Consider the following 72,089-nt stretch of genomic DNA (forward strand, 5'->3'; position numbering starts at 1 on the left):
ACATCATTCCACCATCTTCTCATTTGAAGGGTATTGTGTATGACATATTTCATTCATTCCTTCATTGTGCAGTTATTAGTTTATATATGTATAGTATCTGAATATTTTACGTTTCTACATGAGGCTATACTTGAAGGTATAGACTATAAAGAACAGTGAATTAGCTTTAAATGCTAATTACATGTACACAATATGCTGATGGACTGAAGAGAATTTAGACATGTACACTGTGCATGTATAATGTTGCAAAGATGTGGCGTAGCAAATTAGGCATTTCTGTTGATCATTGTGTGATGTCATTAATTGATATAAATGAATATATTCTATTACCCAAACAAATTGAAGTCAGGATGCCCAAGTGCTGGAAAGGGATAAAATGCAAGCTACACCTGTTGTAACTACACTTTGAATATCTGTGAAAGTTGCCTTACTATGAATAAATCTGCATCTGTAATGTTGTATTCATGCAAATTCAAGTGTTTTATTATGTTGTTTTTGCTTTTATTTCTTCTTTTCATTCTAAACCAAAGTGTCATTTGGCCTGTAAGTACAGTGCTCTCATGTTATAATGAACTCGGTTACAACGAAATTTTAGTTACAACGAAGTCAAAATTCGGGCTGCAACATTATCCACTCTATGTATTTTTATTGTTTATTTGTTTCGTTATAATGAAATTTCGATACAATAACAAAAGAAAACTGCCAGTCCTAAGGACTTTTTTATAATGGGAGTCCACTGTACTTCATGTCTGTGGCATCTCATGTGCATGATCTATAAAGGAAATGTTCATAGCGATAGAATATCCCCCAGCAGAGTGGCCAGAATAAGCTATGTCATGATTAAGTATTTTTCGCTGTAAACACAGTTACGTATAACAAAATACACTTCAAAAGATCATCATCTATATACAGTGTACAGTATAATCGCAACACATTTATGTACTTTATTGGTCAGCTATAATGAAATTTTGATTTAACGAAATAAAACCGCTGGTCCCGAGGACTTTGTTATATCGGGAGTGCACTGTATAGATAGATACGGTATCTGATAGAATATTGAGTTCATGGTGTGAGAACATCATGCATGTAAGAGTAAAAATGTCTGTGGATGAAAGCAAAATATTTTCAAAATTTCGGAGCCACAATCATGTGTATGTTCACAATAAGAATACACGATGGCCCCATTTTGGGTCTGAGCAGAATGCAGTGTGGGAAAACAGCACTACAATTGTATTTGGGGAAAAAAGAACTCACTGTATGCATGTACATAGTCTTGAAAATATATTGAAGGCAAAACTGCCACAATTCTTATTTTTACTTTGTTGTAATAGGAATTTCGTTATGACCCTGTTCATTATAACGGGAGTGCACTGTACCAGGTACTACAGTCTTTGTTGAATGAGATTTTTTTTTCTTCTGCTATTTGAATAATGCAAAATTTGTTTCTACATACCACAGAATGATAGAAGTTAATCACAATATGAACTGCAAATATTTAAACTGTATTTATGCACGTTATACATAAACACACAAATTGTTTATTTATTTCTGTGTGCCCTTACGAGTAAAATGAGAGACTCAAAAGATAAATTTATGGCGTAATATGCAGTTTTTCCATCGAACAAACTTTCAATAAAGTTGAAGTCTATTATGACAACACTTGCCAACAACTTGTAAAGAATGTTAATCTCACAGAAAAAAAAAGATGTATAGGTATGTGAAATGTCATGTTTTCCCTAAATAGCTGCCAACCTAATAGTGTAAAAGAGGAAATTTTCAATAGTCGCACTCTGCCTGGCAAGATGAATTGAATGTTAGTTGAGCGGAATCTAAATCTAAAAAGTATTACATACAAATTATAATAGCACAAAATGTGTATGCAGTCATTTCTGTGCTAGTATCGTACATGTATTGCTTAATTAATGCATGCAATTTAATGCACAATTTAAACCACTGCAACAATGAAGGGATTATCAGATTAAGCTGAAATTCGGCAATCGTTATTAACACGTTATGTAAATGATTAACGTTAACTTTCACAGCAGTAGCATCATCCTATCCAAAGTTATTAGAGTTGAAAGTGAAGAGTATGGACACAGTTTTTAAGAAATGAAAAGGAGACTCTATATTAAAGACACACCTACACTATCCGGTATTCCTCCAAGAAGTGTTGGAAAAATACTGCTAAAAACTCAATTTCCTGTTTGTTTTATGACCCCAAACTTTGGTATAATGTAGAAGACTTGCTCTTTCAGAAAATATTTAAAACTCAAGATCGGCTGGGTTGACCCATTTCACCTAAATGTATTTTCAAGTTTTCACACAAAATCAGTGTGTGCAACTTTTTTTCTTTTTGTTTTTGTTTTGTGTTGTGATGCATGGTCACATAAAAAATGAAAAGAAAAAATACAAGATTTGAATTTGTGGTTTAAATCAAATTTTGAAGCATGAATTGTCAGCTTTCATGCATCTCACATGGGGGTGGCTTGGAGGGGGAGGAAGGAAATCAATGTACATTACAAAAGTGTCTCAAGAATTCTACTTATACAATGCACTTGATTTTATGCTTCGAGTTTCACATAAATATGGAAGGATTACTGTGAGAATGTCAAAATGTCAAATGTCAAAATCAATCTTGCTATAAAGCCAACATATTTTCGATGCAATTGTAAGATCAGGCTGAAAAGACTTTCTGTACTATGTGTAGCAGAGTCAGTCACACACACACTCAGCACACATATACTGCATGTATACACACATATACTGGTATAAACAAATCTCAAAACACTGTCACAGTGTACATTGCAATTGATAAGCTAGAAAACATTATTCAGAATACTAAACTACAGCATGTAATTTGCCAAACTCATCTAAAGAATTCATTTTTGAAATACGTATGGGAATTACATAATACAAGTCAAATACAATGTAATATGTTACTTTTTAAAAAACAAATATGGTTATTATAATATTAAGCATTCCAGGCATCATAATACCACACACTGTAATATGTCAGAGTGCAGTTTGCGTACCAAAGTTGAAGTGTCAGAAATATGTCTCCTCATCTTTGTGATATATGACATATTATGGTACACATTAACATATGGCCCACCCACAATATCGAGCATTGATCATCTTCCATGAAATGATGGATTGACATACAATTGAATCAGATTTAGAAGGGGTATTAAACACAAAAATATCCACTGTACAATGGATAAAGACACACAACACATTATGTTGAGTATAATCTTGCAACTGAATAATACCCTGTATTGTAAAACTGGTGTATAGGGTGGTTACAATTGTACATAGGTAAAGTATATACAGGGGAAACTCGGTATAACGAACACTGCTATAACGAGATATCGGTTATAACAAGGAAATTTTCTCGGTCCCAAGTTTCCTTCCACACAAGTCTATGTAAAATGCTACTCTTATAGCGAGATCGGCTATAACGAAATAACTGCTATAACGAGATAAATTTTGTGACTTCCAAACAAAGAAAAACATAGTAAATCAAACCTGCTATAGCGAGGTAAAGCAAAATGCCTTCGGTAAAGCTGTGCTTCGCCTGTGCTATCATCTTCCTTGATTGTAAAGCTTGATGCGCCAAAAACTGTCTTGTACACACATAATCATTTTCTTCAATGCACTCCAGCTAGCACTGCATGTTGTACGTGTGAAGTGTGTGTGCGTGCACGCACACTGATACATGCAGAAAATGTGGTGGGACGGCCATATGTATACATGACATCATCATGACGTTTAGCAGGTGTGAGGCAATCTGATGCTGTGATTGGCCTTCTACTTAGGGAATTCCCCGTCTTCACACACACGCAGTCATAATGTACATCCAGAATGTGTCACATACACACACAGCATTGTGCAGACCATATTCCAGCTTTCCACACAACACACACCCATACGATAACCACATACCAATCCACAGGCGATCTTGATACAATCGCAAGCTATATAAATTTACAAATTCACCCTTACGAAAAAGTCCTGTGGTACTCCTGTGGTAATTACCACAGGACGGTACCACAGGACAGTACCACAGGAAAGTACCACAGGACAGTACCACAGGACAGTACCACAGGAATTGTCCTGTGGTATTTTGGGACATACCACAGGACAGTACCACAGGAATTCCTGTGGTATTTTGGGACGTACCACAGGGCAGTACCACAGGAAAGTACCAGAGGACCTGTACCACAGAACAGTACCACAGGACAGTACCACAGGAATTCCTGTGGTATTTTGGGACGTACCACAGGGCAGTACCACAGGAATTCCTGTGGTATTTTGGGACGTACCACAGGGCAGTACCACAGGACTAGTACCACAGAACAGTACCACAGGAACTGTCCTGTGGTATTTTGGGACAGTACCACAGGACAGTACCACAAGTCGATCATTACCACACAGCATTACCACAGGGCAGTACCACACAGCATTTCCATGGTACCACAGGAGAGTACCACACAGGATAGATCAAAAAAAAAATCTGGGAGAATTTTAGCCACATTTCAAGGAATATTCCTGATAGGTGAGTGATGGATTTTAGGACAAACATGGCCCTACTTAATAACCTGTCCTACTCCTAACATATAACCTCAAACGAGAGTCTAATGGCCAAGTGCCAATCTAGTCCTATATTAGATCTATATAGTCATATTCTATTCCTAGGTAGCCATCGACCCTATCAGTACATATATATATGGCCGTCTATCCGTAAAGCATTAAGGCATGGTTACTAACTCGATTATACTTTATTATCAAGATATGAAATTACACTTTCATAACAATATCTATGATATTGGGAATAACATAACATAATTAGACAATCTTTCATAAAGTTCAAAGTAAGTTCCATCATTAATACTTTGACTTTTTAAGTCATATATGTATTTTCTAAAATCTAGAGTGCTTTTTATGAATATTCATGAGCTATGTAAAAATTTGTACCACAGGAGTACCACAGGAGTACCACAGGAGTACCACAGAAGTCCTTATGAAATTTCTCATGCTTTACATCAGCACTTTCACTAAATAGGTAATACTGTAGGAGTATAGGATAGGATAAGTAATGGCAAATCAATTGTTATAATTCACAGCATAACTCATCTATCAATTAATTGAGGAATATTAATATGTGCTTTTTTGTTTGTATTTTTGTTACAAATTTCAGTTGATTCTGCCTTACAATTTTCCTGTGTGGTACTCCTGTGTGGTACTGCTGTTTGATATTCTCCTGATGTGATAGTCCTCTGGTATAAAATGTTAAGAAAAAAAAATATCCTGTAGCATTTTTCTGTGGTACTTACGAATTTAATTTGCTGTGTGGTACTTCTGGTAGGAATAGCACCATATTATGATTTTCATGTGGGATTTTGGACAGTTCCTGTGGTACTCACCTGTGGTATACATCGAAAATTACCACAGGAATTCCTGTCGTACTGTCCTGTGGTACGTCCCAAAATTCCACATTACAATTCGTGTGGTACTGTCCTGTGGTACGTCCCAAAATACCACAGGACAAGTCATGTGGTACTGTCCTGTGGTAATATCCTGTGGTACTTTCCTGTGGTTTTGTCCTGTGGTACTGCCCTGTGGTACTGCCCTGTGGTACTGTCCTGTGGTACGTCCCAAAATACCACAGGACAAGTCATGTGGTACTGCCCTGTGGTACTGCCCTGTGGTACTGTCCTGTGGTACGTCCCAAAATACCACAGGACAAGTCGTGTGGTACTGTCCTGTGGTACTACCCTGTGGTACTGTCCTGTGGTACTGCCCTGTGGTACGTCCCAAAATACCACAGGACAAGTCGTGTGGTACTGTCCTGTCGTACTATCCTGTGGTACTTTCCTGTGGTACTGTCCTGTGGTACTGCCCTGTGGTATGTCCCAAAATACCACAGGACAAGTCGTGTGGTACTGTCCTGTGGTACTTTCCTGTGGTACTGCCTGTGGTACTTTCCTGTGGTACTTTCCTGTGGTACTGCCCTGTGGTACTGTCCTGTGGTACGTCCCAAAATACCACAGGACGAGTCGTGTGGTACTGTCCTGTGGTACTGCCCTGTGGTACGTCCCAAAATACCACAGGACAAGTCGCGTGGTACTGTCCTGTGGTACTATCCTGTGGTACTTTCCTGTGGTACTGTCCTGTGGTACTGTCCTGTGGTACTGCCCTGTGGTACTGCCCTGTGGTACGTCCCAAAATACCACAGGAGAAGTCGTGAGGTACTGTCCTGTGGTACTATCCTGTGGTACTGTCCTGTGGTACGTCCCAAAATACCACAGGACAATTCCTGTGGTACTGTCCTGTGGTACTATCCTGTGGTACTTTCCTGTGGTACTGTCCTGTGGAACTGCCCTGTGGTACTGTCCTGTGGTACGTCCTAAAATACCACTGAACAAGTCGTGTGGTACTGTCCTGTGGTACTATCCTGTGGTACTTTCCTGTTGTACTCTCCTGTGGTACGTCCCAAAATACCACAGGACAATTCATGTGGTACTGTCCTGTGGTACTGTTGTGTGGTATACGTCCCAAAATACCACAGGACAATTTGTGTGTATACTGTCTTGTGGTAATGTCCTGTGGTACTGCCCTGTGGTACATCCCAGAGTACCACACGAGCCTGTGACACAGTACCACACAGTTCCTGTGTCAACATATATTTGTGTGGTACATTGTGTGGTACCAACCAGTACCACAGGGAGTACCACATGAGCCTGTAAAACAGTACCACACAGTTCCTGTGGTAACATTTATTTATGTGGTACATTGTGTGGTACTGACAAGTACTACAGGGAGTACCCTACAAGCCTGTGGTACAGTACCACACAGTTCCTGTGGTAATATTACAAGTGTGTGGTACATTGTGTGGTACCGACAAGTACCACAGGGAGTACCACAGGACTTTTTTGTTAGGGCAAACATCTACAATTGATAAGAAACACATTCTTGATATTGGATTTCCTTGGCAAAAACATCTTCTTACCCATAAAGGTGAGTAATTCCCTCACACACAATATCAAGTTTTCAGTATTGATTGAAATATGATGGGTAGTCCCACATGTGCAAATTAATGTCATTATCTTATGCCTTCTTTTATGCCTACTGATATAACGAGATATCGGCTATAACGAGGAAAATGACTCGGTCCCGACCATCTCGTTATATCGAGTTTCCACTGTACAAATTTTTGTAGGCCTAATGACAAATACATTTGAGCTCATCAAGTTGAAAATTTAGCAAGTTTCTCATATGCATTCAAATGCATTTACGACACCAGGGCCCCGTTTTATCAATCTAGAGTTACCATTGATTGAAATCAATAAAAATGCTTTAAAAACAATACAGTACATAAAAAACAAAGCACAACACAAAGCGCTCGCACAGGCACAATGCATGCACAATGCAGCGCAGAGTGTACACTGCCTGTGTTTGTATGTGTGTGGTGTGGTATCAATTTTATCTTTATCACCTACAGTACTGGAACAAAACACACATACTAGTATATGTTTGGACTAAGGCAAGGCTTGTGCATATGCACATGAAAAAGACTACTAATGAAACTTGTAAAACTTACTGGGAATTTTCTCCACTCCTCAGTATAATATTTGATGTGTACTACAACAGAATTAGAACAAACAATCTCCATAGAGTGCTGACTAAACAGTCAGGATGGCACATTTACAAATTAAACCACAAGGTACTTGTACTTAGGTATAAGTTGCCAATAGCACATTCACTTGTGGATGGTGGTGGTCAGATGAGAATCAACCTTTCATCAGCTTGAATGCAACCACTGTATCTTTAAAAGTATAAATCTGAAGTCTAGAATCTCAAAGAAATATCCTCTTAGCAGAGAGGAATAACCACATACTGCAATCAATATTATACCAATCCCTAGCAATATAAATATAATACATTAAAGTTTCATGAAAAAAGAATGACATACATTGCATAAATATGAAACAGATTTGAAAACTGAAGTACTGGTCAATCTTTGCATGCACATAGGTACTGATTTTTGTGACACATTTAGAACAAAATGGCATTTTAAATGCTGCTTTCTACCCTTTTCTCTGATTTTTTTTTCCAGCACATAAGGTTTCGATCACTGACACGTTATGTTTTTATTCACTGGTGCACTTAAGCTCTATGCAACATGTTGAGTTCATTGCTTTCAGATGATTTCAATCTCCATCAAAGAAATTAAATGAATGACTAGAAAATAAGATATATACAGGGCTTTTAGATCAACTCGCATATTGCTTCAATGTACATGTAAGTGACTTCAAAGTTTGCAGGCACATACACATAAATGCTGCAATCTTAAAAGTGAAAATTAATCTAGAAATCTACTCACTCCATTGTAAGGCTCTTTGGATAGATTGGGAAAACTCACAAAAGTCCTAGGTCATTTTTCTTCCTGTCAACATACTGTGTGATGGCCTGATCTAGTCTTCTGTGGTTCTTGCACAGCGCTGCCTGGTTTGTCCTGAGGCAAGGCATCAGAGTATGACTGTCAAGAAGAGGGCTACTTCTTGGTGGGGTACAGCCTAGAAAATTAACATGTCACATACAGAAGAGATTTTTGTTTTGTTTTTCCTTTTGTTCCCTTCCTCTCTATACATTTTTTGACCAAAGATGCCATTAAAGTGCCATGTATGTAATTAACGCGATAGACAGCTACATCAAGTCTTCAAATACTGATAAAACAAATTGATGAAACTAGAGCAATCACACAGGAGACCCGTTCGAGCACATGTATCCCCCGAACCCGTCTCCCATACCCCATCTGGATTACTTTTTAGGCCAGAATGTTGTATAATATGGCAACTGTCGCAGGATACAATAAAATCCGACAAGAAATGAGGCTGGTATCATAGCACATACAAGGAATATGACTTGTCATCCTATAAAAGTTTGAACAATGAGAGCGCTGGCAATGAAAACTTTTGTTACCTAGAATAACTCTCCATAAACCCCCATAGCAAGTTCGAATAAAATCCGACAAGAAATGTGGCTGATAGAGCATGCACAAGAAATGTGACTGGAATCCAAGGTGGAGCACTGAGGGCACCACCACCACAAACTGTTGTGTCCTACATGTACATGTAGAATGACCATCTGTTCACCGATCCTTAGCAAGTCTGAATAAAATCCCATGAGAAATGAGGTTACATGTAGTATAGCACATACAAGAAATATGACATGGCATCCTTAAAAGTCGGAACAATGAGGGTGCTGTCAATGGAAACTTATGTTACCTAGAATAACTCCCCACAAACCTCCATAGCAAGTTTGAATAAAATCCGACAAGAAATGTGGCTTATAGAGCAATTATACAAGAAATGTGACATGGCCTCCAAGTCGGAACAATGAGGGCGCCATCAGCTGTTGTGTCCTTCATGTAGAATGACCACCCATACACCTCCTTAGCAAGTCTGAGTAAAATCCAGTGAGTAACAATCAAGCATTTTTGCAAATTTTGACATGATCAGGGTGACCTTTGATCTTGTACAAGGTGGAACAGTGAGGGCAGCATTATCAATAGGTATAGGTGTATAGATTTGACTATGATACATTTATTAGTGGAAAATTGAGCAAAGAAAATGGGATTCCATAAATCCCATTTTCTTTGCTCAATTTTCCACCAAATATTCATTTCTGGTCAGTTTTTCTGATTACGTTTGTTATGATACATTTACATACCGAGTTTGAAAAAAATCGGTCAAGAAACAAGGCCAGCATTGCACACACAAGCAGACCTTGTTAAATTTACCTTTTCATGTATAAAGACGGAACAAGCCAAGGCGCCACCACACAAAAAACAAGGAAAAGTAGAAATTACGCGGTGCGTAACATATGTCCCCGCCGGAAGTAGCATTTTGTAACAAAATGTGCAATATAGGTAAAAAATCAAGGTCAAAGGTCAAAGAAGACAAAGGTCAAAATTCTGTGTAGAAGTTTTGAAGCCCTCACCTAGTGCTATCACATAAAGTAAACGGAATCGAAATCGGGTTAGAAATGGCGAAGGAGTAGCATTCTGTAGCAAAATGCACAATATAGGTCAAAAATCAAGGTCAAAGGTCAAAGAAGTCAAAGGTCAAAATTCTGTGTAGAAGTTTTGAAGCCCTCAACTAGTGCCATCATATAAAGCAAACGGAATCGAAATCGGGTTAAAAATGGCGAAGGAGTAGCATTTCGTAGCAAAATGTACAATATAGGTCAAAAATCAAGGTCAAAGGTCAAAGAAGTCAAAGGTCAAAATTCTGTGTAGAAGTTTTGAAGCCCTCACCTAGTGCCATCACATAAAGCAAACAGAATCGAAATCGGGTTAGAAATGGCGAAGGAGTAGCATTTTGTAGCAAAATGTACAATATAGGTCAAAAAATCAAGGTCAAAGGTCAAAGAAGTCAAAGGTCAAAATTCTGTGTAGAAGTTTTGAAGCCCTCACCTAGTGCCATCACATAAAGCAAATGGAATCGAAATCGGGTTAGAAATGGCGAAGGAGTAGCATTTTGTAGCAAAATGTACAATACAGGTCAAAAATCAAGGTCAAAGGTCAAAGAAGTCAAAGGTCAAAATTCTGTGTAGAAGTTTTGAAGCCCTCACCTAGTGCCATCACATAAAGCAAACGGAATCGAAATCGGGTTAGAAATGGCGAAGGAGTAGCATTTTGTAGCAAAATGTACAATATAGGTCAAAGGTCAAGGTCAAAGGTCACGACTGAAATTCTGTGTAGAAGTTTCAAAGCTCCCATGTAGTGCTATCATATAAAGCAAACAGAATCAAAATTGGCTCATAAATGACAGAGAAGTAGCAAATTGAAGATTTTGATCACACACGGACGCACACACGGACACACGGACGGACGGACACACGGACGGACGGACGGACACACGGACACACACACGTACGGAGCCCGTTTCATAGTCCCCTGCTCGAACTCGTTCGGCGGGGACAAAAATAGCCATTTTCTTTCACTATAATGCATCTTTTTGCCAAATTTAAAGAAAATCTGATTAGAAATGTGGCTGATAGAGCGCAAACAAGAAATGTGACATGGCATCCAAGTCGGAACACTGAGGGCACCGTCACCACAAACTGCTGTGTTCTTCATGTAGAATGACCACCCATACACAGAACAAGCGAGGGCGACATCCCCCAAAACAATAGGCATCTTTGTTTTACCATTTACACCTTCATGCCAAATTTGAAGATGATCTAAGAAGAACTGCAGCCAGTAGAGCACTCACAAGAAAATCTCTGCGGCGGACACAGACGAGGCGGTGCAACGAGGCCAAATCCATAGTATCCTCCGAACTCTGTTCGGGGGATACAATAAAGTGTTGAATGATCATCAGCAACTCTCATGATGTTTGTTTATGGGATATTGCATAAGTATTCCTCAATTACTTATCTACATATACATGTAGCCTCAAAAACTGATACACACTCTGAGGGAGATATACTGGCTTATCCTAGTAGTATGTCTTCATACACATGGTGATAATACCAGAGAGCAAGTTATACAACGCAATGTAATTATCACTCATGCGATGTTATCTACTCAAGATGTGAAAACATCACAGGTGAAGGGTGAGTATTTCTTATCATACTTCTTGTCATGATCAGTAGTAATGACAATAATGGTATTAAAGAGCATAATAATGAAAATAATAACAATACTGATAGTGATAATAATAATGAGAATCATAATGACATGTAAAATGATTCTAAAGACAGTACAGGTACACTGCCAAGAATACTAAACAGTACAGGATGAGCTGTTACCATGACATCATAATTTCTGCTATTTCTAAAAGCCCCATCTTGTATGACTCATATTACGCCACTTCTTTCAAATTTCTTCTGAACTCCTTTCAAACTGGAGAAGAATCTGCAATCTGTTAAGGTTCTCTTCTTGATGTCGGGACCACAGTTCATTGATGCCATGGAAAAACACTTATTGCTACTCTTGCAAATTTGTCCTGTACGACTTTGCATCAAGTTCAACAAGTGCCCTAAGATTTGAGGTTGAATCTGGTAGGCATTTTCCTGATTTTTTTTTCGACCATAATGCACTGTTACCACAGCAATGCACTTCTGCTACTCTTAATAAATTGTCCTGCACAAATTTTCGTCATGGCCATCATTTGTGCAACATTTCTTCTTAATCATATAAAATGCCATGCAACGTCACGTCTGCATAAAATAGCAATTTGTGAGTAGGATGGACCTAAATATATATATATATATATATATATATATATATATATAGTGTTTATCATTGTAAGTTCATGAACCTTTGACCTTCTTGGACCTCACATGTATTCAAACCTGACCAGCAATGTCAGGTTATGTACCTGCGGTATGAGTTTGATGGTCATAGCTCAAAGTTGTGGAAACTTTTACAAATATGGAAAAGCGATGCCTATGTCTTGTTGCCGCTACACAAGCAAGAAAAAACAAGAAATGTCGCTATGGCGACTGATGCCTCCACCATAATGCATAATTCTCCCAATAGGAGTATAGTACAATGTCTTCACAATGTGTGATGACAGTTTCACATAACTGGCAAAATGTTGAAATGACAGGTTTGTCAGAAATATCTTGAATGTTCACTTTCCTTGAACTGGGTTTGCTATAATTGTCCAAGAGTGCAGGAACACATATTTGGGGAATTGAGGATTTTTACTTGACTTCTGACCGACCCTTTTATAAGTTTGTGCATTGAGTAATTCTCAAGGTATGAAGAAAGAGTGTAACAGTACAAAATAGATTTTTTTTTTGTTGCATTTAAACCGGGCCTTTGACCCTTAACCTTTGATCTTTGACCTTCTGGCTGGAAATTTCCCAGAGAATCTCCATTAGGAAATACATGTATACATCAAGTTTTGAAACTAATAATGCAAGAATTGCATATACTAGTATATGAGGGAAATAGTACAATTTTGAGGAGTTGACCTTGACCTTTGACCCCCTGACTATTGACCAATGACCCCTAAGTTCCCTAGATAATCCCTGCCAGTCAGTACATGCGTATGTACCAAGTTCCATGAAAATACATTGAACCATTTGTGAGAAAAGTGAAATTGTAACATTTTCACCTCACCTTTGACCTTTTGACTTTTGACCTTATGACATGAAACTCTCTCTGGAGAATCTTTACGCAGTAGTACATGTCTACACTAAGTTTCAAGAAAATACCTTTGGGCATTGCATAGATATGGGGGAAATAGCAACATTTTTAGCATTTGACCTTGACCTTTTGACCTTTGACCTCTTGCCAATTTCACTAAAATCTACTCAACTAATGGCCCAATCATACATCATCCTTGGACCAAGTTTGGTGAAAGCTGCTTCATCCAGTTTTGAGTTATCATGTAAACAGATAAATTTTAGGATTTGACCTTGATCTTTGACCTGTGACCTCTATCCGATTTCACTCAAAAACTAATCAAGTAATTGTCCCATCATACATCATACTCGGACAAAGTTTGGTGAAATTTGCTTAATCCAGTCTTTAGTTATCGCGTAAACAAATACAATTTCATGATCTGAGCTTGACCTTTGACCTTTGGCCTGAGCCGATTTCACCCAAAATCTCATCAAGTAATTGCCCTATCATATTCTATACTTGGACCAAGTTTGGTAAAATTCCAGTCAAAATTACTCAAGTTATCGCATAAACGGATGCGGATGGACGTACGGACAACCCAAAAACATAATGCCTCCGGCACCTCTTCGTGGCGGAGGCATAAAAAATGGGAGAATTTCAATCTGGAAGGCCTTTCCTTGATTTGAGGAGCGATAATGCACTGTTACAAAGGTAACACACTTTCTGGCACTCTTAGAAAAAAAATGGCAAATGCCATTTGTACCACATTTATTTTGAACCACAAATAAAATGGAGAAGTTCCATCCATAAGGTTTAGTATTCCTGGGTACGTAAGAGGTTTCTCATTATCTCACTTAGGAATGTTCAAAACATGAATCCCCACCTCAACCAGTACTGTAGAGTCCCTTTAAGAGTACACAAAAATGGAAAAGTGATGCCTATGCTTTGTTGCCGCTACGCAAGCAAGAAAAAAAACAAGGCAAGTGCCAAATTGTGTCTCGCCCATTCGCGTACAAGAAATTAATATTTTTCTAACTCCCAGAAGTTCATTGACCCGCCTATGACCTTTGACCTTGTGGTGACCTTCAACTCCCCAAGGGACATTTACCATCCAAGTTTGGTCACAAACGGACAAAGGGATCAAAAGTTATGAGCCACAATCGAAACGCACCCTAAAAATTTAACATTGGGCCCTAAAAGTTTGTTGACCCCTTTCTGTGACCTTTGACCTTGTGATGACCTTCACCTTCCCAAGGGACATCTACCATCCAAGTTTGGTCACAAACGGACAAAGGAATCAAAAGTTATGAGCCACAATCAAAACGCGCCCTAAAAACTTAACATTGGGCCCTAAAAGTTTGTTGACCCCTGTCTGTGACCTTTGACCTTATGATGACCTTCACCTCCCCAAGGGACATCTACCATCCAAGTTTGGTCACAAACGGACTTGGGGATCAAAAGTTACGAGCCACAATCGAAACGCGCCCTAAAAATGCATTGGGCCCTAAAGGTTCATTGACCCCTGTCTGTGACCTTTGACCTTGTGATGACCTTCACATCCCCAAGGGACATCTACCATCCAAGTTTGGTCACAAATGGACAAAGGGATCAAAAGTTATGAGCCATAAACGCGCCATAAAAACTTAACATTGGGCCCTAAAAGTTTGTTGGCCCCTGTCTGTGACCTTTGACCTTGTGGTAACCTTCAACTTCCCAAGGGACATCTACCGTCTAAGTTTGGTCACAAACAGACAGACACATCAAAAGTTACGAGCCATAAACGAAACGCGCCCTAAAAACTTAACATTGGGCCCTAAAGTTCATTGACCTCTGCCTGTGACCTTTGACCTTAAGGTGCCCTTGATGTTTGGTAAAATGTGTAACTTTGTATAACCACTCTTCCCTCCAAGTTTGATTGAAATTGAAATCATCAGTAGAGAGTTTATATTCAAGTTTTTGTAGCGTTACGGACAGACGACGGACGGACGGACAGACGACGGACGGACGACGGACGGACAGACCCCGCAGGCGATCCCTCAGTCTCCCCACACCTCCCGTGGGCTCGACAAATATGGGAGAATTTCAATCTGAAAGGCCTTTCCTTGATTTGAGGAGCGATAATGCACTGTTTCCATGGTAACACACTCTCTGTCATTTTAAGAAAAAAAAGGCAAATGCCATTTGTACCACATTTATTTTGAACCACAAATAAAATGGAGAAGTTCCATCCACAAGGCCAAGGCTTACTATTCCTGAGTACGGGGCCATGATGCACTGTTACCATGGCAATGTCATTTCTGCCACTCTTGCAAATTTGTACTGCACAAATTTGCCTCAAATTCAACACGTGTACCAAATTTGATATAATGCTGCTCAAAAACTGGAGAAATTACATCTGCAAGATTGATTTTTCCTCAATTTAGGAGGCCATAATGCACTGTTTCCATGGCAATGCACTTTTGCTACTAAATATTTGAGCTGCATAACTTGATATCACAATCATCATAGGTGCCACATTTCTTGTTACATAAAAACTGAAGAGGAATTTCAATTTACAAGATTTTTGCCTGATGTGGGACACAAAATGTATTGTTATCATGGCAATGCACTTTCTGGTACTCTAAAAAAAAAAAAAAATGTGTCTTGCATGATTGTACAACAAGCTTGTGTGTCAACTTCCTTGTGAATCGTTTAAGAACTGGAGAAGTAGTTCAATCCGTGTGCCTTTTACCCAATTCTGTGAAACATTCGTCCGCTACTCTGGAAAATGTATCTTGCACATTTTACATTGAGCTAGACATCATACATGTTGAAAAGGATTTTTTTATAAATTCATTCCCCCTCTTATCTGACTTTGACACCATAAATGGTGTTACCATGGCAGTGCGCTTTCCTCCACTCTGGAAAAGAGTGTCTTCCATAAATTAGCTTTAAACTCATCAGATGCGCCAGATTTTGTTTGACTCACTTGAAAAAATTGGATTAGTTTGATCCACAAAATTTTGTATGACCCACAGAATTTTATATGGTTTGTACAGAATGCTGTTATCATGACATTGCATTTCTTGACACTCACAAAAAATGGTGTTTTGCACAATTACACATTACACTGATAACATGTTGAATTTCATTCAGTTGTTTTAAGAACAAGAGAAAAGTTTAATCCATAGCATTGGGTATGATTTTTATGAAAATTTTAGGTTCCATGGCAATGATTACTTGATACTGAAGACAAAGGTGTTTTTGACATCTACCTATAAGAGTGGTCACATTTGCAAAGGTTTAGCTTACTTATTGCTCAAGAACTGAGGCAGTACTTAATCTGAATGATTCTCGACATTTTGCAATGAACAGACCAACAAATTAACCCACTGTTTGGTGAACCTGAGCTCAGAGTAATTCCTAGATTCCAAGGTACTCCTTTAAACACTACATGTAGGCGAGTTATGAAAATGATTGGTTTTTTTAACTTACAATAGAAAGAACAAAAAAGATACTTACCCGGACAAAGAAAGGACGATTGAAATTGAAGCCATGTCCTCAACTCTGGAATAAGAGAGAAGACTGTGGTATTAGTATATACAGACATTTAGCGAAATGTATCTGATTTGGGATTCTCCAGAGAAAAGCAGGCATATGGATTAGAATCACCATGCACATGCTATAAAAATGTTATTACTATTCGTATCTTATGCCCTTAAATCCATATCCAATTGAATAGGATACAAATGGGAAAAAATTTTCATGTGGGTTTTGAAATATCTGCAGTCTCTCTATGCCATGCCACTGTGATTCCATGGTTGCAAGAATAGAGATAGGAAAATAGTCCCTTTGGTGCTTTGCTCCTAAAGTCTTCATATTTATTTCATTATGCTTACAGTTGGTTGACCCCCCCCCCCCCCCAAAAAAAAAAAAAGTGTACAGAAAACTCATTGCTATTGGTCTCATCACAGCATGTTATTTTCCTTTGAGCAACAAGATTCAAATGTTTGCTATCTTATGAACAAACAGAATGAATTATGAGGGTCCATATTTTCACCATTATATAATAACCAGCATATCAAAAACATGCTAACCACACTGTGTACTAGGTATTTTGCTGCTTTTCTTCACGAACTGGGACTTGTACAACTGCAAGAATAATTACCTCCACCAAGGGAGGAGGTTATGTTTTCATCAGTGTTGGTTTGTTGGTTTGTTTGTCCATGTGCAAAATAACTCAATGATGTTAGTTCAGTGTGCTTGATCACTATTTGGGAATAAATGTGCAGGGTCCATGTAAATGCACACGAGATATGCTGTATACTGACATCTTCCCAACATTAAATAGCACTTGTTTCGGTTATTCTAGCTAGGGAAAATACCGTGACATAAAGTGAAACATGAATTTTGGAAAAAGGAAAACAAATGGCATACTGAATGCCTGAGAGGCATGGAACGTTTCAAACCCTTACTTGGACAGGAACTGCGGCATAGTGATGACCCACTTCTGAATGCCCTGGAGCCATATAGTTTGCTGCATCTGATTTTGCCACGTACATAACGGACAGTGTAACACTTCTTACTCTTGATGTGCTTGGAAGAAGTACATTTATTGCCAGGGGAACATGACATTGCCAGCTGTCTATCATGTCCTGGTTCAGGTGATGCTTGTTCATTCTTGTTAACAGTGGCTTCATTGTCATCCAAATTGTGGTGCTCATCATACGTGTAGGTAAACATATTTAAGTTCTTCACTTTGAGTGGAGTTTTTTTCAGGATAACTTTTGGGACAAGTCTCAGTTTGGCTTCCATTTCAGCATCTATCTCTCCAGCAGCTGTTCTCTGAGTTGTCTTCTTTGGCTTTTCCTCAATCTTTTGCTTACATTCAAGTGTGGCAGTATCCCTACAGCTTACATCAGTGGCATTTGCAGGAAGGCACTCTACAACTTCCTCAGAATCATTTGGCTCTCCTGTCACTACATGGTTTTCAGCAGCAGCAGAAAACTGTGTGTGGGTACATTGTGTGATGTCATTGGTATTGTTTTCATGGCCAGTTGTTTTGGATGGTGAGATGCTGGGCCGCTGGCATCTAATACTGTGCTTGGCTGGGTGAGAAAGATGCATGTCAAGTCGGCTTACAGCACTGTCAGCAATGGAAAGGGTGTCAGATGAGTTGTTACCATCCTCCTGATTCTCTGCTACTTGGCTGTGATAACTGGAAGACTGTCCAACACCAAGTCTTGCTGTCAATGCATTAGATTTAGTGACAAACTGTCCCTGACATATTGGGTTAAACTGGCTCTTAACAAAATCACGCTCTTGGACTTTGTTATAAAGACTGTTTTTCACTCTCTCTCTTGAATTGATGGGCAAAAATGGATGTGTCTCTTGATTCATGCATGAGTGTTTGGTGTGTTTCACAGCATCTTTTGTGGAATCATGTTGACTCTTCCGTTTTCTTCCTTGTAAGACTTGCTCCTTTTCTGATGAATCACAAACATTAACATAGCCATGCACCAGCTGAAGAGGTCGGCATCTTGTCAACGGACGAGGTGGTACCTTAAAATTACGGGACTCTGAGTTTTCTTGCACTGGCTGCGTTTGCTTGGGGAGGGACCTGTCTCTGGTATCACATGTCACCACCTTCACCTTCTTTGGGCAATGTCTTACATTAGTCTTGAATGTAGCAGCATTAGACATTGAAGGTTCTTCTCTTCCTGACGTACTGTCTGAAGCTGTCACTGATGAATCTATGAGAAATGCATAAGAAAATCACTTGCAATCCATGTTGCGTATTATATGACACTCTTTCCTCAAACGAACTCACTTGCATATCTTTGAAGGCCTGGCAAGACATACCTATTAAATCATTAACATTTGAATCAGATGTCTCATTCTCTCTCTCATGAAAATCAAATCATGAATAGCAATGAAAATCATATCACAAATTGCATTTATCCATCAATGAGCCAGTCTGAGCAATTATCATGTCATAAGCATTTTCAAGAATGATTCATAATATGTAAATTTTCCATCACAACACACTGTCAAGTGGTATGAGAAACATATTACTCAAACACAGGAGAATCACAAGTTTTACATGATTGCACTTACAGTAATTGACTGTCACTGATATAGATCGTCGAACAGAAAAGCCTGAGGTGTCCATTAATTACAACAAGCACAAGGGTCAGTGTTATGGCTCAAATACCTGATTTGTTTGCTGCTCCATCACTTCTGTTGATCTCCACCCCAGATGTTATTCCCATCAAACTCTTAATCTTCTGCTCCAGGACTTTCATCCTTTCTTGCAGCAAGGACAGACTTTGGTTGCCCTGATTATCAGTCTCATCAGGCTCTAAACATACCTGAAAGTATAGAGCCATGTAACATACCTGCGTAACACATCTGTGCCATCAGGGAAATGAAAGTAGCATATTTCCATTATAGGTGAACTATTCTATCATGATAATTTTCCTGATAAATATAGCCCCTTGACGAATGCAAATTGCAAAATTTGTCAAGTATTCAACAGATCCTTCAAAATCTGTTTATAAAGAGAGAAGAATTGCCTGAAATATAACTTTGAAAAGGGGAAGATGATAGATTTGCCACAAGTTTATACACCAGTGTCAATCTATCATTGCATATTTACAAAGACAGTTACAATCCTCATCTGCCCTTGATACTGTCTGAAACCTAGACACAGATAAACTGGTACAGTGTGTTTGATGACCAACTTTCAAAGCTCTAGGTTCCTTTGTCTGCATAACAGCATCCTCTGCATTGGCTTCCACATGCAGCTTTTGATCAGATCCATCACTGCTTTCTGGGTTTTCTACAGGTATCTGCAGGCTTGCATTTTCATCCTCTAGTCTTCTTCTCATTCGTCTTTCCTGAAGAATAAAAGAAGGGGGGAGGCATTTCTGTGAAATTTTGTATATAAATTTGTTTTCACCATGCCTGAGATGGTATACTGTATAACAATCTACAAATGATTAATCAAAATGAGCAGTTCAGGCTGTTATGCAAGATGACATTTATTGCTTTCGATACTCTACAGTACTTTAATTCCTAAATGCATAACATAAGCCTCATAATTCATATAGTATTCATATATTCTTAACATAATGTTTGTCCCTGTAAGAGATACAAATGTACATGGAGAAAACCTTTCCGTGGAGTTTGGAAATATTGCTAATATGTGTAAGTCATTGATTGATTGAATCTAATTTTCATCAGTTTTTACCTGCAAGAGTTCTTCCTGAAGACTGGCTATTTTCTCCTCAAGTATGCTCTTTTCCGTTTGTCTCACAGGTTTGACACCTTCTTCGCTGCACTCCTCATCTTTGTCCAACCTCCCATCATTTGTTTCACTCAAAGTCTTTTCCAACTCCAAGGCATTAACTTGAATAAGTGTATGTGAGAATTAATGCATGAACAGAATTGGCGAAGAGAGAAGCTCATATCAAGTGTGTTATACTTCAGTTCAGGCCCTACATATCACTGTCCATTTATGTGCAAATAATGATAACTGGGCTGTATGCTGCAAAGCATAATTTATTATTTTGGTTAGAATAAAAAACAACAACATGCAGTATATTATTTATTGAATATTTTATATATATTATAATCAAACCTGTCTATAATGACCTCTGAAAAATCCCCCGAGAGAAAATCCCTGTTAAAGATCCTGTATAGCGGCCACCTGTCAAACGCGGCCAGTGGCCACGAATTTTGTTTCCCGCAGAAGATTTTAACCTTTCTATAGCTGCCACGTCCCTAGTCGTTATTCCCAACTGAAAAATATATTTTTATTACATATTTACGGAAATTTTTTTGTGTATTTTTTTAAACTGCATATTTTTTGATTTTCTTTTTGGAAAAATACTCTAAAAATAGCATATTTTATTCATATTTTTCAAAAAATACTCTGAAAATAAAAATAACATATTTAGGGGGTATTTTTGTCATATTTGAAATACAATTCATATTTTTTCAGTATTTTTTTCAGCTTAATCATTAACAAATTTATAAACAAAGCATTAAAACATGCTTTAAAATTAAAGATGTGGTGAAATTGTGGTAAGTGAATTCAGTTGGTACAAATTGAAGTCAGTTGACATTTCAACTAGCAAACTATTATGTAGACCAGGTATGTACATGTATGTGCTCTTGTGTGTGTGCATGTGTGTCAGTTTGTGTGTAAACAGTTTGGTGACACTTGAAAGCTATATTGTACCTGACTGTGCTTGCTTACCAGTTCATTCCAGATTAAAACCCATTTACCATAATACCAGTTGATTCCAGTTGGTTTCTACTGGTTTCTACTGGTCATGCATATTCGTAAAGCTATTCAAATTCTCTTGGAATGGAAATAGAACAAGGAAAAGTAGAAATTACGCGGAGCGTAATACATGTCCCCGCCGGAAGTAGCATTTAGTAGCAAAATGTACAATATACAGCGTAGGTAAAAAATCAAGGTCAAAGGTCAAAGAAGTCAAAGGTCAAAATTCTGTGTAGAAGTTTTGAAGCCCTCACCTAGTGCCATCACATAAAGCAAACAGAATCGAAATCGGGTTAGAAATGGCGAAGGAGTAGCATTTTGTAGCCAATGTACAATATAGGTCAAAAATCAAGGTCAGAGGTCAAAGAAGTCAAAGGTCAAAATTCTGTGTAGAAGTTTTAAAGCCCTCACGTAGTGCCATCACATAAAGCAAATGGAAGTGAAATTGGGTTAGAAATGGCGAAGGAGTAGCATTTTGTAGGAAAATGTACAATACAGGTCAAAAATCAAGGTCAAAGGTCAAAGAAGTCAAAGGTCAAAATTCTGTGTAGAAGTTTTGAAGCCCTCACCTAGTGCCATCACATAAAGCAAACGGAATCGAAATCGGGTTAGAAATGGCGAAGGAGTAGCATTTTGTAGCAAAATGTACAATATAGGTCAAAAATCAAGGTCAAAGGTCAAAGAAGTCAAAGGTCAAAATTCTATGTAGAAGTTTTGAAGCCCTCACCTAGTGTCATCACATAAAGCAAACGGAATCGAAATCGGGTTAGAAATGGCGAAGGAGTAGCATTTTGTAGCCAATGTATAGGTCAAAAATCAAGGTCAAAGGTCAAAGAAGTCAAAGGTCAAAATTCTGTGTAAAAGTTTTGAAGCCCTCACCTAGTGCCATCACACAAAGCAAACGGAATCGAAATCGGGTTAGAAACGGCGAAGGAGTAGCATTTTGAAGCAAAATGTACAATATAGGTCAAAGGTCAAGGTCACAACTGAAATTCTGTGTACAAGTTTCAAAGCTCCCATGTAGTGCTATCATATAAAGCAAACAGAATCAAAATTGGCTCATAAATGACAGAGAAGTAGCAAATTGAACATTTTGATCACACACGGACGCACAGACGGACGGAAGGACGGACACACGGACACACGGACACACGGACACACACACGTACGGAGCCCGTTTCATAGTCCCCTGCTCGAACTCGGTCGGCGGGGACAAAAAATGGTTCAAATTGCTTTTACGATTACAATAAGCTTTGAACTATGTTAAAAAGTTTACTCAATATTATTGTTGTGTTATTCATAATTTCAACTTGTGTTATGAGGAGGCATTTACATTTTTCAATATCAAAAGTGTACTTACTTGGTAACCACGTCTTCAAGCATTATAACTAAATGGCCCTATATAAATGAGTGTGATGTGTCTAGTACCAACTAGGTATACGATGTAGATACATCTGTAGGTTTATATAGGCTCTAAGACTAGCTGTAAGATTATGATTGTGAAAGGTTAATTTGGATATTGATAATGCCTTCACATATACCGTGTACATTCTATATGTGTTCTGGGATATGCTCAAACATCAACATAACTCAAGAAAATATTATTTATTCTGTCCACACTCAAACATGTAAAACAAAAATATTTGAAAAATATATTTTTGCAGTATTTTTGTAGCCCCAAATCATAAAGGCATACAAAAAAAATAGCTAGAAAACATTTAAAGTATTTATTTTTTTTTTTTGCTGTAGCAGCATGACGTGACAAAAAATATTCAAAAAATACATTTTTGACATACAATATTCGGTGTTCCAAAAATGTGTTTCCAAAAATATATTTTTGAGGTATTTTTCTCACATTTTAAGTATATTTTTTTAATACAAAAATATCGTAGAAATATACTTTTGGGGTGATTTTTGAAATATTTTAACAATATCTTTGTGATATTTTTTTTTTTCAAGCAGGGACAGACCCAACAGAGCCATAGCCAAGCCTATAATTCAGCATGTTTTTCTGCTTTGTAGCCATGCCAGTCATTCATGGGCAACATTCAGTGATTGTCACCACTGCATTCATTACTCATTCAGTCATGCACTAGTGTTAAGCTTTCTTCATGACTTTACACACATATGCTACTGTGCAACCAGTGATAAACACCGGTATTGTCCAATGCATGAAACACAAATGTGCATATTTTATACACATACATGTACATGTAAGTACTTAGAGATGTATACAACAATGATACATGTACATGTAGGCTTGTATGCACACAAAGTTGGATAACGTGTCTACAATGTATATAGTGACCACTCTTTTTGTTTCCCTTGCATGCCGTCAATCCCTCGTTTGAGGCAAGACCCCACTTTAACGACGCTGATGGGGTGCTATACCCCCCCCTTAACGATTCTTCGTTTGAGAGTTAGGAGTCGAAGTATTTGTCCATTGCAAATTAACTTTCTGCTTAGGCGTGACAAGCCTGGAGGCCAAGCCAGGGTTTAATGACTACAGCAGCTGTCGTATTACGTAAGAGCATGATAAGGATATCTGCCTGTGGCAGACCATTCAAAGTGAACTCAATTTTCTCTATCCTTTCTAAAGTTTTCAATTTTATATTCTATTGAGAAATTCTATGGTCATCCATTTTACATTTCGAACGAAAAAAATTGACCCGTAAATAACGAAAATAGAGGAATAAGAAGGAAAGCATTGCCAGTTTGCCGGTGCTGACAACGTGTAATGCACACGTACACGCACGTACACACACACGCACCATGGAGCTACATAGCCCATGCCAAAACCAAAACAATCTCCTCCTCTCGCGGTGCCCCCCCGGCGCTGTGGCGATGACTGATGCTTAGATTAGGCCAGGGTCAAGAAACAGGTGTTTTATATCGTTGGTTTTTAAGTCATTGATTGCCAAGATATACACTGGCATTATTTACGGGGGTGTAGCCTCTTCAAACGAGAGATTTGCGTCCTGTGGGTGGCCGTTATCAGACAGGTTTGACTGTACATAATATATATAATATACAAAACATAAATCTGAAGCAAATTAACATGAATGTTTTCATTGTATCAATGTTTTGCTTTTCTACCTAAAACATGTCCTTTTAGGTTGTATGGGTCAGCATTCATCTCACAATCAAAAGAAAAAGGTGTCTATTCAAGGCTTACCATCATTTACACAAGAGTGTAGAACCAAGGTTGCAGTCTTAATGCACTCTTCTTCCTGACTGGTCATCATAGTATTAAGCAGAAGTCTCAAGCCCTTGTTTTCCACTACTTGCCTCTGGCTTTCCTCTGCAAGTTGATAATATTTAATGGCTTCAGCACATTAACAATTACCACTACAATCGAACACAGTATGTACTAGGGGCTGATTTCACTGAGGACGTGAATGATTTGCCAAGGATGCGAATTTTGCAAAATAAAAATGGCAATATTTTCTGGTGGTTTTTTTTTCAGCTTTAATCACAAATATCTCAAATTAACAAGAATGGAGTTTAACTCATTTTGCAATAAAAACTTTTCAAACCCCCAAGATGTTGGCAATCTTCTGCAAAAATTTGCATCCTTCAAAAATTATTTGCGTGTTCTGTGATATATCGGCCCTTTTATTACAAAATGTTGCCATAATGCAGTGTGGTTGTATATTGTTACAAATTACCTCTCTCTACCATGGGAGAACTACATATGACATGCACTGATGGTTAGATTCCCATGTAAGGTTTGTCAACACATGTTGATTTAAAACTAATACTGCACTAGAAGTTGAATCATCAAAAAAAGAAAAAAAAAAACAAGAACAGCTATTTGACGTTGACTGCCGTGCAGTCAACAGATCGAAACTTCTCAACTTCTCATGAATCACCCAAATCAACTGTCAATCTGTACTTATCTTTTGCTCCCATCAATATATCACAGTCAGGTATTTCAACATGATGTCGCAGCGTAAAATGCCAATTTCAGGTAAAGCTTGATTGAACAGCACCTCACACAGCATTTCTGGGCCAGGAATCAAGAAAGCTATTGAGCTGTGGGAAGCTTATAGACAGACAGAAGAACCCCAAGCCATAATGCCTTCGGTGCATACACTGTACCTCTGGGCGCTCAAGCATTAAACACCAAGGTGGTACACTACTTGAAATTTGAGCACATTGCAAGCTCTGAATGTTAGAATAATGCAGAAATTGTACGTACGCAGAGGGCATATCGCGAGCGCATAGCGCACACAATATTTTGCAACTTATTTCCAGTTGTGCTGCTTACGTTTGATATTATGTGTTATGTTTTGCACACACATTTTTGTAGTATCAATGGCAGTTTGATGTTCTCAAGTTTTGCACATACTACACTTTTCACATTTGACTACACTTTATTTTGAGAATGTTGCCTTTTCTTGAGAATGGTGCATAGCATGTTACTGGCCTTTGAGGATGTTGCACAAGAATTTGAGCATGTTCCCTTGACAGCATGCTCAAACTCCCTGTGGACCACCCTGTAGAACATGTTGTGAACACTGTGCTACTAAATGGAAAAAACAAACAAACAAACAATAACATTACCATTTGTTGCCACAAGGCAGCCAAGGGTGAGGATAACCTTTAGTTTGAGATCTTGATCAATCACATCAAGGGCAAGTAGCTGCAGCAAGAGTGGCACAACCTTCAGCTTAGATAAGGCTTGCAAATTACTGTCTGTAAATAACATATAACATAGTGTCTGTCACAATCCAAGTGTTGTTTTCCACGTACACAAAGGACTTTTTAATCACACTATTTTGTTACTTCAAGAACAGCATAATACATGTATACTCTAGAAAAAAAAGTACAGTAAATCATCAATTTTAAAATGTTGAAGACATGCAGCAACTATACTTTACATAGTTTGTATACTTTATCAGTTAACATGTATAATTAAGACCAGGAAATTTCAAGAAGCTACTAAGGATCAAATGTGACCCTGCACTACAAAACAAAGTCGCCAGACATGGATTTTTAGTTAAGGGCAGATTCTGAAAGATCAGACTTCAAGCTCTAAAATGATGTATAACTCAAATCAAATGGACTCCCCTAAATATCTTAATATTGGAAAGAAAGCACAAACTCCAGAAAAGTGTGAACTGAGAAAAGAGGCCCTGAAGCACAGGGTCTATTCAAGCATTTAATCTTCACCAAGACCTGCTTCCTGTGCAATGAATGGGACAAAAAAAGAAGAAAAAATGAACATGAAAACCATCGGTTTAACCACAATGTTTTATTAAACAGTCTGTCCATGATAAATGCCAACTTTCAAAGCAGTTGTATCATCCTTATTAAGTTATTTGAGTTGAAAGTGAAGAGTGGGTACAGGTTTTTTTTTTTTTTAAAGAAATGAAAGGGGGAGTCTAAAGACACACTTAATCACACTATTCTAAAAAAAATGTTCGAGATAAACTGTTAAAATCACACTTTCTTGTTCATTTTATGATACCAAATTTTAACATAATGTAGAAAATTTGATCTTTCAGAAAAAATAAAAAAGTCAAGATAGACCAAATTGACCCTTTGCACCTATTTTCAGTCCTCACACAAAATCAGTGCGTGCGACTTTTTGTACGTTTTGTGATGCACGGTCACAAATGTTGCCCAAATTTAAAATCATTCAAAAAAAAAAAAAAACACTCAGAAAAAATGTCACGGAAGTTAAAGAGTCAGAGCACAATGTCCGAATAGCAATGGCAAATTAGGTCCATTGAAATTACATCATATTACCATTATCTGCAGTGGTTGAGTTGAGCATGCAGATCAAACTTGATGCTGACTGGATACTCTCCTTTTTGAGATCTGCCTTCATTTCCGCGATGATGCTCGTAAGCTTGTTAACACTGACATCCAGGCCACCCAACATGTGGAAGCGGTCTTGATTTACAGCTTTTCATCCAATGCATAATAGGAGACAAACAACATATTTTCCTTACATTTAGACTTTTGCCTACATCCATCATGAATTGTTTGTGTTTTTAAAACATGCTTTAAATAGCAACTCTCTGTATCGCAAATGCACAGAAAACTTCTGCGCATGCAAAAAATCTCTGTCACATGCACTGTGGGATTCCTCGGTGCCACAAGGGAGCATAGCATTTAGCTTTTCAACGAGTATTACAACTTGCCCATAAGGACAAGGAAATTGTTATTTCCACTAGACAAGTCTAAAATTAATTCATATCATTCCCAATAGGCTTACCATTATTAGCTGTTAGGAGAGACATAAATGAGCACAGCAGCTGTAATACTGATGAATGCTGGGTGTGAGACAAGATGTATAACGCAGCTGGAATGGATGACGCACACTCGATCTGGTTTTCATCTGCAAATGCAAAAGCATTTTATATTGTTTTTTTTAAACCAGAGGCATTATATCAGGTAATACTCAAGTGTTATCAGGCACAATTCATTTTACTGTCTGATTAGATGTACATACAGCGTTCATATATTTTCAGCTGTTGCAACGTTATAGTGGTAGTGATAAGTAATTACACAAGGATGGACACATGGATAATTTAAACAAATATGTCCCCCCCCCCTTTCAATAGCCAGCAATTATGGAAATATTTTGAAACATGCTTACAATATTATGAATAAAAAATTGCACACCTTTTCATTCACGCACAACATCATTAAACATATTTTACATAAGCTGCAAAACTATACTATTCCCAACTGAACTCCGGCAAATCCACACACTGTCATAGTTATTTCAAGGAAAATATATTTATGTTACATTGCAAACAAGTATCTTATTCAACATAGGCCTAATACCCATTGCATGGAGGTGCTTTTCTATCTTCTTATCTATGCATTATTACTGCCTATTGAGGATTTGAGCTGAGTCATGACATCTACCTTATCAAAGTGATAAACATCTCCCTTTTTTACCATCAGAGACGAAACATCTGTCACTTTGCAAGCACTTTGGAGACTTCATATATCTGTACATCTGTTTTGATCAATGTATAGTTTATTGAGGCAACAAGGCAAATGCCGAAATGACGGTGTCTTGCCCACAAATGTACAACACATTTGTAAAAATCTAACTTTGATTGTTATAAAGTGGGATCAATGCAAAGTGTTAGTACAACAAGAGCTTTGTAAAGCAAGATATACAAAGAAAATGGCCCCCAAAAGAACATGGAACAATATATTTCAATAATTGTGAAAATGTCATATATGACAAAAATGGTGCACATACAATTTTACTGTTAGAAAGAACATGATCGGAAAAAAGAGAGAGAGAAAAGAATACTCTGTAAGGTATAAACACAGTCAAACGTAGTATTGGCCCCTGAAAGTTTGTTGAAGCCCTGTCTGTGACCTTTGACCTTGTGGTGATCTTCAACTCCCCAAGATAAATCTACCACCAAAGTATGGTCGCAAACAGTCCTTACTGAGCAAAACAAGTTATAAGCCATAATCGAAACGCGCCGTAAAAACTTAACATTGGCCCCTAAAAGTTTGTTGACCCCTGTTTGTGACCTTTGACCTTGTGGTGACCTTCAACTCCTCAAGGGAGACTTACCATTCAAGTTTGGTCACAAATGGACATAATCAAAAGTTATGAGCCATAATCGAATTCAAATGTGCCGTAAAAACTTAACATTGGCCCCTAAAAGTTTGTTGACCCTGTTTGTGACCTTTGACCTTGTGGTGACCTTCAACTCCTCAAAGGACACCTACCATCCAAGTTTGGTCACAAACAGACATACCAATCAAAAGTTATGAGCCATAATCGAAATGTGCCATAAAAATTGGCCCCTTACAGTTCATTGACCCCTGCCCATGACCTTTGACATTAAGGTGACCTTCCTGTTTTGTAACATGTGTAACTTTGCATAAAAACTCTTCACTCCAAATCTGATTGACATTGAAACACTCAGTACAAAGTAATTTAAGTTTTTGTAGCGTTATGGACAGACAACGGACGGACGACGGACAGATGACGGACGGACACGGGACAGACAGACACCACAGGCGATCCCTTAGTCTCCCCTCACCTCCGGTTGGCTCAACAAAAACGACAAAAATGTGCACAGGAACATTTAGGACCAATGAAGTAGGTGTGCTTTTGAACATTAGGTATTGTTCATATGCAATTTTTTTTTTTTTTGCAATTATTTTGCTGGTAAGATGGTAGGACTACTCGTCCAGCTTGACCTGTAGAGAGCTTGTCATGTATCACAAATGTATAGTGTATTAATGATGCTAATGAAGAGGCTTTCTTTGAACATCTTGCTTCTCACCATTCTGTGGATTGTTCACACAGCCACACAGTGTGCTTGCAACATCCTTCCACAGCTCTAAAGAATCATCATCTCCATCACACTTTGATGGTTTGTTGAATGGTAGTTGCAAACCTGGAAAATTCCTGTAACCAATGGTGATAAAAATATTATCAATCCTATCATATCCCTATTGGGTGCAATCAATCTTTTATCAAATACTACAATGCCACCACAAACCCTGAAGGGTGGATTCCTATAAAGAGAGGATCGTCTACTTGCTGATAAAAACAGACTATACAATGAAGCAGTAGCTTTTTTGAGAGGATATTACAGCTAGGATCTGCATGGACACATACAAGTGTACATAGGCCCTAATGTCATACAGAGTAGTTGTGAGTGTAACAATGCTATCATTCCTTTTCAAAACTACTTGTGCATGAACAAATATGTTCTTGATAACATTTTTATTCTTCCTTGTCTTTCTAAAGTCATAGAAAGACTTGTTTATAACAGACTGTGTGATTTTTTGTTACAAAATGATATACTGAACCAAGACTTATATGGTTTCAGGAAATTTCACTCTACTGATATGGCACTAGCCCAGTTGTATGACAGAGTGTCGACTGCCTTAATTAGCAGAACAAAAACATGCCATTGGTGTGTTCATGGACCTAAGCAAGGCATTCGACACTCTTGACCACACTATCATTTTACGCAAATTACATTGTTATGGAGTTCGTGGCATTCCACTGGAATGGTTTGAAGATTATTTATCAAATAGACAGCAATACGTAGCGGTAAACTCTGAAGTTTTACCCATACATTGTGGCGTCCCACAAGGATCCATATTGGGACCACTACTATTTCTAGTGTATATAAATGATATTACAAATTACTCTAAGTTACTGCAATATATTCTGTTCGCCGATGACACCAATGTATTTTGTTCCAATTCTGATTTTCCGTCGCTTTTAAGAACTCTTAATACTGAATTGCCGAAATTATCTACATGGTTTAAGAGCAATAGATTATCACTCAACTTAAAAAAGACAAATTTTATTCATTTTCATAATAAAAAGCATAAGAATGAAATGCGCCATTTGAATATAATGGTGGATGGTATATTATTGGAGCAAAAAGAAAGTGTCAAATTTCTTGGAATATATATCAGTGAAAATATGAAATTGAATGCTCATGTGCAATACATCTCAGATAAAGTGTCTCGTAACGTTGGTTTACTCTGTAAGCTTAAGTATTATGTCCCAAAGAATATTTCATTTACGCTTTATAATTCGTTGATATTGTCGAACATTTCATATTGTAACATTGTTTGGGCAACTGCGAAAAGTCACATTGACAGTATATTGCTTCTACAAAAGAAAGCTATACGTATAAATGTACCAATTCAGGTCATCGAGAACATTCAGATCCTTTGTTCATAGAATTAAAAACACTAAAGGTAAATGATATTAATTTTTTGCAAAATTCACTTTTCATGTTTCATTTGTATAACGGTCAGTTGCCATCTTCTTTCTTCTCATTATTTCAGTTAAACAAGGATATACATTCTTATCCCACAAGGCAATCTGATAAATGTCATCTACAAAATCCTAAAACGGTGATGGCTCTGAAATCTATCAGACGCACTGGACCTGATATTTGGAACTCTCTTCCTTCAGAAATTCGAATTTTAAAGTCTATGTATTCTTTCAAGAAAGCTGTAAAGACAATGGTGCTCTCTGGATATCAGTGATCTTATAATGTCATTGCAATTGTATTGTATATGAAATTCCCTCGTGGAATTATCGCCATTCAGAATTTATTGCATAATATTATGTAACCGATCATGACCTGTAACTGTTCACCTGTACCTCGGTGAGAAAATACTTTGCCATGCTTTACTATTCAGTGATCCAGGTGATCTAACTTTGTGTATTAGCAAAAGCAGACAGACCTCTCCTCTCTCCTTTCTCCTATCCTATCTCTATGCAAGTCATCCCTCCCCTTATTTTCCTATATGTTATGTATTATGTACGAGGGCTGCATGCAAATCAAGCAATGCTTAAGCTGTAGCCCTTCTGCGTTTCTCATTGCATCACTGATTATGTTCTGTTGTACATTGTAAAGGCAATGAAGAAACTGTTTATTGCTGTACATTCTAAAGGTAATGAAGAAACTTACCTTGTTAGCAATTAATGTTTATGTATATCCATTTATATGTATGGTACCATCAATGTATATGATATATGTGTATGTATCTGCATGAGCAATGATATAATGCAGGAACCAATAAAATCAAATAAAATAAAATAAAATCAAATCAAATCAAATCAAATAACGATGAAACTTCATTACACCAACATGACTTTCAAGGTAAGGATCTATCAAATGACTCATGAAATCTCCTCTTATTAGGCCCCCTAGGGCCATGCTACAGCCATTTGAGCATCTTTTTTTCCCACTGGAGACAGTCTGTCACTGTGTTCTTTACTGCACTTACAGCAATTTTCATACTGAAAATCACCCTCTCTCTTTTTTTTTATTTCTTATTTGAAGTTACAAAAACAGGAGGTCATCTACAAAAGCAATGAGTCGTTAGTTAGCTGTTTCCCTATAAACTGACTGTATTGATGACATTAGCTTTTTTTAGTATGCTCCAACTTGCTAAACTGAGATTGCCAAATTCCAATCATTTAAGTGAACGGTAAAACATACATACAATAGCATACAAAGTAATCAAAATTGATAAAAGATGCTGATTGTAATCCTATTGTACTCAGGTAAATTTAGAATAGAACACATAACAATATCCCCCCCCCCAAAAAAAAAAAAAAAAAAAGTAATATAAATATTCGGTAAAATCTTAATTTTGAGGATTTTTGCAATTCTGCCATTATAATCAAAGCATGTAATTCATACAGGGTGGAAATGAGTTACACACTGGGTTTGAATGGTTGTGATTTCAGACCCTGCGTCATAAAACCAAGAAAATGTCGCCCCACATGGACTTTTAGTTAAGAGCAATTTCTGAAAGAAAAGCTTTCAAATGATGCAGAACTGAATTCAAATGGACTCTCATAATCTATAAAAGTCTACTAAGAAAAGAGGTTTTCAAGTACAGTCCCTGGTCTATTTAAGCGCTTATCTTATTGAGCTGTGCTTTGTGCAGTGATTGGGACAAAAAACAGGATGCAACACTTCGTAGCAAAGACAATGGGCCGTATGCATAAAACCTAGCAATTCCTTGTGCTAGCCTTTTGCTACCTTGAATCCGTATGCATAAAAACAGGCAATTGCTTCTGATTTTCCAAGCATTTGCTTAAAAACGTATGCACATAACGGACTTTTTGCTTGGCCAAAGTTGTGCAGGAGTGGTATATCTACAGAAATTTCTCCAAAGATGTTAAGAAACTTTGTCGTTTTAACATGGGGAATATGTCTGGTGTTCAGAATACGAAATGTGATGAGAACCGGGTAGGATGTCTGATATATGAGCCTGTATCTAGGATGTCTGATATCTGTGGAGAGCAAGGAGACCTCTCTCCATGTGCGATCTGGCAGATCTGGGCTGCAATAAAAAGCAGTTGGGGAAGTGATAACAATCAGCCAGAATATGTGTGTGTGCGTCTGTGTGTGCATTTATGAGTGTCATTTTATAGCTCTTCTGCTATGTCAGGAAATGTTTCTGCACACAAGCGCCCTTTCAAATACATTCTTTCAAACCTTTTTAATTGTGATAGCACGTACAGGTGCGACGTCCCTTGTGTTGAAATTGCAAGTAATTGATTGTGCAGGGGAAGCAAAAGGTTTCAGTACAATTAGCAAAAGATTATGCGTGTAATGGATCTTAGCAATTTCTTGAGCTTGATCTTAGCTTGACAAGCTTGTGCGTGTGCTTGAAGCAATTGCTAACTTTTATGCATAGGTCCTATGGCCCAATGAAGGGATTTAAGCTAAAATTGATCATGGACTATTAAACATACTGTAAAAGAAGACATTTTCGAGGCATGAAATTTTCGCAAGTTGCCTCTAACATTCAATCCATATAGTGTAGACAAGAACTTTTGTGTGCATTTTAATTTTGCGAATCTTGCCTCTCACGAAATTCGCGAAATTAAAATGCATGCGAACATTCCTCCTTTTATGGCATTCTATCCAGGAGGAATACCAAGTTTCAAAGCAGCATCATCATTTTTTCAAAAATTGCTGGAGTTGAAAGTGAAGTGTAAAGGCTTTTTAAGAAATGAAAGGGGGATTCTGAGACACATCTAATCACACTATTTAAAAAAATAGAAATGTCGCTATGGCGACTGATGCCTCCGCCATATAAATGCATGATTCTCCCAATAGGTGTATAGTACAATGTCTTCACAATGTGTGATGAAAGTTTCACATAAATGGCATAATATTGAAATGACAGGTTTGTCAGAAATATCTTGAATGTTCACTTTCCTTGAACTGGGTTTGCTACAATTGTCTAAGAGTGCAGGTACACATATTTGGGGAATTGAGGATTTTTACTTGACTTCTGACCAACCCTTTTATAAGTTTATGCATTGAGTAATTCTCAAGGTATGAAAAAAGAGTGTAATTACAGTACAAAAAATATATATATATGTATTTTTTTGCATTTAAACCTGGCCTTTGACCCTTAACCTTTGACCTTCTGGCTGGAAATTTCCCAGAGAATCTCCATTAGGTAATACATGTATATATATTAAGTTTTAAAACTAATAATGCAAGAATTGCATGTACTAGTATGTGTGAGGGAAATAGTAAAATTTTGAGGAGTTGACCTTGACCTTTGACCCCCCTGACTATTGACCCATGACCCCTAAGTTCCCTAGATAATCCCTGCCAGTCAGTACATGCGTATGTACCAAGTTCCATGAAAATACATTGAACCATTTGTGAGAAAAGTGAAATTGTAACATTTCCACCTAACCTTTGACCTATTGACCTTTGACCTTATGACATGAAACTCTGTCTGGAGAATCTCTACGCAGTAGTTCATGTCTACACTAAGTTTCAAGAAAATACCTTCGGGCATTGCATAGATATTGGGGAAATAGCAACATTTTTAGCATTTGACCTTGACCTTTTGACCTCTTGCCAATGTCACTAAAATCTACTCAACTAATTGCCCCATCATACATCATCCTTGGACCAAGTTTGGTGAAAGCTGCTTCATCCAGTTTTGAGTTATCACGTAAACAGATGAATTTTAGGATTTGACCTTGATCTTTGACCTCTGTCCGATTTCACTAAAAGACTAATCAAGAAATTGTCCCATCATACATCATCCTCGGACAAAGTTTGGTGAAATTTGCTTGATCCAGTCTTGAGTTATCGCGTAAACAAATACAATTTCATGATTTGACCTTGACCTATGACCATTGGCCTTTGGCCGATTTCACCCAAAATCTAATCAAGTTATTGCCCCATCATACTTTATACTTGGACCAAGTTTGGTAAAATTCCAGTCAATATTACTCAAGTTATTGCATAAACGAATGCGGCCGGACGTACGGACGACGGACAACCCGAAAATATAATGCCTCCGGCTGGAGGCATAAAAAGTGTTCTACAAAAACTTCTCAAAGCACAATTTCCCATTTGTTTTATGATCACAAACCTTAAAATTACATGGAATTGTATTTTCAGAAAATATGGAAAGCTTAAGATTGACTAGGTTGACTCGATTCACCTATTTTGAGTCTTCACACGAAATCAGTGCATGCGACTTTCTGCTGCATGGTCACATTTACTGTTCAACTGTCAGATTTTTATCAACACCTTTATTTCACAGATTTTTACCATACAACTAACTTTAGGGCTAATTTCTTTTTGAGTCTCTACATGCCAGGGCACTAAGCTTTTTAAAGGGATTGTACAGTTTTGGTTAAGACCTGACTACATATTTCTAACATTTTTTTGGTGAGATATTGAGAAATCTCTTGTGAAATCTGAAAGAACATGTCATTCTAAGAGGAATTCAAAGTTTGTATCAATTGATAAAAATGTTTCTGAATTTAAAAACATGAGATGTGGAGTGCCCCAGGGATCGATCCTCGGGCCTATCTTATTTCTTTTGTATATAAATGATTTGCCAAATGTTTCTAATATTTTACGATGTATTTCATTTGCCGATGACACAAGCATATTTTTGTCTCATGATGATATGGATTCTTTACAAGACGTTTTTAAGAAGGAATTGTAATATCCACAAGTTGGCTACGAATTAATAAATTATTAATTAATGTATCAAAAACTAATTTTATGATATTTACAAAGAAAAATTGTAGCATTGACACTGTATCTATTAACATGTGTGGTTCTCAAATCATGCAGGCTTCTTCAATGAAATTTCGGAGTTTTTGTAGACAATAAGTTGAATTGGTCTAGTCATATCAATTATGTTTGTAATAAATTATCAAAAAAATATTGGTGTAATGTATAAACTTAGTTTTCTCCCAAAGTCTGTTTTGAATATAATTTTACCTTATTTGTATTATGGAATAACTGTTTGGGGTAATGCTCATGAATGTCATATTCAAAGACTTTAGGTGCTTCAAAAACGTGCAATAAGAATTATTTCCCATGCCTCTTATCTTGCCCATACCCCACCACTTTTTTTATCCCTGAAAATATTGTAATTGAATGATATGTATAAATATCCAGTGGGGATTTTTATGTATCTATGTAAGAATCTTTTATTACCAAAAACTCTCTTGGATTTTTTCACATACAATAATCAAATTCATAATTACAATACGCGAACCGCGAGTGATTTTCACCTACCTTTATCTCATACATCTTTTTATCAACGATCTCTTCTTTACAGTGGTCCTATTCTGTGGAATTCTCTCCCCTTTGTAATACGCAATGCTAACTCTTTGAATATATTTGAATCTGGTTATAAAAAATTCTCCTTGATGATTACAACCAAACTCATTTAAGTAAAGAGCATCAGTTTTTATCCTTTATGTTATGAGACATCAGGTATTTTGTTATTTGTCATTGTATGTTGATTGTCATGTCTTGGTCTTGTCCTGTTCTTATGTTTTACTTGATTCGAACACATTGGTAACAGAAATTTAACGAATGTTTTTAGGTCAGCCGAAATAAGGGACATTTCCTTTATGGCTGCTGCCTACCATAGCATTTCTTTTTTACACTGTTTAACTGATATGTTTGTAATTGTTTTCTAATGTTGTTGTACGTGTTTGTTTGTTTTTCAATATCTTCTTTGCTTTGGTGAAATAAAGAAACTTGAAACCTTTCATTTATTTGAGGAAAATTGGTTTTGAAATGGCCAAGATATCCACAACAGAGGGATCCTGATAAAAGGTGGGACCTGCCTTTTATCACCTAATTGCTTTATGTTTCACTTTCTTTTTGGATGTCTCAGCCATTCTAAAACCGATTTTCATCAAATAAACTGTGAATTTCTCGTACAATAGTTAGTATGCTCTGTACTATTTCATAAGTGGTTTCTTGGTATCTCACAAAAAGTTAAAAGCCCAATAATCATCTCCACCAATATACCATCCCTTTGACTTGCTATTGAAGCTTTTTTCATCAGCATTCACTGAGCCTTTCCAACTTGACCTTATGGATAATCTAGCCAACTCCAGTGTACCAATAATGTCTCTGTCAAACAGATAGTCATGGCAACACACTGTACATCCATACATTGTAGGAATAATGTGGATTAGGTAATCTCTATTCATTGATTCATCGACATTTACTTTCCAGACATTTGTGCCAACTGGCAAGTATAGTCCTGCAGCATATGTGCCAATCCGTGAACAAAGCATAGTAATTAATAAATCGTCCACACTAACCTGAAGAGCTGTAGAAGAGAGTCCAGGCAGTGAGTGGTTCTTACGAAGGCTTGTCCTTTGCCTTTGGGTTTCAGTGGAAAAATAGAAACGTGATACCATATTAGTATAGATGTCATATCAAGAATGGAGTGCTACCCTGTGACAAACATTACATGAAACAGAAATTCAGCGGTGCAAATATGTGCTTACCATTGTTGGTGACAAGACACATGAGAAGAAAGATTGATGATCTCCTTAGTTTGACAGTTGCCTTCACACTGCTAAGCTGGCAGTAGAGGAATTTGAACATTGCCTCCGAGCAAAGTCTCGACTGAGAGAAAACTGCATGAAAGTACACAGAAAATGGACATGACTAAAACAAAACAGAGAAGTACTACATAAAATTGAAATATATATTTTGTAGTTTGCAATTTTTAGTTGGAAAATAAGTAGGCCCTATTTTACTTAAAGTTAAATGGGTCATTGATTCACACTACTGCAGGAACTAGACAAAAACATAAATAGTACCTTCCTTCCTTCCTCTTTACATAAAATGACAAAACGCATTTTGTTTTTCTGTTTGTTGGAAAGATTACATACAATGTTTGTAAAACCTTTGTAGACGACTTTAAATGGTAGCAAACTTATAGCCTGAGTACAGTAAAACCAGATACATATAAATTTTTGCGAATTGGAGGCGATGGCCTCTTTGGCATGAAATTTTCATATATTGCCACTGGCATTCAATATGTAACGAGTAGACGGAAGTTTTGTGTGCATTTAACTTTCGTGAATCCAGGCTCCTCAGGAAATTTGTGAAAATGCCATTTATGCAGAAATGTCTGGTTTTATAGTATGTCAAGTTGTCATTGTGATGATTTCAATTTTTACTGTCATTTGATACTGTGTTACATTGACATAATACTCTGGTAGAAGTACATGGATGTTGAAGAGAATAAAGCATTTTTAGCAAATTCTTAAGTTTTTTGCCGAGAAGCCCATTGAATAGTAAAGCTGGAATATGTCATGTCATAGAGCCATCTTTGCTTTGGTGGAAACTGATAAATAAGGAGAAACATATTGAAAACTTTCGGTCATCTGCGAAACCGCGCTTCCACGCAAACGCTACAACACGTAAAACGGGTCAAAAATCGATGCATCTTTCCACAAAATCTGCCATAACTTTAAACTATCAAAGTAGCAAACTTGGGGCGCCCGGATTCTGAAAGTGGACACTTCAGGGATTATTTATGTGTATATATCATCACTGTAATATTTGTAGCAGTGACGCACTTTTGATCACAAAAGTACCTTTTGAGTAGATTTGTCTATGGTGAACAGTCCAAATTTGACGAATTTGAGCATATTTTGCCATCTTGCAATTCTTCCACACGAGATATCTCGGGAACGGAAGGTCGCACGAACTTGGGGTGGACGGTTTCAGAAAGTAGAGATTCTGCCCATTTTTGTGATATAAGAATCTTGTTCATTGGTTGAGCAGTCCTGATGCACTTTTGCAGTAAAGTTAGACTACGCAGTCACAATTGCTGTCATAGGGAACGTGTACAATCTATACAGAACTATCACGTGACGAGACTACCAACGAAAATTTGAGCCGTTGACCTTCACTGTGTGCCGTCGTCAGCAGTGCGAATTCCTGTGATTTCAAGCTTTTATTTCGCGCCAAATATCATTTTCAATCTAATATCCAGGGGTGGTATTCTGAGGTCGTAATTAAGTCTGTAATTAACTTCGTGGTTAAGTCGTGAAGTTAATAGGCCCTTAATCATGGGCAAAATCGGTATTCTGAGGACGTAATTAAGGTATGATTAAGTCCCCTGTAATTATCTTAGGTCCCTCCCATCTAATTGTTATTCCATCCAATCAGACGCGTTGTTAGAAGCCAAAATGATGATTACACGCGCAAATATGCCCTCAACGCGCTCCTGCACGTCCCCTGTAATTACAACCCAAGAGCTCCGTGCGCACACTCCGGTATTTGATTACAACCCCTCACCTACGCACGCGAAGATCTCAACCTCTTTGCTCACATAAAATGACAAAATTCCTCGAAGATCGGCTATATTTCTTTTTTTCACTGAATTCTACGGATACCATGATAACAAGATTCAACCGCTCCTCGGTTACCGAAGACGGTAAGCATCGTTGTGGCAGAGAAAACACGATGTAATGCGTGATATCGGAGTAGTTAATGACACTCTTTAGTATCATTAAGTTTTCCATTAACTTTCATACAATTACACCCTCAGAATACCGATTCGTAATTAACTCTGTGATTAAGTCCTCTCAGAGGTGCACGCGCATTGATACACGCAAACGCGTAGGTCCTTCCCGCCAAAACGCTTGTTGCTATGGTAGTTAATATGCCCCCTACTTAATCATGCTCTCAGAATACCAATTCGGTAATTAAGTGCTAATTAGACACTTAATTAGCTCTCAGAATACGGCCCCAGATACTTTTGTATGTGAGACATTATCTAGATACGTATAGCAGCCTTATGAACAACATAATTGTTAAGTTTAGGAGCAGAAACAACCAAATATATTCCACATTCCGTCTCATTTTTCGATAATGGCTCTAGTTGGACTGGTGCATTTCCTTTGGAGGTGGTAATAATGTAAGTAGTTGCAACGGTCGCTCGCGCTTGACACCTGCTGTCTGCAATCGGGCGTTTGTATACACATGTTGTACACAGGTAATCAACTGAAATAATGTTGCAAAGGAATGATATGGTCCTAGACTATATCTCAACTGTAGATTTAACCCGATTTCTGTTGCCTACACACACAACACACTACGTGGGAAATTATGTGAACATGATGTCCCTCCACGCACGGTGCTGACACCCCCATTGTAACGTGTCGACTAGCCACGCGCCCCACACGCACTCACTTTCGCCAGCGTCTGCTTCCTTAGAGTTTCTGCGTGAATTAGGGCAAGAGTTTTCAATATGGACATGATCTTGAACTACATCCATTACCATTTCTTTCAATAGCACATCCCAGTGTATACAAAGTGGCAACTTTGATATCATTGTCCTCTGCCGCACTCAGGATATTTACGATGTAAGTCAGTCCACCACATGTTCGGAGAAAATCCTGGGCCTCACCTTTAGGAGAATCAGATAAACAGTAAACTTTATGCATGACATAGAAATCCATTCCACAAGTTCAATTCAAATAATTATAATACGGAAATTATTTTACATATCATTTGTACAACTGTTATGTTTGAATCTGTTAATATAACAAAAGGACTAGGAAATATTGCAAGACCATAGTGACCCTGCATCACATATGCAGTCAAAAATATTTAGTTAAACTAGCTGAACCATTATGAAATTGGTACTTATTTAGAGAAGAAGCTACTATTGAATTTTATGGTATTAAATTTTCAGAGCTACACTGTAAGTGCATGTCAAGTTCTGTGGTATAATAGATCCATTCGTTCGAAATCTAAACCTTTCTTTTTATATCCATCTTGGAACAGTAAAAATATAATCATTTTATCTGATTTATTCAATCCACCCCTTTCTGGCCATAAACTTTTTGATGAACTTATATTGGATTTTGGTATCCCTGTTACAGACAGGAGGAAATATTATTTTTTGATTAAGAATATACCAGAAGAATGGATGAAGAATTTCGACCCTGATATAGTGGGAGTTCATGAAACAATTGTTCATAAACTAGTGAACACTAAAAAAGTCTGCAAAAGTACGTACAACTTATTACTCGGTTCCCACAACCAGAACAAAAGATATGCCTTTTGAAGTGAAAATTTTCCTGTACCAGTAGCTACTGATTGGGAAAAGGTACACAATACTAATTTTTTTTTTTGTACTACTGATACCAAACTAAGGTCTTTTTATTTCAAGATTTTTCACAAAGCTATTGCATTGAATGATTTTCTATTTAAGATTAAAAGAAGGAATCTCCTAACTGCTCCCTATGTGATAAAAGGGAGGAAACAATGGTTCATCTATTTCGTGAATGTGAAAAGTTTCCCCAATTTGGCAGGACCTCCTTGCCATAATTTCAAGGTATAACAGTTCTATCATTAATGTAACCAATTTTGAAAAACTTTTAGGATTTTGTAAAGATAAATTTGTCTCATATTTATTTCTGTTAATGAAATATCATATCTACAGTTGCAAGTTTGGTAATAGTCTCCCCAATACTGTAGCATTCAAGTCTTTTGTTAAAAAACAGAAGGAAATTGAATATTATATAGCAAAAAAAGAAAAATAAACTAACTTCCCATTTCAAGAAATGGCATTTTGAGATTTAACTCCTCATGCAATCCTCAGGCCATTGTAATGGACCACGTACAAAGAAAGCTTATTGGTGCCATATTTTGTTTTTCTGTATTACATACACATTTGTAGGCGCATGTAGTGAATGTACAATGTGTATACATTTTACTAGTAACACTGCCATCTGTTGTCGATTCTGGCTCTTATGGGGCGAATTCTGAGATGGTAGCCTTCTTTGGCATTGACATGACCTGACCTCCCATGAACTGATAATGATTGATTTTAAACTTTACCTGCGGGTGTAGGGTTTGCAGGACATCTTTAATACGGAGTAGCTGGATTGGGCCAGGTCGGGTGGCGGGGTGATTTACATCTACATTTACATTTACAGGGTATGTGTGTTGGGTGTGAGTTTATGTGTTGGGATGAGGATGTTTGGGGTGTGTGTGTGTGGGGGGGGGGGGAGGTGTAGTTGGTGTGGAAGTTCAAGTTATGTTTGGGTAATGTGGATCTCCGCGTCCCCTGGTTTTGCTTGTTCCAGTCACTGCAATGCACACACTTTTTTTCAGTTGCAGGGGAGGATGAAATTGTTAATTAGTCACTCATTAGTTTGTTTCTTTGTTTGTTTTATTCTCCTTTCCCATCTCGGAATTTCGCCCTTGAACAAGATGCGATTTGTATATTGTAACTTGATGTTCTGCCTTTTTTCCCCTTTTTTTCTTTTTTTTTTACAATTACTCTACATTGTTCAGTGATTGTGTTATCTTAATCATGTTAATTACATATTAAAAAATAGTTAAGGGCAGATTCTGAAAGAGCAGATTCTATGCTTTAAAATGGTGCATCATGTATAAACTCAACTATAGAGCACAGCTCGCACAGGAGACCCGTTCGAGCACATGTACCCCCCGAACCCGTCTCCCATACCCCATCTGGATTACTTTTTAGGTCAGAATGTTGTATAATATGGCAACTGTCGCAGGATACAATAAAATCCAACGAGAAATTAGGCTAGTATATAGCACATACAAGGAATATGACATATCATCCTATAAAAGTTTGAACAATGAGAGCGCTGTCAATGAAAACTTTTGTTACCTACATAACCCCCCAAAAACCTCCATAGCAACTTCGAATAAAATGGGACAAGAAATGTGGCTTATAGAGCATATACAAGAAATGTGACATGGCCTCGCAAGTCGGAACACTGAGGGCGCCGTCACCACAAACTGTTGTGTCTTTCATGTAGAATGACCACCAATACACCTCCTTAGCAAGTCTGAATAAAATCCGTTGAGTAACAATCAATTTATTGCATAAATAAGCACTTTTGCAAATTTGACATGAGCAGGGTGACTTTTGACCCTAGTAAGGTGGAACAGTGAGGGCAGCATTATCAATAGGTATAGGTGTACAGATTTGACTGTGATACATTTGCATGCAAATGTATGCATACCAAATTTGACCAAAAAAATCGGTCAAGAAACAAGGTCAGCGTCGCATACACAAGCAGATCGACCCTGTTAAATTTACCTTTTCATGTATAAAGACGGAACAAGCAAGGGCGCCACCACCAAAAACAATAGGCATCTTTATTTCACTATACTGCACCTTTCTGCCAAATTTGAAGAAAATCTGATTAGAAATGTGGCTCATAGAGCGCACACAAGAAATGTGCAATGGCATCCGAGTCGGAATACTGAGGGCGCCGTCACCACAAACTGTCGTGACCTTCATGTAGAATGACCACCCATACACCTCCTTAGCAAGTCTGAATAAAATCTGTTGAGTAACAATCAAGTTATTGAATAAATAAGCACTTTTGCAAATTTTGACATGATCAGGGTGACCTTTGACCCTGTAAAAGGTGGAACAGTGAGGGCAGCATTATCAATAGGCATAGGTGTATAGATTTGACTATGATACATTTACATACCAAATTTGAAAAAAATCGGTCAAGAAACAAGGTCAGCGTCGCACACACAAGCAGACCCTGTTAAATTTACTTTTTCATACAAAGACAGAACAAGCAAGGGCGCCATCACCAAAAACAATAGGCGTCTTTGTCAATTACCATAATACACCTTCCAGGGGTCGCACTTAACTTTTTTTTAAACTAGCCAGGCGGACTACTTAGAATCAATTTTAACACTGAAGCAATATTTTGGCAAGCCAGACCGACCAGTAACTTCAGAATTTTATGATTTTTAGCTAGTCCGACGTGATTTTGGGAGGCCAATGGCCAGCGGACCATCGCCAATTTCGAACCCTGCCTTCATGCCAAATTTGAAGATGATTGAAGAAGAACTGCAGCCAGTAGAGCGCTCACAAGAAAATCTCTGCGGCGGACACGGCGCAATGAGGCCAAATCCATAGTATCCTCCGAACTCTGTTCGGGGGGATACAATTAAAATGGACTCTCTTTACCTATCTTAAAGGGATTGTATAGTTTTGGTTAAGACCTAATTTCAGGTTTCTAACATTTTTTGGTGAGGTAATGAGAAACCTCTTATGAAATATGAAAAAGCATGTCATTCTATGAGGAATTCAATGTTTATTTGATGAAAATTTGTTTTGAAATGGCTGAGATATCCAAAAAGAGCGATTCTAATAAAGTGTGGGACCCACACTTTATTACGATCGCTTTGTTTTACTTTGTTCTTGGATGTTTCAGTCGATTCAAACCCGATTTTCATCAAATAAGCTTTGAATTCCTCTTAAAATGGTATGCTCTGTACTATATCACAAGTGTTTTTTTGGTATCTCGCAAAAAGTTAAAAGCCCAATTCTCATCTCCACCAATACTGTACAATCCCTTTAATACTGAAAAGAAAACACACTCTTAATACACTCAGCAAAAAAAGAAAGTAAACACTTTTTCAAGTTTATATTTCTCATAGAATTTTTGGCTAGATGTTGATGTATTATATACCATATGAAAGATTATTTAACTGGCTATCAGCTTGGTAAGTCAGTAAAGTTTGAAACTTCACGCATGAGTGAACACCTTTGTTTTTCTCTCCCAAGGCACGAAAGTAAAAATTGCAAATATGAACAAGTTTTCATTCATGTGTAAATGCTCTTCCATGTAACAGTAAGAACAAAAGAAAAATTTAACACAATAAGAAACATGAATTCAGTTGCAAATTATATCTATGATGTTTATAATATCAGTGAAGCCCAAAAGATCAATAAAGGGAAAAAAAATTAAAGGAAAATGAAAAATTTTCTGTCAAATCCAAATTCAAGTGAAATGAGAGAAGAAGCAATATTAACGAAAATGGTAGGATTTTGAATTGATTTCTCAAATTAGGAAAATTGTAAATTATATTTGGTTCTTGAATTTGTCTCATAGATCTTAAATCACTAAATTGAATGAATTAAATAAAGATTATCGATTTATTTCATCATGTTTTTGCCCTTACTCCCTATGTCATTTGAAGTTTAAGTTGATAGAAAATTCTTCTTTCCCCCCTCAAATTCCCCACTTTGATTTTGTTTGAGGTTGTAGAGAGATAAAGGGAACGAAAACTTATTTTTGCTATTTCATTAATGTCTCTCATTGTGTTGAATTGGTCAATTTTTGCAATTTTTACTTTTGTGCCTTGGAGAACAAAAACGAATGTGTTCACTCATGCATAAAGTTTTGCTTAATATTGACCTACTAGGTTGATAGCCAATTAGATTACCATTAATATGGTACATAATACATGGAATTTGATGAAAATCTTCTATAAAAATTATGAACTCGAAAAAGTGTTTACTTTCTTTTTTTGCTGAGTGTAGAAAGTGGTCAATAGCACAATCAGGGTATGCAAATGTGTAACAGGGGGAAAATGAAAAAACTTGGTGAAAATATAGCTGAAAATTTTAGCTGAGTATACAAATTTTCATTTTATGTACAAAAAAAGTCAAAATTGTGAATTAAAATGCACATGAATTAGCATTCTAATCAGGAGTGTCAAATTACATCTTGTACATTGTAATTTAAAAAAAGGAGAATTTTTTTCTAATGAAATTGCTTTATACTCCTGATAACTACCTCTTTCATTCACCACTAGCACATAACTGTGATATATTACATCACAAAATATGAATTAATGTCATAAACTAATTAGAATGGATGCTCAACTTAGTAGGCATAACTTTGACTTCATATAAAACCACTTTCATATATATCTGATAATATTTCACTTTTGCCAAAGAGTTGATATGTGAAACTTTTAGAGAAAGATAACAAATATTCATTGGCCATTATTACAAAGTTTTATGAAATTAGGGCTGATATGTGGGAAGATATGATGTTTTTCATCAAAAATTCATATTTAAAGTTTGACCGTCAGTATGCGCATGTAGTGTTTGGATCCATTCTATGTGCAAACATATGACGTAAGAAATATGAGATTTATGTTTACTTGAGCTGATATCCAAGCTGTGACACTCACACAATGTTATGTCAGGCAAAAATAATATGTTTTTGCAAATGAAAGATGAACAAGTATTGAAATATGAACACTACACACTCATCATATGACCTTGATGCAGTAGAGAGTGGGCCCAGATCAGTCTTAATTCTTCCTCAGCATTTCATAAATATATGGAATATAAGTTCTCATTGCTCAAACTTGCTAAAATTTTCCCACAATGGACTACTACATAATATTATGTACAATTAATGGTTAAATAACCAAGAATATTGACTTCTTTGATTTTTATTCTTTCATGTTGTCAATTAAGGAATGTACCTCACTGAAAATACTAACAAAAGTGGCTGCACTTATTTTCATCAGCATTTGAAGATGGCTCAAAACGAAAAACTGGCTGAACTTTTATTTAATAGCAAACAGCACATCAAATTGTAGTGTGTCTTCAAGGGGGTGTTTCATCAACGTTTGTCAGCGCTTAAAGTTGTCATCGCTGACAATCACCATAGTAACAATCAGTGACCAGAGCATCTCATCCAATCAAAACCAAGGATTTTGTTGAAATTGTGAATTCTGAACAGTTGTCAGCGCTGACAAACGTTGATGAAACACCCCCCAGTACTTTCAGAAAAAGCAGAAATATAAGATGTTTCTCCATGTATACATGTAGCTGCACAGCATGGGTTAAAAGGTCAGAAAGTCGTGTAAATTAGCCAGCATTACACTCCTACCATGAAAAGACTTCAGACCTCATAACTTTCCCCAGCAGAAAGAATACTGTTTTTGATTGCATGCAAGGAATGCCAAGAAAAAATCCAATAAGTTGATACCAAACACAAAGGGGTAGTCTTAAAATTCAGACCTCAAATCTTGATTTTACGTAAGTCGTAATTTTTTGTTAATGCATTACTTGGGTTTTGGGAGATTTTTTGGTAATTAATCTTCAGTAATTAAGTGACTGAGAGAAAATTACTAATTGCTTTTCCACATGTGATCACTGATGTCTCAGCATGCTGCATGTGAATTTTGAAGTCATTTGGTGTATTCTTTTAGAAGTTACAACAGTTTAAAGTGAGAAAACCATTATTGCACGGCCTGATTGTGCTTAAATCACCAAGTGTGAACTTTAGAAAAGAGGCTCTAAAGTAACGGTCTACAGGTAATCAAGTGCTTTTACTAAAAGTGGATATTTTCACGCGACTAATTTTTGGCGCTTGGCCGGGTGAGAAGAGTTTTGGGTGTTTTTAATTCCGCGGAATCAAGACATCTCGCACAGGAACATATGGCAAGCAAAAATATTTGCGTGCTTTTATTTTCGCGCTAGTTTCTGATCGCGCGAAATGCGCGAAAATTTCAGTAACTGTGCAATGAATGGGACAAGAAAACATGATGTTAACCACCAGAGCTTCAACAATGAAGAGATCATCAGATTAAGTTAAAATTGAGCATGCTCTATTGACACATTCTGCCCATGATTAATGCAAACTATCAAAACAGTAGCATTACTCTGTCAAAAGTTATAGAGGAAAGTGAAGAGTGTGCAAAGAATTTTCAAGAAATGAAAAGGGCTCTCGATCACACTACACTACAAAGAATAAAAAGTTGTAGAAAAATGCTGAAAACACACTTTTCATTTTATGATCCTAAACTTACATACATGATGGAATAATGTTGAAGAAGAATGGCTCTTTCAGAAAAATATGAAAAACTCAAAATTGACTTGGCTGACCAGTTTCACTTTTTTGAGTCCTCACATAAAGTCAAGGGGTGCGACTTTTGGTTGGTTTTGTTGTGACGGTCACAGAGAGAATCGCATGCAATGAATACCAATGGTAATGACAATTCATGTGAGAGTTGGAGGCTACTTCAAATTGTGAACTGTACAACATCTACTTCAACATGTTTACTGAGCATGTGAACAAAAACAAACTTTGTCCACTATGCAATGTACATGCCAAGTTTCATTTGGACACCTCAATATAGGTACTAAGTTCTCTGTCCAAAAAATGAATTACAGATGAACAACTTGAAAACATAATTCTTCGGCAACACTGTGTGGCAGAGGCATGAAAAAACTAGAAATGTCGCTTTGGCGACTGGTATGCCTCCGCCATAATGCATGATTTTCCCAATAGGTCTAGATAGTACATGTGGACAATGTGTGATTACATTTTCACAAAATTGGCAAAATATTGAAATGACAAGTTTGTCACAAATGTGTTGAATGTTCACCTTCCTTGACATAGGTTTAATTGGATGAATAGGAGAGCATGTAACTAGGGATTTAAGGACTTTAACTCGACTTTGACCCATTCATACATTTAGGCATTGAGTAATTTTCAAGGTACAGGTGTGGAGAAAAAGTGCAATTTCTGAATTGAATAGTAAATTGTTACCATTTTCATCTGGCCCTTGACCCTAAAATTCATAAGATAATCACTTTCAGGTAGAACATGCATAATATGTACTAAGTTTCAAGATAACTTGAGCCACTTCCGAGATATGGAGGAAAAAGTTAGTTCAGCACTTTCACTTGATCTTTGACCTTTTGACCTTTGAGGCAAAAAAAGAAGAAAAAAAAAACTTTCCAGAGAATTTCTATTAGGTTACACATGTATGCATGTATACACCAAGTGTAAAAAAAATAACCCTGCTGGCATTGCATGATAGGAGGGAAATAGTAAAATTTTGAAGTGTTGCACTTGACCTTTGACCCCTGACCTTTGACCTCATGAACCCTACATTCTCTAGATAATCACTTCCAGTCAGTATATGTATATACTATGTTCCATGAAGATACCTTGAACAATTTTCCAAGGTATGGAGAAAAAAAAGAAGTTTTAATATTTTTACTTGACCTTTTGACCTTTGACCTCATGACCCAAACTTTTACCAGAGAATCTTAATTGGGTAATACATGTATACACTAAGTTTCAAGAGAATATCTTCAGGCATTCAATAGATATGGTGGAAATAGTGAAATTTTATGTATTTGACCCTGACCTTTTGACCTTTGACCTCATGACCCAAACTTTCACCAGAGAATCTTAATTGGGTAATACATGTATACACTAAGTTTCAAGAAAATATCTTCAGGCATTCAATAGATGTGGTGGAAATAGTGAAATTTTATGTATTTGACCTTGACCTTTTGACCTTTGACCTTGAGCATGTGCGCCCAAAAGTTGATAGGCACAACTTCACCCCCTAATACACATACATGCCAAGTTTCATTAGGATACCTCAACAGGTTTTGATAGTTACCTTGTCCACAAAATTCATTACGGACGGTCGGAAGGACGGACGGACGGACGGACGGACGGACGGAAGGACGGACGGACGGACAGACGGACGGACAACCCGAAAACATAATGCCTCCGGCACCACTTCGTGGCGGAGGCATAAAAAAATCAAAATGACACTATACACAGACCTGTTGCAGCTAAAAATGTGTGGCTGCAGCCTGTGTAGTGTCATTTTGAGGTCATTTTATATTCTGCGAGACCGTAACCCCTGGAAGAGTGTATGACATTGGAAATGTACATGTTACATAACAAAACATCTATTCAATGTCATAGCTAACTAAGGATAGAGCTAGTTTTCTTTTTCTTTGTTCCTTTATCAAAGGAACAAACAACCCAAGAGCAATAAGACTATGGAATCGCCCGCCGGGACCCGTAGTAAGCACCGCCAACCCAACATTATTCCAAGGAGCTGCTTTGCCCATCCTCAGGGCAATGCAGCCTCCTGCTGGATCTGCCACCGTGTAAGAGGATTGACGCTGTTTTTACTCACACTGAGCACCTATACTCACATTTTATTGTATGATAGTGAGACATCTGTACATACACTGAACGACACCCCCTCACGACACACAGTTCGAGTTCATCCCAGTAGGGGGCCTATAGCTTCATGAACAAGCTGCTTCAAGGGATTACTACATCAAGGTATCAAGGTATCACTGGTTACATCCTATATGTAACGATCCCAAAATACAGTAAGGTCCATTGCACATACAGTGTACTTTTCTGAAATACTGGCAGCCATGATAATTTATTTACAGCTTAAAAATATATCATAACAAATGAATTTCACTGTGTGGTAGAAAATGTTCTAGTTTATCAGTGATGATGTAATCACTTGTAGTCTTTGTGGCTACTGTGAAATAAGAAAACTGTTCAACAAAGTTTTGACCTTTTAATACCCACAATATGTGACCGTGCACCTCAAAACGAACATAAAGTCGCACACACTGATTTTGCGTGAGGACTGAAAATAAGTGAAATGGGTCAACCTAGCCGAACTTGACTTTTTCATATTTTCTGAAAGAGCGGGTCTTCTTTTACATTATGCTAAAATTTGGTATCATAAAACGGGCAGGAAAGTGTGTTTTTTAGCAGTTTATCTCGAACATTTTTGGTAGAATAGTGTGATTAGGTGTGTCTTTAGAATCCCTTTTTCATTTCTGAAAAACCTTGTCCACATTCTTCACGTTCAACTCTAATAACTTTTGAAGGGATAGTGCTACTACTTTGAAAGTTGGCATTAATTATGGACAAAATGTTTTAATGAGGCATGCTTAATTTCAGATTAATCTAAAAATCTCTTCATTGTTGTTACTCTGGTGGTTTACTTCCTGTTTTTTGTCCCATTCATCGCACAGCCAGCACGGTTTGGTAAAGATTAAGCGCTTGAATAGACACTGTACTTCAGAGCCTCTTTTCTCAGTTCGCACTTTTCCTGAGTTTGTGCTTTCTTTCCAATATTTAGATAGGTTAGGAGAGTCCATTTGATTTGAGTTTTACATCATTTTAAAGCTTAAAGTCTGCTCTTTCAGAATATGGTCTTAACTAAAAATTCATGTCTGGCGACTTTTTGTTTGTTTTGAGGTGCAGGGTCACATATACTATCAGTACTCAAATCACGTTACAGAAAATTTGAAAGAAGATACTAGAATTATACTATGAAAAACAGCATTAAAAGCACAAACAAGACAAGTTTGCTTTCATATTCCCGATGGACAATTAAAACTGATAAAATGTAGACATACAAGCTGTAGTTATTAGAAAATACCTTTTAAAGGTTTGATATCAGCACATTACACTGACACGATTTTACCCCCTAGCACCAGGATTGTTTTTTTTTTTTCCACTTATATCCCTCACTCATTGGAGCATAATGTATTATTTCCTCTGCCAAGAGAGGAGGTTAAATGATTTCATTGGCATTGGTTAGTTTGTTTGTTTGTTTGTGTGCAAAGTAACTTAAAAAGTAGTAAACGGATTTACATGAAACCTGCAGGAAAGGTTGAAAATGAAACAAGTAATGAATGATTAGATTTTGGTAGCGATCTGGAAATTTATATGGATTTTTTATAATTAGTCAGGTAGGGTTAATGAACTTTATAGGAGCTCAAGCTGCGCGTATTTGAGGTTTGCTAGGGCAAGGTGCCGTGCAGCTAAAAGTTGATGACATAACAAAAGGCTTCTATACACTGTATTAAGAAAGTGGGCTACTTCAGCATTGATATCTATGGAATTCGAACAAGATCAGTGGTGGAAAAACCTGCTTGGCGGAAGTTTATGCACTCTTAGAGTGCTTTTCTAGTTCTGCATTCATTTCCCTGAAAATCTGCTTTCAAATTCAACAGCAAATGCCATTGAACACATGAGATTCACGAATCATGTTCTGCACTGTTTAATTTCTTCAAAATGCAGTATAGTTAGCAAGATCAAAATTTCACAATTGTGCCGAGATACATGTAGTGGGTTTGACCCATACAAAAATGGGATCTAAAGCTGACATAGCAACCATAACCAGGCATGGCAGGCTTATCAGGTTGTCCTGATATTTGACATTCATGTTAAGATTACCCCTGTATGACTGCTTAAAAGATCTTTCACTTTAATGTACAGTTTGTTTAACTGGAAAGTTGGAGTTGCCTTCTGGTTTCAACTGCTACCAGCTGAAACCAGTTAAAACCAGTTAAAACCAGTAAAGACCAGTTAAAAATGCTTACTGGTTTCTACTGGTTTCTACTGGTTTTTCAACCTGGGTAAGGAGGAGCAGAAATGTAACATCAGACGTCAGGTCAAAAAACTGTTCAATCGCCACTTTCATTTAGGTCAAGTTAGAGGTCAAGATACCCCTGGGTATATGGTTCAAACCTTAGAAATTTAGATCAACAGATCTTGTACTAGAACATCAGAAAACATTGTCTTAAGAAAAGGTCAATATGGCTGACCTTGTACATGTTTCTTTCAGATCTAGTACCAGAAATACAAGAGTTTCAAGTCTGACCTAGCTGCATGACTTATTGTGAGTTTTGTGATGCAAGATACATGTACAAGCTTGTAGAACCCAGAAGGGAGTTTAAGTTCAGTATAAAGAGTCTTACTTGATCCAGAACAGAGTGATGCTATGGTCAGAAGAGTTTCCCTTTCTCTCCCAGGATCATCCTGACGATATTTCAAGCACTCTACCAGGCACTGCAAGTCAGTCTTCACAGACATTCTGTAATAGATATAATAAACACTATTTACCAAGTGAAAAAAATATAATAAAAACCAGATGCCAAAGAAGAAAGAAAACTCTATTTGTGACCGTGCATCACAAAACGAACAAAAAGTCGCACACACTGATTATGTGTGAGGACTGAAAATATGTGAAATGGGTCCAACACAGCCAATTTGTATATTTTCTGAAAGAGCAAGTCTTCTTCTATATTATACTAAAGTTTGGGATAATAGGCCTAAAATGACAAGGAAATTGTGTTTTTAGCAGCTTTTTTCTTGAACAATTTTTGGTAGAATAGTGTGACGAGTTGTGTCTTATAGCATCCCCTTTTCATTTCCTATAAACCCTGTCCATGCTCTTCACTTTCAACTCTACTAACTTTGGAAAAGATGATGCTACTGCTTTGAAAGTTGGCATTACTCATCTACAGAATGTGTTGATAAAGCATGTTCAGTTTCAACTTAATCTGATAATCCCTTCATTGTTGTTGCTACAGTGGTTTACACCCCACTTTTTGTTCCATTCATCGCACAGCTAGCACAGCTTGAATGGTGAAGTTTATAGGCGCTTCAATAGACTCTGTACTTCAAAACCTGTTTTCTCAGTTTACACTTTCCAGCATGTGTGCTTTCTTTCCAAAATTAGGATAGGTTAGGAGAGTCCATTTGAATTGAGTTATACATCATTTTGAAGCTTAAAGTCTGCTCTTTCAGAATCTGTTCTTAACTGAAAATCCATGTCTGGCAACTTTTTGTTGGCTTTGTGACGGCTTTGTGATGCAGGGTGGTCTAAATTTAAACCATGGTTTATGTATTCTTCTGCGTAGATATGATTGACAGATTGTGTATGCTAACAGGCATCCAGTAAAAAAACGTGCATTGATGCACGCATGTATTGGTACGCCTATCATACTGTACTTAGTTTAAATCACGGTGGGCTTTTTAATTTTATCTGATGTTGGCCCAAGTAGGGTTGGGGGTACCACGTATCGTCACCCTAAGGATCTGTAGCTTGTTATTCTAAAAATATAACACAAATCCGCCTAATTCTTACCTCAAATATGCCATAAATACTGCAGTTTTGAATGTCATGACCGTCTCGTTGATTATGAATCTCCGTTTTAAAATAGCGCAATTTTAGTGCGTGCGTTCCGTTTTCTTCGCGCAGCTAAAAAGGGAACCTTGCGATCAGCACCCCCTCCCCTCCATAAGTATACACGTGAATTTCACAGCATAGGTACCAGTAATACACATGAATTTCACAGGCCATAGGTAATACACGTGAATTTCACAGCCATGCGTCGTTACCGAGCGGATGTGTAATTTTTAGCTTGGTTTGTTTGAGTTTGATTTTCGTTTCTTCGTTTTTATTGTCTTTATAGCTAATGACACTTAATCCTGCGCGTACCTTTTCGTTCTATACGCAAACAGCCATGATACGCAGGGTGCCGATGGGAAGGTGCCCTGCCGATAGGTGGTGCCCCAACCATACAATAGGCAATGGTCAGCCCCCGTGACCATACCTCCCGGCCAACATACATGTACATATATATCAGATAAGAAGCCCACCGTGAAGAGACCTGCTGTAGGTTCCAACTTGATCGTTATAGTTTATACCATCGGTCTATACACTAACCATTAGAACTTTAGAAGTAGAACACCTAACCAGAACACACCGGCGCGGGCTCCCCATCCACTGATCCAGTCCTCATGCTGACACACACGTCGTGATAAAAAAGTGTGGGGCGCCGGTACGCGATGCAGCTAACACGTTAATTAGCGCCTAGCCGGCCCGTCTGCGGCCCGTCTCGTCTATCGTTAGATCTAACAGTAACACTTTAGACAGATCATTTAACGTTATAGTCCTACTAGCCCTTAAACTTAGACATCTAACTTTAATGTTAACGTTATACCTTACGACTAACGTTAGATTCTTTGTCTTTAATCCAAGAATCAAGATCCTTGGAACATGTCAATTGTTAGATCCTAGGATATTATGAGATTGTAACGTTAGAATCTTACTCTGTAACCGTTACTTACTGCAATATTACTGCCACTGGCTTCCTAACTTGTTAGTTACATCTTACATCCTGCAATTCCTGTTTTTTTAGAATTTCTAACTTTAGGCCTACTTATTTTTACCTACGGATACGGTAAATTTAAACCAACTAAATTCTACGTAGATATAACGATAGTACCGTACGGTATAACTATTCTAGATTCTAACGTTAGATTGTAGACTAGGATCTGTCTAACAAGAACTATCAGTTTAGGCCTCTCTAATTCACGATCGTTGCATTTGGGCAGGCATGAAGTCTGCAGCCCAGTCGCTGTACCACCACGGCGTCTGGTCGGGCTAGCATGTCTGTGTACCCCGGGGCGCTCCTTGTTCGGGGTCGTTCGGGCCGGCTGGTCACAGTTAGCGTCTGTTCACAAGCGCTCTAACTAAGCGACGTTACTAAGGACTTTTCCATTTAGTCTATTGTTAGGCAGGCTGTAGTTGTTGATCGTTTTTTTAAACAGAATAAACCTTATAACAACATGAAACCCGTTAACTTACCGGATAGGCTAAGATTCAGGTAATTAGATCACATTCAACTTGATTACAGGATTCCCGGTCCCCATGCACACAAAGATCCTAAACGTTACATCCGTATCCATCCATAGGCTAGGGACTAGAGGGGATGTGGATCGGATCGATCGAGAGGCTATCAAGCTACCGCGCCGCGTGCGTGTCGATCATGGCGCCGCGCCGTGCGTTTAATTGATATGCACGTACGTACCATTCCGTGCATGACTGTACCACAGAACTCTTACACACTGCATGCATCAACAGACGGCCCCTAGCCCTTGACAAATGGGGTGAATCGCGCTCCTAATCCCAATTCGATCGAATCCGATAATCCTTCCCTGCTACCGATATATCGATCATAGGGTTAGATAGGGTTAGTAAACGACTGGTAGGGTTGCCTGGTTGAGGAACCTTCATGGTGCCAGGTAAAAATGGCAGAGGTAAAAATGGCAGAGGTAAAAATGGCAGGGGTAAAAATGGCAGAGGTAAAAATGGCAGGGGTAAAAATGGCAGGGAATATGGCAGAGGTAAAAATGGCAGAGGTAAAAATGGCAGAAGTAAAAATGGCAGGGGTAAAAATGGCAGAGGTAAAAATGGCAGGGGTAAAAATGGCAGGGGATAATGGCAGAGGTAAAAATGGCAGAGGTAAAAATGGCAGAAGTAAAATCCAGAAGTAATTAATGAGAGCGATTTCGTCAGATATGAACGTATGAAGAGGTTTTGAATGATAACCTAGCCAGAGCAAACTGTATTTATCGAATTATCAAATCCAAATTGCAGATTTGAAGAATATTGATAGAATTATGTTTTAAAAAGATTAGAGCACTCTCATTATTCTGAGTTTGATTCAAGTGCAGTGGCGTAATCTGTCTGTGTGCAGAGAAATAATAAACCAGCTAGCCTAGTAGGCCTATGGGAAATTATTTTTATTATTCAGTATTATTGTTATTATCATTATTACCATTATTATTATTATTATTATTATTATTAATATTATTATTATATTATTATTATTATTATCTATCACTATTTAAGGGGGTTCCAACAATGCTGCAAAGCCCTTAAACAGTATAATCCTACGTTGTTTCGCCCAATGAAGTTATCACACACACACACACACACACACACACACACATACGAACCCACTTTTGGTATAAACATATATGCAGATATACATACTCTCACATACACACTCTTACACAAACGAATTCCGCTCACGTCCAGGCAAGTATATTGTCATTATTTTTCATTTTTTGAACTGTTTAGTGTCATATTGAAAACTTTCGGTCATCTGCGAAGCCGCGCTTCCGCGCGATCGCTACAACACGTAAAACGGGTCAAAAATCGACGCATTTTCCCACAAAATCTGCCCTAACTTTTAAACTATTCAAGAAGCAAACTTGGGGCGCCCGGATTCTGAAAGGGGACACTTTAGGGATTATCTATGTGTATATATCATTATTGTAACATTTGTAGCAGTGACGCAAATTTGATCAGAAAAGTACCTTATGAGTAGAATTGTCTATGGCGAACAGTCCAAATTTGACGAATTTGAGCATATTTTGCCGTCTTGCAATTCTTCCAGACGGGATATTTCGAGAACGAAAGGTCGCACAAACTTGGGGCGCACGGTTTCAGAAAGTAGAGATTCTGCCCATTTTTGTGATATAAGAATCTTGTTCATTAGTTGAGCAGTCCTGACGCAAATTTGCAGTAAAGCTAGACTACCCAGTCACAATTGCTGTCATAGGGAACGTGTACAATCCATACAGCACTTCACGTAACGAGACTACCAACGAAAATTTGAGCCGTTGACCTTCACTGTCTGCCGTCGTCAGCGTGTGAATTCCTGTGATTTCAAGCTTTTGTTTCTCGCCAAATATCATTTTCAACGCAATATCCAGATACAGTTGTATGTGAGACATTATCTACATACGTAGCAGCCTTATTAACAACATAAATGTTAAGTTTGGGAGCAAAAAACAACCAAATTTATTCCACATTCCGTCTCATTTTTCGATGATGGCTCTGTCGGACTGGTGCATTTCCGTCGGAGGTGATAATAATGTAAGTAGTTGCAACGGTCGCTTGCCACCTGCTGTCTGCAATCGGGCGCTTATATACACGTGTTGTACAGATGTAATCAACTGAAATAATGTTGTAAAGGAATGATTATGCCATAGACTATATCATATCAACTGTAGATTTAACCCAACTTCTGTCGCCTACACACACAACACACTACGCGTGAAATTATGTGAACATGATGTCCCTCCACGCACGGTGCTGTAGGCCACCCCCATTAACGTGTCGACTAGCCACGCGCCCCACACGCACTCACTTTCGCCAGCGTCTGCTACCTCGGATTTTCTGCGTGAATTAGGGTGAAAGTTTTCAATATGAAAGAAGTGAAGGAGACATAGTCGAGGCAAATCACTAATTTTTCACCTGTTCAATATTATTTTCTCCATCAGGTTTCATAGGAGCCTATTTATCTCACAAGGCCTGATCACGACATAATGTAGAAGTTACAAAACGCAAAAAAAAACCTACAGCAGATGTATCGACAGACATAAGTAAGCTCTTGCAAAATATTTTATTACATTGTTCAAGTATCACATGGCGCAAAAACAAATATCTCGAAGTTTAGTGAACACTTTGTGGTCACTTTACAAACTTATGCCTATTAAAACTGGGGACGAACTTTAGCAATAAACTGTTCTAATGGGAGAAAAAACCGATAGTTTGCCATGGGATTTCTTTCAATCACTGTTGAACGAATCCGCAGGCGAAAAATTGTAAATGTTTGATGCCTTTCAAACTTAGCTGTTGCATGCTCCAAAGTCAATGTTATCAACATGGTGTGTTGCTAAAGATTGGTAGATTCAGCCACCAAAAATGACGTTGTTCCCTCGTTATACAACAGTAAGAAAATCAAATCAAATCCCATCCAGGTAGATTGAAATCACCGCCTATGACCACCATTATGATCGCGATTCAATTTACACAGGGATCGCTGAAGCTCTGCAAGACTCTCTTTACATGTGCCGCGGGGAGAAATGTATAACACTGCCCTATTAAATTTCCCCCAGTGGTAACAGAAACGGTAAAAGATCCCTGCCAATTCTTCATACCTGCATGTCTGTTATCAAGCAATCTTATTTTCAGAAGTTTGCACAATTTTTAAAATACTTTATATCAACATAGGACCTACCCGATCTAAAGTAAGTTTGATATTTTACTGACAAGATACCTGTAGAGCTGTATATAGTGGTTAATATGTCCATTTTCAGGTGTACCGAAGCTCATCTTTTTACTGATGTAATTGGATTGTTGACTGGCCGAGCATTTTTCAAGTTACATGAGTGTCCCATATTTCTCCCTGTGTCACATTTCTCCCCGGTCTCCCCCGTGCTTTATTTCAGGAGAAGGCATGAAAAGCGCGTATTGCGACCACTGACAACTGACAACTTTACCTCTGACATTTTTACCTCATAATTATTTACCTCTGCCAATTTTACCTCTGCCATTTTTACTTCTGCCATTTTTACCCCTGCCATTTTACCCCTGCCATTTTTACCCCTGCCATGTTTACCCCTGCCATGTTTACCCCTGCCATGTTTACCCCTGCCATTTGTATACCTCTGCCATTTTTACCTCTGCCATTTTTACCTCTGCCATTTTTACCACTGCCATTTTACCCCTGCCATTTTTACCCCTGCCATTTTTACCCCTACCATTTTTACCTCTGCCATTTTTACCTCTGCCATTTTTACCTCTGCCATTTTTACCCCTGCCATTTCTACCCCTGCCATTTTTACCTCTGCCATTTTTACACCGAACCGGCGGTAAGGTGATGTGTTTTCTCTGAAGACTTTTTTTTTTTATATAACACCCGGAAATGGGAGGGGAGAAAATGAGCTGAGGACCTTTTTTTTTTTTTGCTTGTCAGCTGAAGAAACCCGGAAGTGGACGGGAGAGTTGAGCTGAGGATCCTTTTTTTTTTTTTTTTTTGCTTGTTAGCTCATGAAACCCGGAAGTGGGCCCCCACACTTTTGAAAACAGTGCGCCGGCCCTGTTATATTCATAAAAGATAATTACGCTGATATGCGCTGGACTGGTGCGGCTTCGGCGTAGGGTACCGGGTTAGGGCTAGGGTTAGGGTTAGGGTTATAGTAGGGCAGATATGTAGCAAAAATTGGTCGAAATGCTCACATCCGGCGGAAAGTATGAAATTTTGCACATAAGGGTATTTTGGGGTGCTGATTTCAAATATTGCCGGATCCAAGAGATCTGACTTCGGGGTCGGCCGCCATTTTGAATTCCAATATGGCCGCCATCACGTACAAAACAAATTTAAAGATCCCTATCTTCAGTTCTGAACGACCTGTGGTACCAAAATTTGGTACACATGAGCGTTTTGACACATGAATTTGATGACAGATTGATTTGGAGTGTCTGACAAACATCGAATGACCGCCATTTTGAATTCCAATATGGCCGCCTCGACGAAATATTCGAAATCCTTATCTCGATTTCTAAGTGGTGAGTGACCATGAAATTAGGTGTAAACAAGTATTTTAACATACCGGTACTGAGTTAAAATATCAACTGATGTGATGTGTCTGACAAACGCAATGCCTGCTATTTTGAATTCCAATGTGCCTACGAAGACAAACATCACGACTTACATTCACGGGCATGTCAAAAAGTGCAGCAAAAAGGAAGCATAATGCACCTTTCACTGACGTCACAATGTAAATACAGCAGCGCGGACTCTATCAGTGACAAACGCGCGCTCAATCAGGTAGCCTAATTTACAAACCCGAGATAGAGATTTTCAACAATTCCAACATGGCAAATATGTATAAAAATTCAAATTGGCTGCCATGCAGCTTGTCAGACATATCAAATAAGTCTGTTATTGAAGTCATCATAACACCATGCTTTTATATATCAAATTCCAATGGCTAAAATAATGTAATTCAGAACTGAAGATAGAGATCTTTGACGGCGGCCATATTGGAATTCAAAATGGCGGCCGACCCCGTAGCCAGATCTCTTGGATCCAGCAATTTTTGAAATCAGCGCCTCAAAATACCCCTACATGCAAAATTTAATACTTTCCGCCGGATGTGAGCATCTTTTTCACATATCTGCCCCACTATTAGGGTTAGGGTTTGGGTTAGGGTTAGGGTTAGGGTTAGGGTTAGGGTTAGGGTTAGAGTTACGGGTATTCCGCAGTATATGAAGTATATAGTTAAGAGTTGAAAGTGTAAGTGTAATTAGTCTTTGCTCCAGGCGACTTTGAATTTTTTGATATATACAATATGTACAATATTTGAAAGGGCCTGTAAGGAAGACTAAACTTAGTCAGGCGCTCATACCTGAGAAGAAAGTTAAGTTCGGTAAAAAGTCTAAAATATATAATTTTCAAAGTCTAACTTGAAGTAGTCTTTACTCCAGCCGTTTTTTAAGTTACCGTATGTTTGTACATAGAAATACTTGAAGGGGTCTGGAAGGAGAGCTAATTGCATTGAAGGACTGATACTTGACAAATATGTTGAGTCCGGTGCCAGGTCAAACATATCGGACTTTGAAATTGTATGTCCAATTAGTCTTCTCTCCAGGCGTCTTTGAAAATTTTCCTTTGTACTATATATACAATATTTGAAAGCGCCTGGAGGGAAGACTAAACTAAGTTAAGCACTCATACTTAAGAAAAAACTTCAGTTTCGAACAAAGTCCAAAACATATAAGTTTCAAAGTCTAACTTGAAGTAGTCTTTGTTCCAGCCGTCTTTCAAGTTACCGTATGTTTGTACATAGAAATATTTGAAAGGGTCTGGAAGGAGAACTAATTGTATTGAAGGACTCATACTTGACAAATATGTTAAGACCGGTGGTAGGTCAAAGATATTGGAATTTGAAATTGTAACTCCCATTAGTCTTCTCTCAAGGTGTCTTTGAAAATGTTCCTATATACTATATATACAATATTTGAAGGCGACTGGAGGGAAGACTAAACTTAGTTAAGCACTCATACTTAATAAAAAACTTAAGTTGTGAACAAAGTCCAAAATATATAAGTTTCAAAGTCTAACTTGAAGTAGTCTTTGCTCCAGCCGTCTTTGAAGTTACCATATGTTTGTACATAGAAATATTTGAAAGCGTCTGGAAGGAGAACTAATTGTATTGAAGAATTCATACTTTGGGAAAATGTTAAGTCCGGTAGAAGGTCCAACATATGTGAGTTTCAAAGTTTTATTGTAATTAGTCTTTGCTCCAGGCGACTTTGATTTTTTTGATATATACTATATGTACAATATTTGAAATCGCCTGGAAGGAAGACTAAACATAGTTTAGTACTCATATTTGAGAAAAAACTTGAGTTCGGTGCAAAGTCCGAAATATATATAGTCCGGGAGCCAGCGGGGGTCAGCCTAGCTGAAAAGGTTACCAATTTTTATGCATACAGCAATTTAGTACATAATATGCCCCTAAGTATGGAAATGCACGTCTGGCTGGTCATCGGTGGTGGGTGTGGCCAGGAGGGCCAAAAAAAGGACCCCTCAAAATTAGGCTAGCCTAGCTGAAAAAGTAACCTCATGAAAACCACTGGAACTTGTTCGTTACACTTACAGGATAAATGAATGACCATTGCCAGACGTTTTAAGTGGTGGGGGGTAGCCGCCAGACGCCCTTAAAGGCCCATATTTTTCCAGCTAGGCTAGCCTAGCTGAAAAAGTAACCTCATGAAACCAACTGGAACTTGTTCGTTACACTTACAGGATAAATGAATGACCATTGCCAGACGTTTTAAGTGGTGGGGGGTAGCCGCCAGACACCCTCAAAGACCCAACTTTTTCCAGCTAGGCTAGCCTAGCTGAAAAAGTAACCTAATGAAACCCACTGGAACTTGTTCGTTACACTTACAGGATAAAATGTGCTGAGTCTGGCTGGGGAATTTCCATACATGTATGTATTGGCTATGTAAGCAGTACAACTAAGAATTGCGATTTAATTTGAATGTAGCGCCAACTGTTAATATTTGAATTTTGCGCCAACTGTTAAAGCAGGAAACTGGCTGACTGTGGCTACCATACATGTGCTGAGTCTGGCTGGGGAATTTCCATACGTGTATGTATTGGCTGTAAGCAGCACAAACTAAGAATTGTGATTTAATTTCAATGTAGCGCCAACTGTTAATATTTCAATTTCGCGCCAACTGTTAAAGCGGGAAACTGCTTGACTGTGGCTGGGGAATTTCCGTACATGTGCTGAGTCTGGCTGTAAAATTTCCATACGTGCATGTATTGGCTATGTAGGGAGACAGCTACGACTTGTGATTTGATTTGAATGTAGCGCCAAATGTTAAGGCAGGAAACTAGGTTAGGCTTAGGGTTAGGGTTGAGTTAGTTTTGCTGTTAGGGGTGAGGGGTTAGGGCTAGGGTTACACTTGAGTTAGTTTTAGGGTTAGGGCATAGAGTTTACGGCTTAGGATTAGGGTTAGGGTTAGGGTTGGGTTAGGGTTATGGTTAGGGTTTGGGTTAGGGTTAGGGTTAGGGTTTGGGTTAGGGTTAATGTTGGGTTAGGGTTATGGTTAGTGTTTGGGTTAGGGTTAGGGTTAGGGTAAGGGTTAGGGTTGGGTTAGGGTTAGGGTTAGGGTTAGGGTTGGGTTAGGGTTAGGGTTAGGGTTAGGGTTAGGGTTAGGGTTAGGGTTAGGGTTAGGGTTTAGGGTTTAGGGTTAGGGTTAGGGTTAGGGTTAGGGTTAGGGTTTGGGTTAGGGTTAGGGTTAGGGTTAGGGTTAGGGTTAGGGTTAGGGTTAGGGTTAGGGTTAGGGTTAGGGTTAGAGTTACAGGTATTCCGCAGTATATGAAGTATATAGTTAAGAGTTGAAATTAATAGTGTAGATAGGTCTTATCAAGACTAAGATAATTCGATAATTTCAGATCTTAACTCCCAGTAGTTTTTGCTCCAGCCGTTTTTAAAGTTACCATTTGTTTTGTACATAAAAAATTTCAAAAGCGTCTGGAAGAAAAACTAATTATAGTTAAGGATTCATACTTTGTTGAAATGTTAAGTCTGGTGGAAGGTCTAACATATGAAAGTTTGAAATTGTAAGTGTAATTAGTCTTTGCTCCATGCGGCTTTGAATTTTTTGATATATACTATATGTACAATATTTGAAAGGGCCTGGAAGGAAGACTAAACCTAGTTAAACACTCATACTTGAGAAAAAACTTAAGTTCTTTACAAAGTCCAAAATATACAAGTTTCAAAGTCTAACTTGAAGTAGTCTTTACTCCAGCCGTTTTTTTAAGTTACCGTATGTGTGTATATAAAAAATCTTGAAAGGGTCTGGAAGGAAAACTAATTGTATTGAAGGACTGATGTTTGACAAATATGTTAAGTCCGGTGGCAGGTCAAATATATTGGACTTTGAAATTGTAACTCCAATTAGTCTTCTCTCCAGGTGGTTTTGAAATGTTTCCTTTCTACTATATATACAATATTTGAAAGCGCCTGGAGGGAAGACTAAGCTAAGATAAGCACTCATACGTGAGAAAAAAGTGAAGTTGGGAACAAAGTCCAAAATATATAAGTTTCAAAGTCTAACTTGAAGTAGTCTTTGCTCCAGCCGTCTTTCAAGTTACCATATTTTTGTACATAGAATTATTTGAAAGGGTCTGGAAGGAGAACTAATTGTATTGAAGGGCTCATACTTGACAAAAAGACCGGTGGCAGGTCAAAGATATTGGAATTTGAAATTGTAACTCCAATTAGTCTTCTCTCAAGGTGTCTTTGAAAATTTTCCTATATACTATATATACAATATTTGAAAGGGCCTGGAGGGAAGATTAAACTTAGTTAAGCACTCATACTTGAAAAAAAGCTTAAGTTGTGAACAAAGTCCAAAATATATAAGTTTCAAAGTCTAACTTGAAGTAGTCTTTGCTCCAGCCGTCTTTCAAGTTACCATATATTTGTACATAGAAATATTTGAAAGCGTCTGGAGGGAGAACTAATTGTATTGAACAATTCATACTTTAAGAAAATGTTAAGTCCTGTGGAAGGTCCAACATATGTGAGTTTCAAAGTTTAATTGTAATTAGTCTTCGCTCCAGGTGACTTTGATTTTTTTGATATGTACTATATGTACAATATTTGAAATCGCCTGGAAGGAAGACTAAACTTAGTTTAGCACTCATACTTAAGAAAAAACTTGAATTCGGTGCAAAGTCCGAAATATATAAGTTTGAAAGTGTAACTTGAAGTAGTCTTTACTCCAGCCCTTTTTTAAGTTACCATATATTTGTACATAGAAATATTTGAAAGCGTCTGGAAGGAGAACTAATTGTATTGAAGGACTCATACTTCAGAAAAATGTTAAGTCCGGTGTCAGGTCTAGCATATTGGACTTTGAAATTGTAACTCCAATTAGTCTTCGCTCCAGGCGTCTTTAAAATTTTATGTACATTGTCTATGGAGAAGTCGAAAAATATTCTAAGTCGAAAAACCCCATAGACTTTGTACATGAAATTTGAAGGAGGCTGGAAGGAAGACTAATCGTTGTTAAGCATTCATATTTAAGGGAACTTTTAAGCCATGAGTAAAGTCTTTTATATGTGAATTTCAAAGTTTAATTCCAATTAGTATTGCTTCCAGACGTCTTTAAGTTTCTTTCCATACCTCCCATCTGCTATTCAACAAAATGATAAATGAATACCTGCATTTTTTATTTGAACTCTAGAAACAATGATTAAATATGAATATGTACTCACAATGTCAATGATGGAGCCATCTGTCGCCACCTTCAGGATTGCAGGAACTCCTAGCATGTCCGCCTTCGGTTGGAACACCCTTTCTTGTTTACGAAGGGTGTTTTGTAACAGGAAATGGATTTGAATAAGTGGGATTACAAACAAATTGTAATCATCGAAATAATCCTTTTGAATCAATACAAGCTAGTCAGTTTATCGCTTTACTTCATCATACTTCGTCACGCTTTGTTATACTTTATGATATTTTGACCTAATTCATTTAATTAATTAACGTAATTTCATTTGAAAAAAAAAGAGTACATTATACATTACCCGTGCACGGCTTCTCGACCAGGAACTTTTGGATTCGCCCATTGAAGGCAGCCAAAGGGTAGTTAGTGAGGACATAATGCGTTCAGACCCTCGTCGTTTCCTGCCTGGATAAGGAGGCAATGCTCGCAATTACACCTTCGCTGGAGGCCCTGATAATGATCGCTGTCCCACAAAAATACTTCTGCTTAAACTGGGCACGCATAACATTGTGATTTCCAATCAGGATGGCACTATCGATATCCCTGTTGATGTAAATTCCCGCTATGGTGGTTTGAAATACTCTGAAATACAATTTGAATTCCAATTATACTACTTCCAATTAGGACGAGACTTAGGGTTAGACTGGCTGATTGTGGCTGGGAATTGCCATACTTGTGCTGAGTCTGGCTGGGAAATTTCCATACTTTTATGTATTGGCTATCATGTAAGAAGCACAACGAGGACTTGTGATTTAATCTTAATATAGCGCAAACTGTTAATATTTGAATTTCGCGCCAACTGTTAAGGCGGGAAACTGGCTGACTGCGGCTACCATATGTGCTGAGTCTGGCTGGGGAATTTCCATACATGTATGTATTGGCTATGTAAGCAGTACAACTAAGAATTGTGATTTAATTTGAATGTAGCGCCAACTGTTAATATTTGAATTTCGCGCCAACTGTTAAAGCGGGAAACTGGCTGAATGTGGCTACCATACATGTGCTGAGTCTGGCTGGGGAATTTCCCTACGTGTATGTATTGGCTGTAAGCAGCACAAACTAAGAATTGTGATTTAATTTCAATGTAGCGCCAACTTTTAAAGCGGGAAACTGCTTGACTGTGGCTGGGGAATTTTCGTACATGTGCTGAGTCTGGCTGTAAAATTTCCATACGTGCATGTATTGGCTATGTAGGCAGACAGCTACGACTTGTGATTTAATTTGAATGTAGCACCAAATGTTAAGGCAGGAAACTAGGTTAGGGTTAGGGTTAAGGTTAAGTTAGTTTTACTGTTAGGGGTTAGGGTAAGGGTTAGGTAGGGTTAGGGTTAGAGGGCGAGGGTTAGGGTTAGGGTTTGGGTTAGGGTTAGAGCTAGGGTTAGGGTTAGGGTTAGGGTTAAGGTTAGGGTTAGGGTTGGGTTAGGGTTAGGGTTAGGGTTAGGGTTAGGGGTTTGGGTTAGGGTTAGGGTTAGGGTTAGAGTTACGGGTATTCCGCAGTATATAAATTATTAAGTTAGGGTTAGGGTTAGGGTGTTAGAGATAGTGTTAGAGTTAGGGTTGGGTGGGGGGGGGGTTAGGGGGGTTAGGGGGGTTAGGGTTAGGGTTAGGTTAGGGTTAGGGTTAGGGTTAGGGTTAAGGTTAGGGTTAGGGTTGGGTTAGGGTTAGGGTTAGGGTTAGGGTTAGGGGTTTGGGTTAGGGTTAGGGTTAGGGTTAGGGTTAGGGTTAGGGTTAGGGTTAGGGTTAATGCTAGGGTTAGGGTTAGGGTTAGGGTTAGGGTTAGGGTTAGGGTTAGGGTTAGGGTTAGGGTTAGGGTTAGGGTTTGGGTTAGGGTTAGGGTTAGGGTTAGGGTTAGGGTTAGGGTTAGGGTTAGGGTTAGGGTTTAGGGTTTATGGTTAGGGTTAGGGTTAGGGTTAGGGTTAGGGTTAGGGTTTGGGTTAGGGTTAGGGTTAGGGTTAGGGTTAGGGTTAGGGTTAGAGTTACAGGTATTCCGCAGTATATGAAGTATATAGTTAAGAGTTGAAATTAATAGTGTAGATAGGTCTTATCAAGACTAAGATAATTCGATAATTTCAGATCTTAACTCCCAGTAGTTTTTGCTCCAGCCGTTTTTAAAGTTACCATTTGTTTTGTACATAAAAAATTTCAAAAGCGTCTGGAAGAAAAACTAATTATAGTTAAGGATTCATACTTTGTTGAAATGTTAAGTCTGGTGGAAGGTCTAACCTATGAAAGTTTGAAATTGTAAGTGTAATTAGTCTTTGCTCCATGCGGCTTTGAATTTTTTGATATATACTATATGTACAATATTTGAAAGGGCCTGGAAGGAAGACTAAACCTAGTTAAACACTCATACTTGAGAAAAAACTTAAGTTCTTTACAAAGTCCAAAATATACAAGTTTCAAAGTCTAACTTGAAGTAGTCTTTACTCCAGCCGTTTTTTTAAGTTACCGTATGTGTGTATATAAAAAATCTTGAAAGGGTCTGGAAAGAAAACTAATTGTATTGAAGGACTGATATTTGACAAATATGTTAAGTCCGGTGGCAGGTCAAATATATTGGACTTTGAAATTGTAACTCCAATTAGTCTTCTCTCCAGGCGTTTTTGAAATTTTTCCTTTCTACTATATATACAATATTTGAAAGCGCCTGGAGGGAAGACTAAGCTAAGATAAGCACTCATACGTGAGAAAAAAGTGAAGTTGGGAACAAAGTCCAAAATATATAAGTTTCAAAGTCTAACTTGAAGTAGTCTTTGCTCCAGCCGTCTTTCAAGTTACCATATTTTTGTACATAGAATTATTTGAAAGGGTCTGGAAGGAGAACTAATTGTATTGAAGGGCTCATACTTGACAAAAAGACCGGTGGCAGGTCAAAGATATTGGAATTTGAAATTGTAACTCCAATTAGTCTTCTCTCAAGGTGTCTTTGAAAATTTTCCTATATACTATATATACAATATTTGAAAGGGCCTGGAGGGAAGATTAAACTTAGTTAAGCACTCATACTTGAAAAAAAGCTTAAGTTGTGAACAAAGTCCAAAATATATAAGTTTCAAAGTCTAACTTGAAGTAGTCTTTGCTCCAGCCGTCTTTCAAGTTACCATATATTTGTACATAGAAATATTTGAAAGCGTCTGGAGGGAGAACTAATTGTATTGAACAATTCATACTTTAAGAAAATGTTAAGTCCTGTGGAAGGTCCAACATATGTGAGTTTCAAAGTTTAATTGTAATTAGTCTTCGCTCCAGGTGACTTTGATTTTTTTGATATGTACTATATGTACAATATTTGAAATCGCCTGGAAGGAAGACTAAACTTAGTTTAGCACTCATACTTAAGAAAAAACTTGAATTCGGTGCAAAGTCCGAAATATATAAGTTTGAAAGTGTAACTTGAAGTAGTCTTTACTCCAGCCCTTTTTTAAGTTACCATATATTTGTACATAGAAATATTTGAAAGCGTCTGGAAGGAGAACTAATTGTATTGAAGGACTCATACTTCAGAAAAATGTTAAGTCCGGTGTCAGGTCTAGCATATTGGACTTTGAAATTGTAACTCCAATTAGTCTTCGCTCCAGGCGTCTTTAAAATTTTATGTACATTGTCTATGGAGAAGTCGAAAAATATTCTAAGTCGAAAAACCCCATAGACTTTGTACATGAAATTTGAAGGAGGCTGGAAGGAAGACTAATCGTTGTTAAGCATTCATATTTAAGGGAACTTTTAAGCCATGAGTAAAGTCTTTTATATGTGAATTTCAAAGTTTAATTCCAATTAGTATTGCTTCCAGACGTCTTTAAGTTTCTTTCCATACCTCCCATCTGCTATTCAACAAAATGATAAATGAATACCTGCATTTTTTATTTGAACTCTAGAAACAATGATTAAATATGAATATGTACTCACAATGTCAATGATGGAGCCATCTGTCGCCACCTTCAGGATTGCAGGAACTCCTAGCATGTCCGCCTTCGGTTGGAACACCCTTTCTTGTTTACGAAGGGTGTTTTGTAACAGGAAATGGATTTGAATAAGTGGGATTACAAACAAATTGTAATCATCGAAATAATCCTTTTGAATCAATACAAGCTAGTCAGTTTATCGCTTTACTTCATCATACTTCGTCACGCTTTGTTATACTTTATGATATTTTGACCTAATTCATTTAATTAATTAACGTAATTTCATTTGAAAAAAAAAGAGTACATTATACATTACCCGTGCACGGCTTCTCGACCAGGAACTTTTGGATTCGCCCATTGAAGGCAGCCAAAGGGTAGTTAGTGAGGACATAATGCGTTCAGACCCTCGTCGTTTCCTGCCTGGATAAGGAGGCAATGCTCGCAATTACACCTTCGCTGGAGGCCCTGATAATGATCGCTGTCCCACAAAAATACTTCTGCTTAAACTGGGCACGCATAACATTGTGATTTCCAATCAGGATGGCACTATCGATATCCCTGTTGATGTAAATTCCCGCTATGGTGGTTTGAAATACTCTGAAATACAATTTGAATTCCAATTATACTACTTCCAATTAGGACGAGACTTAGGGTTAGACTGGCTGATTGTGGCTGGGAATTGCCATACTTGTGCTGAGTCTGGCTGGGAAATTTCCATACTTTTATGTATTGGCTATCATGTAAGAAGCACAACGAGGACTTGTGATTTAATCTTAATATAGCGCAAACTGTTAATATTTGAATTTCGCGCCAACTGTTAAGGCGGGAAACTGGCTGACTGCGGCTACCATATGTGCTGAGTCTGGCTGGGGAATTTCCATACATGTATGTATTGGCTATGTAAGCAGTACAACTAAGAATTGTGATTTAATTTGAATGTAGCGCCAACTGTTAATATTTGAATTTCGCGCCAACTGTTAAAGCGGGAAACTGGCTGAATGTGGCTACCATACATGTGCTGAGTCTGGCTGGGGAATTTCCCTACGTGTATGTATTGGCTGTAAGCAGCACAAACTAAGAATTGTGATTTAATTTCAATGTAGCGCCAACTTTTAAAGCGGGAAACTGCTTGACTGTGGCTGGGGAATTTTCGTACATGTGCTGAGTCTGGCTGTAAAATTTCCATACGTGCATGTATTGGCTATGTAGGCAGACAGCTACGACTTGTGATTTAATTTGAATGTAGCACCAAATGTTAAGGCAGGAAACTAGGTTAGGGTTAGGGTTAAGGTTAAGTTAGTTTTACTGTTAGGGGTTAGGGTAAGGGTTAGGTAGGGTTAGGGTTAGAGGGCGAGGGTTAGGGTTAGGGTTTGGGTTAGGGTTAGAGCTAGGGTTAGGGTTAGGGTTAGGGTTAAGGTTAGGGTTAGGGTTGGGTTAGGGTTAGGGTTAGGGTTAGGGTTAGGGGTTTGGGTTAGGGTTAGGGTTAGGGTTAGAGTTACGGGTATTCCGCAGTATATAAATTATTAAGTTAGGGTTAGGGTTAGGGTGTTAGAGATAGTGTTAGAGTTAGGGTTGGGTGGGGGGGGGGGTTAGGGGGGTTAGGGGGGTTAGGGTTAGGGTTAGGTTAGGGTTAGGGTTAGGGTTAGGGTTAAGGTTAGGGTTAGGGTTGGGTTAGGGTTAGGGTTAGGGTTAGGGTTAGGGGTTTGGGTTAGGGTTAGGGTTAGGGTTAGGGTTAGGGTTAGGGTTAGGGTTAGGGTTAGGGTTAATGCTAGGGTTAGGGTTAGGGTTAGGGTTAGGGTTAGGGTTAGGGTTAGGGTTAGGGTTAGGGTTAGGGTTTGGGTTAGGGTTAGGGTTAGGGTTAGGGTTAGGGTTAGGGTTAGGGTTAGGGTTAGGGTTTAGGGTTTATGGTTAGGGTTAGGGTTAGGGTTAGGGTTAGGGTTAGGGTTTGGGTTAGGGTTAGGGTTAGGGTTAGGGTTAGGGTTAGGGTTAGAGTTACAGGTATTCCGCAGTATATGAAGTATATAGTTAAGAGTTGAAATTAATAGTGTAGATAGGTCTTATCAAGACTAAGATAATTCGATAATTTCAGATCTTAACTCCCAGTAGTTTTTGCTCCAGCCGTTTTTAAAGTTACCATTTGTTTTGTACATAAAAAATTTCAAAAGCGTCTGGAAGAAAAACTAATTATAGTTAAGGATTCATACTTTGTTGAAATGTTAAGTCTGGTGGAAGGTCTAACCTATGAAAGTTTGAAATTGTAAGTGTAATTAGTCTTTGCTCCATGCGGCTTTGAATTTTTTGATATATACTATATGTACAATATTTGAAAGGGCCTGGAAGGAAGACTAAACCTAGTTAAACACTCATACTTGAGAAAAAACTTAAGTTCTTTACAAAGTCCAAAATATACAAGTTTCAAAGTCTAACTTGAAGTAGTCTTTACTCCAGCCGTTTTTTTAAGTTACCGTATGTGTGTATATAAAAAATCTTGAAAGGGTCTGGAAAGAAAACTAATTGTATTGAAGGACTGATATTTGACAAATATGTTAAGTCCGGTGGCAGGTCAAATATATTGGACTTTGAAATTGTAACTCCAATTAGTCTTCTCTCCAGGCGTTTTTGAAATTTTTCCTTTCTACTATATATACAATATTTGAAAGCGCCTGGAGGGAAGACTAAGCTAAGATAAGCACTCATACGTGAGAAAAAAGTGAAGTTGGGAACAAAGTCCAAAATATATAAGTTTCAAAGTCTAACTTGAAGTAGTCTTTGCTCCAGCCGTCTTTCAAGTTACCATATTTTTGTACATAGAATTATTTGAAAGGGTCTGGAAGGAGAACTAATTGTATTGAAGGGCTCATACTTGACAAAAAGACCGGTGGCAGGTCAAAGATATTGGAATTTGAAATTGTAACTCCAATTAGTCTTCTCTCAAGGTGTCTTTGAAAATTTTCCTATATACTATATATACAATATTTGAAAGGGCCTGGAGGGAAGATTAAACTTAGTTAAGCACTCATACTTGAAAAAAAGCTTAAGTTGTGAACAAAGTCCAAAATATATAAGTTTCAAAGTCTAACTTGAAGTAGTCTTTGCTCCAGCCG

At 37.8% G+C, this 72,089-nt stretch overlaps 1 protein-coding gene across 1 annotated transcript; it reads right to left on the reverse strand.

Annotated features, from left to right (window-relative positions):
* Nucleotides 1-8,418: 8,418 nt before the first annotated feature.
* Nucleotides 8,419-52,713, reverse strand: LOC139729256 (uncharacterized). Its single transcript, XM_071640186.1, has 14 exons — nt 52,599-52,713; nt 40,503-40,631; nt 37,711-37,842; nt 37,522-37,582; nt 29,693-29,817; nt 27,640-27,762; nt 27,168-27,326; nt 25,980-26,111; nt 24,589-24,714; nt 20,376-20,533; nt 19,867-20,022; nt 19,338-19,494; nt 17,599-18,876; nt 8,419-8,576 (listed from the first exon to the last, which is right to left on the reverse strand). Exons 1-14 carry the CDS (start codon nt 52,711-52,713, stop codon nt 8,419-8,421), a joined length of 3,009 nt encoding a protein of 1,002 aa, XP_071496287.1.
* Nucleotides 52,714-72,089: the final 19,376 nt, after the last annotated feature.

This window comes from Diadema antillarum, unplaced genomic scaffold (genome assembly GCF_040938485.1).
Source record: "Diadema antillarum isolate AM-2024a unplaced genomic scaffold, OU_Dant_1.0 seq00000230_RagTag, whole genome shotgun sequence".
NCBI lineage: Eukaryota > Metazoa > Echinodermata > Echinoidea > Diadematoida > Diadematidae > Diadema > Diadema antillarum.

Excerpts from the sequence above, each read along its gene's own strand:
- LOC139729256 (XM_071640186.1), bottom strand. The coding sequence starts at position 52,713 with ATGTCTGTGAAGACTGACTTGCAGTGCCTGGTAGAGTGCTTGAAATAT. Across the intron at positions 37,583-37,710 it reads GTGTCTTGTCACCAACAATG|GCAAAGGACAAGCCTTCGTA; the intron begins GTAAGCACATAT and ends TGAAACCCAAAG. Across the intron at positions 18,877-19,337 it reads TGGAGCAGCAAACAAATCAG|ATTCATCAGTGACAGCTTCA; the intron begins GTATTTGAGCCA and ends CATTTCTCATAG.